This window comes from Pleurodeles waltl, chromosome 4_2, assembly GCF_031143425.1.
Source record: "Pleurodeles waltl isolate 20211129_DDA chromosome 4_2, aPleWal1.hap1.20221129, whole genome shotgun sequence".
Taxonomy (NCBI): domain Eukaryota; kingdom Metazoa; phylum Chordata; class Amphibia; order Caudata; family Salamandridae; genus Pleurodeles; species Pleurodeles waltl.
This window is the reverse complement of record NC_090443.1, coordinates 788,328,310-788,400,398: the sequence shown is the minus strand read 5'-3', so window position 1 is coordinate 788,400,398 and position 72,089 is coordinate 788,328,310.

Below are 72,089 nucleotides of genomic sequence, written 5' to 3'. Positions count from 1 at the left end.
GACGCCATATTTATTTTTGCATTCTTCTGCATGCATAGAAAAACTATACAGATGTTTTTGGGCGCATAGATTACAGCTGTACACATTAATTTAAGGATCACATAGAAGACACTGCTACTAGGCTTGCTGTTTTTAGTGACACCAACACATCCAATACACTGTGTAAAAAAGTGGGTTGTTGGTTGAGGGGGATGGGTAAACCCTTCTCAAGCAACAACCCCAATCATTGTCAGGGTGAACCACAAAAGTCGGTAAATTAACCTATGCTTAACCCACTAGTCGCTTGGACGAAATGCAGCCAGGCTTAAGTTATATGAACTGTGTAAAGTATTTATGCAGCACATAAACAGTAATAAACTGAAAACACAAAATTAAAAAAAATACAAACCAATTTAGAAACAAGCATTGGCAAGTCTAATAGCTCCAGAGTTGGCCACCAATCTTTAGGCAATTTTTGTTTTGTTTTTCATGGTTTTTGCAAGCCTTCAATGTTCACGAAGCTGCCTAGCCCTCATTAATTCTAAAAAAATGGATAAGGCAAACACTTTTTTCTATCTCAAAAAAGTAAACTTTACCATGTTACAACAGCACTGAAGAAAACTACCTTGTGTGTGGATGTGCTCCATGTGAAATGGCAGTCCCATAACTCATAGTAAAGTCACTTAATTGTTAAAGAGGGTTAACATTGCTGGAGGGGGCTGGAGGGAGAAAAATGTGAATGAATGACACAATCACAGACTAGTGGCCATCAATCTGGCATTGGTTGCTAGCCTCCCCTTTGAGAGAGAAGGAAGGGAATGGAGGGAGGGAAGGAGGGGAAGAAGGAAGGAAGGAAACAGGCAAAAAGAAGGGAAGGAAGGAAGGAAGGAAAGAAAGAAAGAAAGAAAGAAAGAAAGAAAGAAAGAAAGAAAGAAAGAAAGAAAGAAAGACTTAAAGATAGAAGAAAGAAGAAAAATGAAAGAAAGAAGACAAAAAAGGAAAGAAAGCAGAAAAGTAAGAGAAAAAAGAAAAAGGAAAGAAAGAAAAAAAGAAGGAAAGTAGGCAAAAATGAAAGAAGGGAAGAAAGAAAGGCAAATTAAAAAGAAAGAAAGAATGAAAAAAGAAAAGAGGAAAGAAAGAAGGAAGGAAAGAAAAAAGAAGGAGAGAAAGAAAGAAAGAAAGAAAAAGAAAGAAAGAAAGAAAGAAAGAAAGAAAGAAAGAAAGAAAGAAAGAAAGAAAGAACAGGAGAAGCAAAGAAGTGGAAAAAGAGAAGGAAGAAAAAAGAGGGCTACAAAGAAAGAATAAAGAAGGAAAAAAGAAGGAGAAAAGAAACAAAGAAAGAAAGAAAACAGAAGGAAACAAAAAAGAAGGAGAAAGCCAAACAATAAACAAAAACAAAGCACAAAAGAAGGAAACAAGTTAAAAAGAGAGGCGCAAAGGTAAGATATAAAGAAAAATTGAAGAAGGCAAAAAAGATAAAGGAAGGACAGTGTTGGGCCTGTCCGCCTTAGGGTGGTCGTCCCCCTAACTTTTTGCCTTCCTCCTCCATTTTTCTGACCTCGTTTGTGATGGCATTAGGACTTTGTTCATTTAACCACTGCTAACCAGTGCTAAAATGCTTGTGCTCTCACCACTGAACATGCCCATATTGGTTTATCCCCACCTGATCTATTTATTTTATTTATAAGTCCCTAGTAAAGTGGTACTACATGTACTTAGGGCCTGTAAATTAAATGCTACTAGTGGGTCCACAATGCTGGTTGTGCCACCGACTTAAGTAACCCTTTAAAATATGACTCAGCCTGCCATTTCAGAGCCTGTGTCTGCAGTTTTAAATTGCCATTTCGACCTGGTAAAATAAACCTTTGCCAGGCCAAAACCTTCCTTTTTTAATAAATATAAATAAGTAATCCCTAGGGCAGGCCCTGGGCAGTCCAGGAGGCAGGGAGCAATGCATTTAAAAAGTAGGACATGTACTTTTCCGTTTCACATGGCCAAGTAGTGAAAAACTCTTAACTAGAAAGAAAGAAAGAAAGAAAGAAAGAAGACAGGAAGAAATAAAGGAAGGAAGCAAAAAAGAAACAACAAAGGAGAAAAACATAGAAGGCAACAACAGAAGAAAAAAGGGAAAAAAAGAAGAAAAGAAAGAAGGCAAAAAAGAAAAAAGAAAGAAAGGAGAAATTAAAAAAATGAACAAAATGAAAGAAGGCAAAAGAAAGAACAAAGAAAATAAGGGAAAGAAAGAAGGCAAAAAAGAAAAGATAGCAAAAAAGAAATAAAGAAAGAAAAAGGAAAAAGAAAAGGAAGAGAAAATAAGGAAAGTAGGCAATAATGAAAGAAGGGAAGAATGAAAGACAAATGAAAAATAAAGATATTGAAAAAGGAAAAGAGGAAAGAAAGAAGGAAAGAAGAAAGAATGAATGAAAGTAGGAAAGTAAGAAAAAAGGAAAGAAAGAAAGAAAAAAGGAATGGCAAAAAGAAAGCAGGAACAGAAGAAGCATAGAAGTGGAAAAAGAGAAGTAAGAAAAACGAGGGCAACACAGAAAGAATAGAGAAGAAAAGAAAGAAGGAAAAAAGAAACAAAGAAATAAAGAAGAAAGTAGGAAAACAGACAGAAAGATAAAAGAAGGAAGCAGGGCATGAAAAAGGAAAGAAAGAAGTCAAACAATAAACAAAAACAAAGCATGGAAGAAGGGAAGAAGGCAAAAAGAGAAGAGGAAAGGGAAGATAGAAAGAAAAAGGGAAGTAGGCAAAAAAGATAAAGGAAAGCAGTGTTGGGCCTGTCAGTCTTAGAGTGGTTGTCCCCCTAACTCTTTTCCATCCTCCACCTTTCTTCTGACCTCTTTTTGATGACATTAGACTTTGTTAATTTAACCACTGCTAACTAGTGCTAAAATGCTTGTGTTCTCACCACTGAACATGCACATATTGGTTTATCCCCACTGGACCTATTTAGTTTATTTATAAGTCCCTAGTAAAGTGGTACTATATGTACTTAGGGCCTGTAAATTAAATGATACTAATGGATCTGCAGTGATGGTTGTGCCACCAACTTATGTAAGCCTTTAAAAACATGGCTCACCCTGCCATTGCAGAGACTTTGTCTGCAGTTTTAAATTGCCATTTCGACCTGGCAAAATAGACGTTTGCTAGGCCCAAACCTTCCTTTTTAATACATATAAATAAGTAATCCCTAGGCTAGGCGCCCTGGAGAGTCCTGCAGGCAGGGTGCAATATATTTAAAAAGTAGGACATGTACTTTCCCGTTTTATTTGGCCTAGTAGTGAAAAACTCTTCACTTTATTGTTTCTCCTGCAAGGTCTACTTCTCCCATAGGATAACGTTGAAGCTGCCTTATTATATTTTATAAGTGTATTTTCCGAAATGGAAGAGATAATTAGTTCAGGTCTGGTTTCTCTGGAATCACAGTTTGAAATCCTAACTAATGGTGAAGCCAGATTTTCTAGTGCAATTGTAAAAGTGCCACTTTTAGAAAGTTGGTGTTTTTCTGCCTTAGCCTTTTGGTGCCTGCAGCCTGTCTGGTCACATGGCAGGCTGTAGTTGGTAGTTGGGCTTTGTGTTTTCCCCTTAGACCGTCACACACAATTGGAGTTTAGTTGTGACTAGATGTGTCATCACTGGCAGGATGTGAGGGAGGAGCTGGTCCAAACCACACTTACACCTGAATAGGCTGTGTCCCATCTCCACACAAAGGGCTGCATATCCCCTATAGTTAGTCTTGAGCCAGGAACAGAAATGCAGGGCATCTGTTCACTTCAACAGGTTGCACCTAGAGCTTCTCCCCACTTCAAAGGAACAACTTGGTATAAATACTGACCTCAGGCACCCCACTTCACTACACTTCTGGACCGTGGATACTCTGCCATGAAGAAGGACTTCTGTGCTTCTGAAGGACTGCCACTTTGTTGAACTGTAATCTGTTGGATGCCTGCTTTGCTGTACTGACTTTCTATATGGTGCCCTCTTGTCTCAGTGACAAGGACTGGACCTGCATCTCTAGTACCCAGAGTGACTCCAAGGAGTAGTTGACTGGCTTTCTGATCTGAAGCCTCAAGGATATAACATGCTTCCAACAACCTTGCATCTGCAGTTTTACTCTGCCTTCAGCGAGTCTACCCTGCCAAGTGGTGCCCTCTCAGTCTTGGACCCTTGGAAGTCAGCCTAAGTTGGTTTGCCAGCCTCTGTGGATCCAGTGGAAATGACATATCTCTGCTACTGCGTGGGTTGGACCCATCGCCATGACATTCGTTGCTGTTGGAGTTCACAATGTGTGATGCATCCTTGACGCAGGTCCTTGCATCTCTCATCAACAGCAGCCTCAACAATTGTAACATACCCCCATCACAACCTCGGAGGTCCTCGGAACTGATGTATTACCTTGACTGCACAACTCATTCCAGAGAACAGACTTCACATCACAAGCCTTCAGCAATGTGATCCTTAACATTTAGGACCTCATACCGCAGCCCCAACACGTCATGGAACATATGTATCAGTTCGGTTGTGAAACGCAAATCCATCAGATCTACCCAACACTCCGCAAACCAGCATTTAAGGTACTCTTTTCAGTGGGTCTAACCAGGTCCTTGTTGCCAGCCCGGGCTTCATCGCATTCCACCTGAGCTTGACACTTTTCCCCGGTCTGGCACAACCAGATACCCACAGTTGGTGGTTTATGCCTTTGGTGCTATTTTCTCTAAAAGCTTGACAATTGAACATCTCCAGTTCCACTAGTTGGATGTTTGCTGTTTTGGTCTTGTTTTAATGATTAAAATTCACTCTATTTTTTAATACCATTGTGGCTCCTTTATTATGTTACTGCTTGAAGTGTTACACAAATAATTTGCACATTACCTCTAAAATGAACCTGAACGCTCCATACCAAGCTACAAAACACAAGCTAATTTGGAGTTTGTTTGTGCCTTACCCTGACAAGGATGGTGGCTACTTCTTGACCAAGGTTCACACCCTAGTCAACAACAACCGAATGTCTTACAGAATGAAAAAAGGAAAGGCAAAAAAAGAAAGAAGGATCAAATGAAAGAAAGAAAGAAAAAAGAAAAGAAGGAACTGCAAGGGGAAACAAGGCATGAAAGAAGGAATGAAGGCAATTTCACAGTATAAAATATTGGATGCTAAAACTCATATTATACCCCACATATGTTTAAATAAAACAGTTACAAACATACTGCACATTAAACACTATAGCCTTTGGATTTCTTCCTGAGCACAGTTTATAAAAAAAGCAACAGTGAAACAAAGTCCAGGAAAACAATATTGCATGCTGTCAAATATCAGCAGTCCAGTTCACAAGAAACTTACAACAGCATTGGGAGGACATAGGAACAGATAAAGCTGGAATGTGCCCTCTGCTCACTTCAAATGCATCCTACTATCACACCATATAGCACTGGCACTAAAGGGGGGCTGACCCATTGTCCCATACTGTATGATGTAGTAGGTGAAATCAAAAGGTGAAAGACACAACAGGCCATTGGGCGAAGAGAGGTGGCTGGAAGCCCTTTTAAGTAGCTATATTATACATTTTATTTTATTAAAATCTAAAGGTCTTGGTTAATGCCAGACCTCAAAAGAGAAACACATTATAAAAAATATGAGACCAAAATGATGAAAATCCAATTAGTACAATCAGAGATAGGCAATTTGAAAGGTTTAGGTAGGCATACCACCTAAAGCCTCAAAGTGGCACATAGAGTCATCTGGTCATGCTAGACTGATTGTAAGTCACAAATTCAGCCCAACTACGATGGCGTGCAGGCTGGATACAGGGACCAAGTTAGTCCTGCTGAAAAAAGTTAGATTCTCAAAGTCTGACCTGAAGAGTCCAGAACTTCATGATTTCTCATTTTCTTGTAGAGGAGTGCACTCTGATGACAGTCATCTGGTATCTAGGGAGACACCTCTTGGGGGCCAGAGGCCAGCAGGGCTCAGGCAGGTCCTGTTGCAGGACTTGGCAGGTCTAGTTGCAGTAGCTTTACTGGGCAGTTGCAGTGAGTCCTCTGGAGTGTGCTGTGTCTCTTTAGTTCATAACAGGAGGTAAGGCAACTGACCCTTGGAGTCACTCATTAGTCTGGGATGAAGGGTGCAGATCCAGTCTTCCTTGGTAGAGGGCAGGGCAGGCCTGAAGCAGCAGGGCAATCCTATGGAAATCAAGGCAGGCCTCAAGCAGCGGGGTATTCCTCTGGGGAACAATGCAAGCCTCAAGCAAGAGAGCAGTCCTCTGGAAAACAAAGCAGTCCTCAAGCAGCAGGGGAGTCCTCTAGGGAACAAGGCAAGCCTTTGCTAAGAAACAAAGCAGCAGTCCTTCCTCTCTAATGTCCGCAGGTACAGGAGTGTACCGAAGAGTTGGTCTGAGGGTCCATTATTTTCACCTTGTGACAGGCTTTGAAGTGGGGAAAACTACTAGGCTAACTATATTTGGCTCTGAAAAGTTCTTTCCTGCTCCTGATAAGGCTTCACGTAGTCTAGGGTGACAAAAGACTGCTGTCAAGTTCCTTTATGAGTGTGCTAAATGTAGCCTTCTATAGTGTAGGTGGGGCAGGGAATAACTCCGCCCCACCCATTCAGGCAGGATCACCCATTCTGCTTACACCTAGTCCCACTTTGTCTCACTGCCTGGGAGGAATAGTCAAAGGCCAGCTGTAAAGTTATTCACAGTCAGGTGACCCAGAACTCAGGCTGGAGGCACCAAATTGTTAGGATAAGAAAACATGACTAAACATGACATTTCTACTTATTCCTCATCAAAGTTAAAATGTATTAAAAGTAATAAGGTATCCCAACATTATCCTTTGAAAGAGGTGGACCTTACAGTAGTGAAAGACAATTTTATGAGTTTTTCACTTCCAGGAACATGTTTGTCTTAAAAACAAATGCCCTACCTTTTAAATAGAATGTATCATACCCTTTGGGCTGTTTAGGGTGTATGTCAGAGGCGACATATGTATTAAAAAGGAATGATTATACCTGACAAAGGAGTTACTTTGCCAAGTCAAATTGGTGGTTTAAATCCGCAGTGAAGGCTGCAATGCAGGCTTCAGTGGCAGGCCTGAGACAAGTTTAAAAGAGCTACTTAGTGGGTGTCACAGTAAGCCTATTAGGTGCATTTAGTTTACAGACCCTCGTTACATGTAGTATCACTTTACTAGGGTCTTATATGTAAATGAAATGTGCCAATTGGGTGTAAGCCTTTTATACCATGTTTGAAGGAGAGTGCGCAAGCACTGGAGAAGTGGCTAGCAGTGGATGCACAGAGTCCTAATGCCAACAAAAATGAAATTCAGAAGACAGGAAGGGTGAGAACAAAAGGTTTGGAGGAAGACCACGCCAGGATGACAGGTCTAGCAGCATGTAAATGCATGCATGCTTTGATTGACAAAGAGTATTTGTATGTATTTTTCTGAGTCTGTTTGCACAAACTGAATTATAAATATATCTCCTGCAGATGCTTTAGTGAATGCATCTGCCAGGAGGCAGCAGCATGAAAATTCATGAAATATGTACAGGTATCAGAATAAAGATAAACTAAAATGTTTTATTTGAGCGGACACCTAGAATAAAGTAATTACCTATAGGGGTCATTCGTAGAGCTATGCGATGGATATGTCTTAACTCAATTAAACACAGTTTACGTTATAATTAGGCAACAAATTTATTTGATCGATAACTTAGATTTGACTGAGTGAATAGAAAAAAATGGAAATGTGTTCATGAATTGACATGATAATGAACACGCGGCCACGTTTAAGCACTTCCTGTGTTAAAAAGGCTATTTGTCAAGCCTCTATTAGGGAACACTAACTGCAACTTAATAGTTTATTATCAAGATATGCATAATGATGGTTGAGTTTGGAGTAATGAGCATGTTTTTTCAGGTGGTCTTGTAAAATTCCAAGTATATGCAGAAAATGTAAATTTAATTGGGTACCTTATTTTATTGCAAAGGCTATTCATTAGACTGATGTGTGACAATCCGTTTCCTCATATCTATTCTGGATGTGTAAATCAGTATGCAAATTCTATCACTGATCAGTGAGTGGAAATACATTGTTGTTCCAATTACATATATCTATCTGAATTTGAATTTCAGCATTTCCATCTGTGTTTCAGGTTTCTGAAACATCAAGACGAATGCATGCATAATTGCAGGTAGCAGCCGAGCACCCAACTGTAGCGCAGCTCATTTTCAAAAATAATTTAGTCATTTTGCAAAGCTTTGGGCAGCCTGCTGTGCGAGATTGGAGCTGAATTATACAATATTATCAGCAAAGCACTTTCATGCACATATTTGTCATACAATAATTAGGTACAGCCTCATCATTCAGAACATCAATGGGTCTAAAGTTACGGCAATTGAGAACTCGGAGGCCATTTGTTACACCATGATTTGAAACTGTGTTTATAGAACGTGTGCAGATGTAGAAAGTGTATTGACGCAAGATGAGCAGCTAGAGGCATAATGAGTCCCTTGGTGTACTGCATAAATTGTCACCACTACTGAAACACAATAGCATATTTGGAAATTCGACAATGTTTTGTTACTAGATTTTTCAAGAAAATTGACACACAATTTTTATTTTCCGAGGTTGTTCCCATCGTTTTCTTATGACTACTTCAACCTTTGCATTTTTGACTTCTTCTGTTATCTGTGACCTATTGACATGGCCTCAGCCTCGTGTGATCAACATAATGGTATCTTCTTTTGCTTCCATTGCAGCCTTTATAGAGGGGAAACTCAGTTTATTTGTCCTGTGCTGCATAGATAACAATCAGCAACAATAGGCATTCCAGCTGCTTTGTTGGACGATGTCTCTTTAAGTTTTGAGACCTGTTGTGACACCCGTTAAAAAACGACTAGCCTGGCAGTGTGTCATGAGATGAAGATAACGCTGTGATGTGTCAAATACTGATACCGGACACATTCTACATTATTGGCAAACTGTAATGTGGTGTAGGACACTTTGTTCTCACAACCAAATATGTCTTATATGATATGTAAGGGCCACAGAAAGAGCTGCCAGGGTGCCACGTGTGGTACACGACCCTACAATTTGTAATTTGGCCCTTCATTTCAAAATCGGATTGATGAAGCAATACACTTTATATTCACAGTGTTTATGTAATGAGGCATGAACAAAGAAAATTAAATTGTATTTTTCAATTTTTATGGTATGTGAGAATATTTCCATGGAAAACAATTGAATTACTTACATCTTCTGAATTGGTAATACTTTCAATTACCTCTAATCAATGGCTTGGGACTGACTATTTAGCACAGCTCCCCTTCAAAGATTTTCCATAAAAAGAATAGGGAGAGGGGCTGGCTCAGGTGTAGACTGCTTCTCAGGAACGCAAACATGTTTTCCATCACATCATTATAGTCAGCTCTTGGACCCTCCCAGCTCGATTACCTTTGGGAAAGTCCTACTTGTAGAGTTAATAGAAGATTCTGGAATTCCTTTGTGGTGGATGTTAGCTACAGAAGAGTCAAAGTTGAGGAAATCAAGATTTCTCAACCCAATTGTTGGAAAATGGGTTATTGGTAAGGGCAGGTAGGTACCTACACCTAGCAACAAGCCACTAACCTCCACCTAGGTACAGTTAGGTCTCAGTAAATTAATCCCAGCTCAACCCTTGGTAGCTTGGCAACGAGTGCCAAGGCTTAACTTAGGAGACAGAGTGTAAAGCATTCAAATATCACAAAACAGTAATTAAATAAAACACAGGAAACAGTTTAAAAATCCAAAACCAATTTATAAAAATAGTTTATATTTGTATCTTTAAAATGACACAAAAATGAATAAAATCGGATAAGGGGAACCGGAGATATGAATTTTTAAAGAATTATTATTTTTCTAGCGCTTAGAAACAAAAAGCGCCAATCGGGTCATCTGGTTGCACCTCGACCGGGGCAAAGTCAAAGTTTCAGGCCTTCCGCGATGGAGCCCTGCTCGGCTACAGGTCGCGGGAGGCCTTGGTTAAAAAGTTACCTTCTGACTTAGTCTTTATTTTGAAGATTTTCTTCAGCGGGACGAACCTGCCAGTCGAATCCGACCTCCTGGAGCCCTTCTCCGGATACGCGATGCTGGATTCCTTGGTGGAGATTTTTACCTTCGGACTTAGTCGTTTTTTCGAGGTGAAAATCCTTCGACCGGGGTAAATCTGGATCTTGATCCGACGTCCATGGAGCCCTTCCCGGATACGATGGCTGGGAGGTCCCGGTCAACTTTTTACCTTCGGACTTAGTCTCTTTTTCAGAGATTTTTCTTTACCACGACGAACCACCAAGTCAGGCCGGGTCGCAGTTGAGGCAAGCCGGCTAAAATTTCCGTGGCAGGTCGGTCCCTCTCTGGAGCTTTTTTACAAAAATTCTCAAATCTTCTCCAAACTTCTGGGGCTTTACCCAGATGTTCTTTTAAGGTTCTTTTGGGGTCCACAGCTCACCCCAAGGGTCCAGAAGTTCTGAGATGGTCCTTGGGGGGTGCGGACTTCAACTCCCAGAATGCACCTGGCGCAAACTCCTTTTTGGCCACTGGACAGTGGTCAGCTGGTCACTTTTTTCAGGAGTTGGTGCAGGGGACTCTGGATAGCAATTTTTCACCTGTAGCAAACAGGGAGTCCCTCCTTGAACCAGTTGAAGCCAGGCAAAGTCCTTCTTGTGGTGAAGCCCAAGTGTGCAGCTGGTGCAGTCCTTCTGAGTGCAGGTTCCAGGTGCAGGCCAGGGGTCCAGCAGGGCAGTCCTTCTTCTCCTTTAGTTCTTTTCTTGTTGAAATCTGGTGGGGATCTGAGGTGTGGGTGCAGGTCTGCCAGTTTTATCCTTGCTCCTGGGTGAAAAGCAGGGGGTCCTGGTTCTCCAATCAGGTACAGGGTCGTCCCCCTGTGATGACCACTTCCTGGGAAGTGTGGCAAAAATCCATCCCAGAAGGCAACAGTCTCTAAAAATCCAACATGGCTGAATCTGATTTTTGGAGGTTACATCTGGCTGAGCCCACCCACTGGTGTGGCTAAAAATCATAAACACACCCCTCTCCTGCCCTCTCCTAATCTAATCAAGGGGCACCTAGTTGTCTGGGGTTGCAGGATGTGGGGGTGTTTCTGGGTGCTCCAAATGTCCTTCTCTGCCTTTGAAGACCAGTTTGGCAGCCCTCCCCCTTCCTGCCTCACCATCTGCTGAGGGGAGATTCTCTCCCACAAGCACATTCCTTTGTGTGAAGCCAGGCCACTTCACACCTCACCAAGGCAGCTTGGCTAAGCTGCTGCAAGCTGGCCAATCAGAGCACAGCAGCAAAAACAATGCAGGGCTGAAATTGGCAACTTTTTAGGTAAAGTCTAAAACTTTTTACCTGAACAAGTTATATTAAATCCAACAACTGGAAGTTGTGGGATCTATTACAACAATTAATTTGATACCAAATTCTTGGTATGCAACATTTAAGGAGACTTTAAAATTTAAAATAAAGTCTCCCCATTCTAGCCTATGAAGGCCATTTACTTCAATGAGGGAAAAACGAATTTGGCTGTTTTTACCTCACCAGGGTTTATAAATCTATTTTTATAAAGTCCCTGCTTATAGTTACATGGCACCCAGCCCTAAGGGCACATAGGGCACACCTTAGGGTGACTTATATGTAAAAATAAGGTAGTTTAATACTTTGGAACTACTTTTAATTCCAAAGTCGAATTTGCTTATAACTTTAATTTAAAAGCAGCCAGCAAGGCAGGCCTGCCTTTAAAATGACACTGGGCACCTCAGCAGTGCACCTAGGTGTGCACCACCTATGCTGTGGTCCCTAAACCTACATGCCCTACCATATACTAGGGACTTATAGGTAGGTTAACTTAGCCAATTATAATTAGCCTAATTTGCATATCCATTTTACACAGAGCACTGGCCCTGGGACTGGTAAGCAAGAGTCAGTAACCACCAGTACCTGTCCAAAAAGTGTGGGGGTGACCAGGGCAAAAAGGAGGACTTTCCTACACTGCCCCCCCCCCCAGATGAAAGGTGATGGGTACTAACCTACACCCTGGTAGTCCTCATCAGCTAAGTCGAAAAACCTGGAAAGGCCATCTGCATTGGCATGGGCAGTCCCAGGTCTGTGCTCCACTGTGAAGTCCATCCCCTGTAGGGAAATGGACCACCTTAACAGTTTTGGGTTCTCCCCCCTCATCTGCATCAACCATCTGAGAGGTCTGTGGTCAGTTTGTACACGGAAGTGAGTGCCAAACAAGTAAGGCCTCAACTTCTTCAGGGACCAGACCACAGCAAAGGCCTCCCTCTCAATGGCACTCCATTTTTTCTCTCTGGGGAGTAGTCACCTGCTGATGAAGGCAACTGGGTGATCTTGGCCCTCTTCATTAACTTGTGCTAACACTGCCCCAATCCCTTCCTCTGAAGCATCTGTTTGCACTATAAACTCCTTGCTATAGTCAGGGGCCAGTAACACTGGTGCTGAACACATAGCCTGTTTTAGGGTGTCAAAAGCTTTCTGACACTCTGGGGTCCAAATGACCTCCTTGGGCTGTTTCTTGGAGGTAAGCTCAGTCAGAGGGGCCACTATGGTCCCAAAATTCTGAACAAATCTCCTGTGGTACCCAGTCAGGCCAAGAAAGGCCCTGACCTGAGTCTGGGTTTTAGGAGCCTCCCAATCCAGGATAGTCTGGATCTTGGGCTGGAGAGGTTGTACATGGCCTCCACCAACAAGGTGGCCCAGGTACACAACTGAGCTTTGCCCTATCTGGCACTTGCTTGCCTTGATAGTCAGGCCTGCTTGAAGCAGGGCCTGAAACACTTCCTTCAGGTGGACCAGGTGGTCCTTCCAGGTGGAACTAAATACAGCTATATCATCCAGATAAGCTGCACTGAAAGATTCCAACCCAGATAGGACTCTATTCACCAACCGTTGGAAGGTGGCAGGAGCATTTTTCATGCCAAAGGGCATCACCTTGAACTGAAAGTGGCCCTCTGGTGTGGAAAATGCTGACCTCTCCTTAGCTCCTGGACTTAAGGCAATCTGCCAATATCCTGAGGTCAGATCAAATGTGCTCAGGAATTTGGCAGCCCACAACCTGTCAATGAGCTCATCAGCTCTAGGTATGGGGTGAGCATTAGTCCTAGTGACTGCGTTTAGACCTCTGTAGTCCACACAAAATCTCACTTCTTTCTTCCCACCTTGTGGATTAGGTTTGGGCACCAGTACCACTGGACTGGACCAAGGACTATCAGAGGGATCAATTACCTTGAGCTCCAACATCTTAGCCACTTCAGCTTTGATGTTGGCCTTGACCTGGTCAGACAGCCTGTACAGCTTGTTCTTGACAGGCAAGCTGTCACCAGTGTCAACATCATGGACACACCAATTGGTGAGTCCAGGGGTCAGGGAGAACAGACTAGCAAACTGTCCCAAAACTTGTTTGCAGTCTTTTTGTTGCTGATCTGTCAATTTGGGAGAGAGTACCACTCCCTCCACTGACCCATCTTGTGCCTTTGAGGACAGGAGGTCTGGCAGAGGTTCATCCTCCTCCTCCTTCCCTTCATCAGTGACCATCAGCATGGTCATGTCTGCCCTGTCCTGGTGGGGTTTCATCCTGTTAACATGCAGGATCCTGTGAGGATTCCTGGGGGTACCAAGGTCCACCAAGTAGGTGACCTCACCTTTTTTCTCCAGAATTGGATAGGGCCCAGTCCATTTGGCCTGAAGTGCCCTAGGAGCCATGGGCTCCAAAACCCACACCAGCTGTCCTGTGTGATACTCAGGCATGGTAGCCTTCTGATCATGCCAGAGCTTCATGAGCTCCTGGCTGGCCTCCAGGTTTCTGCTTGCCTTCTTCATGTACTCAGCCATGCGTGACCGCAGGCCCAGCACATAATCTAGCACATTCTCCTTGGACTCTTTGAGAGGCTTTTCCCAAGACTCTCTCACCAAGCACAATGGGCCTCTTACAGGGTGCCCAAACAGTAACTCAAAGGGGCTGAATCCAACCCCCTTCTGTGGCACCTCTCTGTAGGCAAACAGCAGGCATGGGAGGAGGACATCCCATCTCCTCCTGAGTTTGTCAGACAAACCCATGATCATGCCCTTCAGGGTCTTATTAAATCTTTCCACCAGACCATTGGTCTGTGGATGATAGGGGGTGGTGAACTTATAAGTAACACCACACTCATCCCACATGTCTTTCAGATAGGCTGACATAAAGTTTGTGCCCCTATCTGAGACCACCTCCTTTGGGAACCCCACTCTGGTGAACACACCAAGTAGGGCCCTAGCCACTGTGGGAGCAGTGACTGTCCGGAGGGGTATTGCCTCAGGGTACCTGGTGGCATGGTCCACAACCACCACAATGTACCTGTTACCTGAGGCAGTTGGTGGGTCTAGGGGACCAACAATGTCAATCCCCACCCGCTCAAAGGGAGTCCCAACCACTGGCAGTGGTATCAAGGGAGCCTTTGGCTTGCCCCCTGTCTTGCCACTGGCTTGGCAGGTGACACAGGAGCTGCAAAACTCCTTGACTTTTTCTGACATTTGGGGCCAATACAAATGGTTGACCAGCCTGTTCCAGGTCTTGGTCTGTCCCAAATGTCCAGCTAAGGGGATATCATGGCTTAAGGTAAGGAGGAATTCTCTATACTTCTAGGGGACCACTACTCTCCTAGTAGCCCCTGGTTTGAGGGCCTTTGCCTCAGTGTAGAGAACTCCATCCTCCCAGTAAACCTTGTGGGTCCCACTGGTATCCCCTTGTTCTTGCCTGGCAGCAGTCTGCCTCAGGCCCTCAAGAGTGGGACACTCTCTTTGTCCCTGACACAAATCTTCTCTGGTGGGCCCACCTGCCCCTTGCAGTTCTGCCAAGTCAGGCAGAGTTTGCAGGGAAAGTGTCCCTCCCTCAGAGTTCAGATCCTCCCCCTCAGGGTTGTATTCTTCCTGACCCTCTGTACTTGTAGGGGCTGGCAAGCCAGACCCAGTGCCCTTTCTCTTCTTCTTGGAGGCTTGGCCCATTGTTCCAGGGTCCAAGTGTCCAGCACTTCCCTGTTGTGCCGCCTGTGACCTGGTCACAGCACACACCCATTCAGGGAGGTCCAGCATCTGTGCATGGACCCTTCTCTCCACTTCTGACCATTCAGATGCTTCAAGATCATTTCCCAGCAGACACTCTACTGGGAGGGCAGGAGCTACAGCTACCTTCTTAGGGCCAGTCACACCTCCCCATTCCAGACTCACCATGGCCATGGGATGGAGTTTGGTTCTGCTATCTGCATAAGTCACCTGGTGGAAGACACCAGGTAAGACCTGCTCTGGAGAAACCAGCTTCTCTGTGACCATTGTCACACTGGCTCCTGTATCTCTCAGAGCTTCCACCTCAGTCCCATTGACTTTAGGCCTCTGCCTATACCTCTCCATGATGGGAGGTAAGGTGGCCATAGTTGCAATGTCCACCCCACCCACGGATACTAAGGTGACCTCTGTGTACCCTGATTCCAGCCCTGGGCCAACTTCCACCCCCAACCCTACACTAGCAATCCCCTGGGATTGCCCACCAGTGGGGGGCTTCTTGGAGCAGATAGCATCTCCTCTTTTATGTCCAGGTTGATGACAGTCAAAACACTTGCCGGCCTTAGCTCCTGAAACCTTCCTGCTTTAGCAGGATCATAATTCTTTCCCTGATACCCTTTCCCTTTAAAAGTGAAATGGCTCGGGGCTCCCCCTCCCTGAGAAGTTTTTGGGGACTCTTGTGAGGACTCCTTGGGCTTTTTATCATCTTTCCCTTGGTTCTTCCCCTGAGAAGAACCATGTCCTCCCTTTTTCTGATCACCCCCTGGGGGTTTCTGGTTAACCCTAGTTCTTAACCAGTCATCTGCTGCCTCCCCCAGCTCTCTGGGGTTGGTCAACCTAGAGTCAACTAGATACTGGCGGAGCTTCTCTTGGACACAATTGGTTAGAAGGTGTTCCCTCATAATCAAATTGTACAGCCCCTCAAAGGTACTTACTTTGTTGCCCTGTATCCAGCCCTCCAGTGCCTTTACTGAAATGTCCACAAAGTCCACCCAGGACTGGGTGCTTGTCTTTTGGGTGTCCCTAAACTTGAGCCTATACTGCTCTGGGGTCAGACCAAACTTTTTAGTCAAGCAACTCTTCATACTTGGGTATGAGTCTGCATCCTCCCCACTCATGGTTAGGAGCCTATCCCTCCCAGAGTTGGGAACTAACTCCCAAAGAAGTGAACCCCAGTACTGAGGCTTGACTCTTCTCATCTGAAGGGCACTCTCAAAGGCCCCCAGCCACCTATCTATATCATCCCCCTCTACATAGGCAGGAACCACCCCTTTGGGTAATCTGGGGGAAAAACCCCCACCAAGGGACACCTCAGCTTCTTTATCGCTGCCATCACCTCTTTTCTCCTTGTTTGCCCACTTTTTCTTTTCTAGGGCCAGCTTGTCTGCTTCCAAAGCTATGTATGCTAGTTGGGCCTCCAGCTCTCTTTCTCTGATGGAGGTTCTCTCCTCCTGAAAGGACCCCCTCCCCACCACTAGCTTTGGGTCTGCCCCTAGTGACTGTATTTACTGAGGACCGTTCTTCCTCATCCTCACTTAGGCACAGATGCCTTCCCTCCCCTGAGTGGTTAGAGCTAGCATCCTCCCCTTTTTCTCCCTCCTCTGGAGCTTCCTCTGAGTCTACCTCTTGGGCCTCAGCCCATGCTGTCAGGGATTTGATCAGGATTTGCTTCCTGAGATCAGTGGTTGCAGGCAACCCTCGTTCAGTACACAACCCCCTAAGCTGGACTACTGTCAGTGTGGGTAGGCTAGCCAGATCAAGCTCCATGGTTCCCTGGTTTTGTGTCAACAAAAACTTTTTGCAAAAATTGGAAACAAGAATTTAGAAAAATTACAACAATTCAATAATTGAAATTAATCCAAATTAATAAATAAAATAAAAAAATATATATTTTTTTTTTGCACTAGGACAATTTAAAGGATTTTTAATTTGTTTTACTTAAAACTGTAACGTGATACTGAACACAAGTACAGAATCCCACCGCTGCCACCAAAAATGTTGGAAAATGGGTTATTGGTAAGGGCAGGTAGGTACCTACACCTAGCAACAAGCCACTAACCTCCACCTAGGTACAGTTAGGTCTCAGTAAATTAATCCCAGCTCAACCCTTGGTAGCTTGGCAACAAGCGTCAAGGCTTAACTTAGGAGACAGAGTGTAAAGCATTCAAATATCACAAAACAGTAATTAAATAAAACACAGGAAACAGTTTAAAAATCCAAAACCAATTTATAAAAATAGATTATATTTTTATCTTTAAAATGACACAAAAACGAATAAAATCGGATAAGGGGAACCGGAGATATGAATTTTTAAAGAATTATTATTTTTCTAGCGCTTAGAAACAAAAAGCGCCAATCGGGTCATCTGGTTGCACCTCGACCGGGGCAAAGTCAAAGTTTCAGGCCGACCGCAATGGAGCCCTGCTCGGCTACAGGTCGTGGGAGGCCTCGGTTAAAAAGTTACCTTCTGACTTAGTCTTTATTTGAAGATTTTCTTCAGTGGGACGAACCTGCCAATCGAATCCGACCTCCTGGAGCCCTTCTCCGGATACGCGATGCTGGATTCCTTGGTGGAGATTTTTACCTTCGGACTTAGTCGTTTTTTCGAGGTGAAAATCCTTCGACCGGGGTAAACCTGGATCTTGATCCGACGTCCATGGAGCCCTTCTCGGATACGATGGCTGGGAGGTCCCGGTCAACTTTTTACCTTCGGACTTAGTCTCTTTTTCGGAGATTTTTCTTTACCGGGACGAACCACCAAGTCAGGCCGGGTCGCGGTTGAGGCAAGCCGGCTAGAATTTCCGCGGCGGGTCGGTCCCTCTCTGGAGCTTTTTTACAAAAATTCTCAAATCTTCTCCAAACTTCTGGGGCTTCACCCAGATGTTCTTTTAAGGTTATTTTGGGGTCCACAGCTCACCCCAAGGGTCCAGAAGTTCTGAGATGGTCCTTGGGGGGTGCGGACTTCAACTCCCAGAATGCACCTGGCGCAAACTCCTTTTTGGCCACTGGACAGTGGTCAGCTGGTCACTTTTTTCAGGAGTTGGTGCAGGGGACTCTGGATAGCAATTTTTCACCTGTAGCAAACAGGGTGTCCCTCCTTGAACCAGGTGAAGCCAGGCAAAGTCCTTCTTGTGGTGAAGCCCAAGTGTGCAGCTGGTGCAGTCCTTCTGAGTGCAGGTTCCAGGTGCAGGCCAGGGGTCCAGCAGGGCAGTCCTTCTTCTCCTTTAGTTCTTTTCTTGTTGAAATCTGGTGGGGATCTGAGGTGTGGGTGCAGGTCTGCCAGTTTTATCCTTGCTCCTGGGTGAAAAGCAGGGGGGTCCTGGTTCTCCAATCAGGTACAGGGTCGTCCCCCTGTGATGACCACTTCCTGGGAAGTGTGGCAAAAATCCATCCCAGAAGGCAACAGTCTCTAAAAATCCAACATGGCTGAATCTGATTTTTGGAGGTTACATCTGGCTGAGCCCACCCACTGGTGTGGCTAAAAATCATAAACACACCCCTCTCCTGCCCTCTCCTAATCTAATCAAGGGGCACCTAGTTGTCTGGGGTTGCAGGATGTGGGGGTGTTGCTGGGTGCTCCAAATGTCCTTCTCTGCCTTTGAAGACCAGTTTGGCAGCCCTCCCCCTCCCTGCCTCACCATCTGCTGAGGGGAGATTCTCTCCCACAAGCACATTCCTTTGTGTGAAGCCAGGCCACTTCACACCTCATCAAGGCAGCTTGGCTAAGCTGCTGCAAGCTGGCCAATCAGAGCACAGCAGCAAAAACAATGCAGGGCTGAAATTGGCAACTTTTTAGGTAAAGTCTAAAACTTTTTACCTGAACAAGTTATATTAAATCCAACAACTGGAAGTTGTGGGATCTATTACAACAATTAATTTGATACCAAATTCTTGGTATGCAACATTTAAGGAGACTTTAAAATTTAAAATAAAGTCTCCCCATTCTAGCCTATGAAGGCCATTTACTTCAATGAGGGAAAAACGAATTTGGCTGTTTTTACCTCACCAGGGTTTATAAATCTATTTTTATAAAGTCCCTGCTTATAGTTACATGGCACCCAGCCCTAGGGGCACATAGGGCACACCTTAGGGGTGACTTATATGTAAAAATAAGGTAGTTTAAGACTTTGGAACTACTTTTAATTCCAAAGTCGAATTTGCATATAACTTTAATTTAAAAGCAGCCAGCAAGGCAGGCCTGCCTTTAAAATGACACTGGGCACCTCAGCAGTGCACCTAGGTGTGCACCACCTATGCTGTGGTCCCTAAACCTACATGCCCTACCATATACTAGGGACTTATAGGTAGGTTAACTTAGCCAATTATAATTAGCCTAATTTGCATATCCATTTTACACAGAGCACTGGCCCTGGGACTGGTAAGCAGTACCCAGGGCACAGCCAAGAGTCAGTAACCACCAGTACCTGTCCAAAAAGTGTGGGGGTGACCAGGGCAAAAAGGAGGACTTTCCTACACCAATTTTCCCACAAAGGCAAATCTGGATTTCTGATAAATTCTGACAATAAATGATAAATGATTGTTGTTTACCTTAGGAAATAGAAGTGAATCCACTCAAAAACCTCACCCCCCCATCCACTAATATGATATAATGGAGCCTCGTTAGCTTTTTCAATAAGTGGTAGATTAAACCTGGAGAAGATCTCTGTCTTGTCAAAAAACCTTCTGCCAAATTCCTTTTTCCTCAACACGATTTTAGAAGAGTTCTCCTGCGCAACACCTCTCTTTGAAAAGGAAAGACTGCAAAATAAAAGTAAAGTTTGATAGTAAAATTTGTAATTAACAGGTATAAAAGTCCATCATTTGGAGTTAGCCAAATTCAAACAAAATACAAAAACATTGGCCAGCATTAGATGCAAAAACCATCAACATATATATTTTCAAATTTTTGTTTTCGTTTTCTGCTTGTAGTTTATTGCAATATTGACAATGTCTATAGGCAGTTGACACGTTTGGTTCAAGTAACTTTATCAAAGCTTGACACAAGGTCAACAGCAGCCACTGATGAGTTCAAAATATGCTCCAAAGTGCTCATCAATTCTGAGGGATGCAAATAAGATGAGTTCAGAAGTAGTTATCTTCACATTGATGATGGTAGAAACCACCCTCACTGTTCTGGAACACAGTGTCATGAAACAGGTAATTTGCTAAATATGATTCAGTGTTATGATAGCTACAGGGAAGAAAGTTGCATCAAAATGCCTGGAGTGTTTCTTAAAGTGGGAGTAGCGCACCTACGTGATTGGTTCAAGGCTAACCACCGATGAAAACTAGACTGCATCTTTTAAATACCCTTGCACAGACTTTTGGACCTAAGAAGAAATGTGGGATGGGAGAAGAAGAAAAAGTGTTTCCGCTGTTGATAACAAAGAAATACTGGGCCCAACGTACAAAGTTAAACTTAGACTTTTGCTCTAAACTTAGACCAAAAGTCTATGTTTACAAGTTTGGGAATTCACAAAGAGCATTTACAAATTACTTTCTTTGGGTCCACACTTGGGTGGTAAATGGTGTGGGAGAGGATTGGGTTTGGGAATCAAATGGAGCTAGAGTGGGTGATGTTTGTGTCTGTCTGTCTGTTTTGAAGGTGTATGCGTGTCAGGTGTAAGTGGTGTATGTTTGGGTGTGTGTGTCTCTGAAGGTGTTTGGTGTTCTGGTGAATGTCAGTGTGTTGGTTTGTTTGGTTGGTGTGTGCATTTCTAAGTGTTTTTGTGTGACTTTGTTTGTTTGAATGAGTGTGCAGTTAATGTTGTTGGTGTGGTTGTGGTGCACGTGTCTGTATTTTCTGTAGATACATGTGTGTCTGGTGTATGTTTGAGTGTGTTTCTTTGAAGGTGCTTGGTGTTTGGGTGAGTGTGTGCATTTGGTTTTTGTGGGTGTTGTTTTGTGTGTAGGTTTGCGTGAATGTTTGCTTGGATGAGTGTAGTGTTGAATTGGATGTCGTGGTTATGGTGCATGTGGGTGTAATGGTGGTTGTGGGTGTGCTGGTCATTGTGGTGATTGTGTGTGTGTGCTGGTGGTTGTGGTGGTGCTCGTGTCTGTGGAGGTCAGTGTTGTGGGTGTGGTGGTGGTTGTGGGTGTGCTGGTCATTGTGGTGGTTTTTGTGGTGGTGGATGTTGTGATGCTGCTTGTGACTGTAGTGGTGGGTGTTATTTATGGGGGTTTGGTGGTGGTTCTTGTTGGTGTGGTAGTGCCTGTGGTGGTTGTGGAGTCTGTGGTGTAGTGTCAGTAGTGTGTGTATTTGTGTTTCTTTGTGTGCTTGTGTTTACGTGTGGGTGTGGGTGAGTGCAAAGAAGTGAGTGTGCTTGGGGTTGGGGTGGGAGTTGGTATTTGGAATGAGGTAGGGAATGGAGTAGGGGCACAAGGTTGGGCCAGTAGGGGTTCTGCGGTCAGTGCAGAGGTTATTTTCACAAGTGATCTCTGCATGCCAGACATTGAACTATGAATGGCATAGAAAAATTCAACTATTTCTTCCATTTGGAAACTAAGATCCTAGATGACTTTCACGATCACTGTCTGGCATATAGAGATGCTGCGTAACAGGTCGGTAGCCTCTTCACCGATTACAGTCGGGGGGACCCCCAGCTCTTTTAGGGGGGCGGGTTTTGTCAACTGGGGATAGGGGAAAGATGGAGGGTGGAGATGGGAATCTGGGTGGTGGAAAAGGATGCAGATTTTAGGTCCTGTAAGGTCAACCACAACCAGTGAATTGTATTTTGTGGAGGCCTCTGATGAAGATGATCAGCTGGTGGCATCTGTTTCAGTTCCCTCACCCTCCATGCCACTGTGTACATCAGTGTCTGAGGTCTCACCACCTGACATACAGTGGCCCGCTGCTTCCTACCTTCATGGCCATTATCCCCTTCACCTGCTCCTGAAGATGCTAAAAAGACAGATACAACATTTTATAAGCTCTGTGCAAAGAAAAATGATCATGAGGTTTTTTAACAAAACATTTCCTAATTTTCATATTTCACCTGCTTCAAGGCTTTCAAACTTAGGTATACTTTACCATTACTCCATGCATAAGGGGAACCCATTTGCTCACAGTTTTGTAATTTAGCATCAGTACTCCCATTTCATTTGTTTTTTTCATTTCTCTTATGTATACTTCACGTTTCTCCTGGAATTGTCTAACACCTCTGAATGGTACAGATTGGTTGTTCGAATAGTAAATTTATGCCACAAAAATAAATATATAGCAAGAAACCTTGGTGCCATGTACATTGTCCATCTGCAAAAGTCCCTTTCAATAAATATTTTGCATCAATATTGATTTATCATCTGGACATAACAAAGGACACAAAAATGTTGTTTTGGGTATGTGTTACTCTGTCACCAGTGTGTACACATTCCTGCCTGTTTCATGTATTAATATTTGCCTACCAAATTCATGTTGGTAAAAACTGACTGGCCTACATGCACAATTGTGAAGGAGTAGGACTCCATACCAATCTGCAACTGTGAACATGAACTGACTTGAATTTTGAAGTAAAAATATATTTTTTATATTTGTTAAACATTGTTCCCATTGTCCTCATGTTCCTAGTCATTTTGGATCACATGCTCACTATAGTTTGTTTATTATACCAACTCACCAATGTGAAGTTTGAAACATCAACTGTGTAATAAGTATATTGTATGCTATATCACCTGTAACAAGACCAATATAACATCCTCACAATTGTGATAGAGCATCACACCTGACACAATGAAGAACTGTGGCCTGTTTGGTACAACAGTCCCTCATAACATAGAACAAATCAAGGTATATCTTTTTTCAGAGGGAGGGATGTGTCTGCTCAAAACAGTCCTTTGGTGATGATTGGAAATCTAGTGATAACATTTTCCACAAATCAATACAGAAGACACATCATCAAACATCTTGTGCCAAACTTACATCTTCCAGAACTCTTGTTGTGCATTGGAAGTGTGTCAACCTTTATATTGATGCCATAATTTGTTACTGTAACTAAAAAAAAGTTATTTAACAATAAGAACTCAAAAAATAACTTAACCCCTTGATGTTGTTGTTGGGCTCTCAACTGCCCATCAAGCTTGGGACGGCCACCACAATTATACAGGCCAGTGGGGGAGTGGTCAGAGTGCAGAGCACATGTTTCCCACAATGGGAGGACTGGCCGAGCTAGACTTCTGATGACTTCTTGGTCAAGAGTTGCAGGTTCTCCCACCTCTTTCTGCAGTGAATTCTGCTCCGCTTGTTGACCCCCAAAGTCTGCACCTTCTTTGCAATGGCCTTCCATATGTTTATTTTCTGATGGGTCCAGATCTATATGGATACGAAAAAAATGTTTTGTGAGCATTTGTTAGTGTTGATGTAAGTCACTTTTGATACATCTATCACAGGCATTTCTAATACGTTACCCTGCCACAGTTCCAAACCACCACAGAACCTCCCCCTCCGGAAACACCAGCACAGCACCCACTCAGCAGGCCCATACCACTGTCCCCAGGACACATCAATCATCAGTTTGTCCACCACTACAGGGACCCCAGGCAACCCTACAAACCCAGAACGATCAGGGACCTGGGGTCAATGGCAGTGGGCACACGGTTCAGGGGACAGAGTCACAGGACAACAGGGAAGCTGGGAGGACTGTTGTGTGACAGGTGGAGGAGAGGCCCAGGGAACCCATTCTCCACAAGGCAATCTCAAACATCCTGGGAGCATACCACCATTCCCAGGAGACCATGGGCCAAATACTGGCCAGGTTGCAGGAGACCCAGTGGCTGCAGGATGGACAGTACCTGGGGATCAGGGAGGACTTGACCAAAATCTACCCCATCCTGGTCACCATTGCAGGGGTGCTAGCTGACATGGGCAAGACCTTGGACAATGCACCTGGGATACCAAGATACTGGACTCTACCACAGACTTTCCTCCACTATCACCCCAGCCCATTGCACATACCCCTATACTTATTAGCACCTAAATAAACACCCTTGAAACAAATACCAATTCCAGTGTAATGAATCTCAAATGTATTAGTACAACATTATCAAAGCAATACACTACAGGATGACCTTTGGTGGGCAGCAGTACATATAGCAGCGCCAGAATGTGGCACACAGATCCAAAAACAGAGAATCCAAAGGGAACAGTCAGTGGCCATAGACATAAGGTAAGAGCTGCCATGTACAATTTCCAACAGATTACTGAAATGTTAAGTGGAGTTACAGTCTCTTATCTGTGTGTCACTGGAAGTACTTCTGTATTATGTTTTTTCTGTTGTCAACATCTTCTTCCTCTGCCTCCTCTTTGTCAATGTCCACAGGCTCCACCACTGCCACGAGACTATCTCCAGGCTCATCCTCCTGCAGAAAAGGCACCTGGCGTCTCAAGGCTAGGTTGTGCAACATACAGCATGCCACAATGATCTGGCACACCTTCTTGGGTGAGTAGTACAGGGATCCACTAGTCAGATGGAGGCACCGGAACCTGGCCTTCAGTAGGCCGAAGGTTCTCTCAATTATCCTCCTTGTATGCCCATGTGCCTCATTTTAACGTTCCTCTGCCCTTGTCCTGGGATTCCTCACTGGGGTCAGTAGCCATGACAGGTTGGGGTAACCAGAGTCACCTGTAAATATCGAGGGACAACTGTTAGACATACACTAACCCCTAGGGACTATCCCATACCCAGACACATATTCATACTGTGTGGGGATCTTGGGCTCACCTATTAGCCACACACGGTGCCTCTAAAGTTGGCCCATCACATCTGGGATGCTGCTATTCCTCAAAATGTAAGCGTCATGCAGATAGCCAGGATGCTTGGTATTCACATGACACATGTAATGGTCCCCCAAACACATCATCTACACATTCATCGAGTGATAGCTTTTTCTATTCCTGCAAACCTGTTCATTTCTCCGGGGGGGGGGCAAATGCCACATGTGTACCATCAATGGCACCTATGATGTTGGGGATATGTCCCAGGTCATAAAAGTCAGCTTTCACTGTGGACAAATCCTCCACCTGGGGGAACACAATGTAGCTGTGCATGTGTTTCAACAGGGCTGTCAACACTCTTGTCATCACGTTGGAGAACATTGGGTGAGACATCCCTGATGCCATGGCCACTGTAGTTTGAAAGGAACGACTTGCCAGGAAATGGAAGACTGACAGGACCTGCACTGGAGGGGGGATTCCTGTGGGCTGGTGGATAACTGACATCAGGTCTGGCTCCAGTTGGGCACACAGTTCTTGGATTGTGGCACTATCAAGTCTGTATGTGATGATAATGTGTCTGTCCTCCATTGTCAACAGGTCCACCAGGGGTCTGTACACCGGAGGATGCCACAATCTCAAAATCTGCCTCAGTGGTTGTAGCCTATGGAGGAGAACGGTGAGCAGAGGGTCATATTTCCACATAGAATGCATCAATATTGCAGAATTCATGTCACAGAAGCAGTATGTGAAGTCGAGAGTCAGATGATGTGCCAATGTCTGCTGTGACTCAGTTAGGTGCCATGGCCTGTGCCCCCCCAGGAAATGGCGGCTGCCTGACCTGTGAGGAGAGACAAGTGGAAATGAGGTAATTCCACTGGCGTTGTGGGCCGTTGCGGTTGGCGTTTTATGACCACTGTGTAACTTTGCGTTGGTTATCATTGGGCCCTATGGGTTCCATGAGCCAATGGCGATGTACGCCGGCGGTGACGGTATGCACCGCTTCGGACGTCACCGCCATTTTCTATCTCTTCACTCACTTTTCTACCTGACCTTCAACAGGAGAGGACCTACACTGCAAGTGCTGCTGTGACCTGAGTCTGCAAGTAACAATGGCTCATGTGTCTGAGGAAGGGCCCCTGCCCTCACTGCGGAGGAGTTGGAGAAACTGGTGGATGGGGTTCTACCCCAGTACACATTACTCCACAGTCCTCCAGACAAAGAGGTGAGTACATTGTGAGCATGATGTGTGGGCAATGTATGTTGGGAGTGGTGTGGATGTAAGTCACATGTTGGGGGGTTGCTGATGCGTCCAGGCCTGAGTGCTGCATGAGAGCTGGTCAGGGTATGTCCTTAAGGGCATGGGTGGAAAACTGGAGACCAATGGGTATGGCGGTCAGACGTGTGAGCAATTTCCTTTTCTGCTGTCTTTTCCCTCCAGGTCAGTGCCCACCAGAAAAAGGGTATTTGGCGTGCCATCGCCAATCAATCAATCAATCAAAAAATTTGTAGAGCGTGCTAATCAGCCGTGAGGGTCTCAAGGCACTGGAGGTGCAGACTCTGGGGTCTATCACAGGTGGAGCACCCACTGGTGCAAGAGATGAGAGGACCTGTGCCGCTGGACCAAGAAAACAGCGGACGCCCAGCTGGGGCTGGCCTCCCAACGTGGAAGGGGTGCCCGTTGCACCATGACCCCCCTGATGTTGGATGGGCGCTGGAGGGCATCACAGCAGCCACAAGGGGGTGAGTACAGATTCAGAAAGCTGACTTTGCATGCTGTAGGAGGTAGCTGGGTGGGGGATGTGGGCTGTGGGTGCCCCTAGGCCAGGCCAATCATGGCAGAGTAGGTCCCTTGTGTGCAGGCTCTGGCACACTCCTACCCCAATGGTGTAAGTGGCCATCTACTACTGGGCAGGGTCCTGTGGGTGTCAGGTGTGCGTTAGGCATTGTACCCCATGGGCTGGTGACTATCTTAGTGACTAGTTGGAATGGCCTAGTGCAGAGGGCAGCTCACTGTGTGTTGTGTACGCCAACGGTAGTGTTGTTGCTGGCATTGACCAAGTATATCCTCTGTCTCTCCCCCCTTTTTGTTTTAGCGCCCTGTCCTTGTGTGCATTAGCATCATCTGGCGGAGGAGCAGAGGCAAAAACAACAAGTGATGGACAGAATGCTGAACATTGTCAAACACTCACCCCAGTCACAGATCTGGGTTTAATCCATTGTTCTTTTGCTCACCATGCCACCCGAATTTGGACCCAGCCATATGCAAATCAGTCTTGACCCTGTTCCTCATGGGAACAGTCCAGACCGAACTGCCAAGCCAGGTCCTCACTGGACCGGAAACAAGCATCCTGGGACCGGTTTCAGGGTTTCACCCCTCATCAGCCAGGCTAGCTTGAATCCAGTGGCATGGGAAGCACGGGACCCACGTCTGGGCATACCCTTCCCACTTAGGGCGACAAAGCAAAAACAAGTGATGGACAGAATGCTGAACATTGTCAAACACTCACCCCCAGTCACAGATCTGGGTTTAATCCATCGTTCTTTTGTTCACCATGCCACCCCAATTTGGACCCAGCCATATGCAAATCAGTCTTGACCCTGGTCCTCATGGGAACACTCCAGCCCGAACTGCCAAGCCAGGTCCTCACTGGACTGGAAACAAGCATCCTGGGACCGGTTTCGGGGTTTCACCCCTCATCAGCCAGGCTAGCTTGAATCCAGTGGCATGGGAAGCACGGGACCCACATCTGGGCATACCCTTCCCACTTAGGGCAACAAAGCAAAAACAACAAGTGATGGATAGAATGCTGAACATTGTCAAACACTCACCCCCAGTCACAGATCTGGGTTTAATCCATCGTTCTTTTGCTCACCATGCCACCCCAATTTGGACCCAGTCATATGCAAATCAGTCTTGACCCTGTTCCTCATGGGAACAGTCCAGCCCGAACTGCCAAGCCAGTTCCTCACGGGACCAGAAACAAGCATCCTGGGACCGGTTTCGGGGTTTCACCCCTCATCAGCCAGGCTAGCTTGAATCCAGTGGCATGGGAAGCACGGGACCCACGTCTGGGCATACCCTTCCCACTTAGGGCGACAAAGCAAAAACAACAAGTGATGGACAGAATGCTGAACATTGTCAAACACTCACCCCCAGTCACAGATCTGGGTTTAATCCATTGTTCTTTTGCTCACCATGCCACCCCAATTTGGACCCAGCCATATGCAAATCAATCTTGACCCTGTTCCTCATGGGAACAGTCCAGCCCGAACTGCCAAGCCAGGTCCTCACTGGAAGGAGCAGAGGCACCTTCAATGAGGGAGCTGTATCCTACATGGGCCTGGAGGCCGAATCCACTGAGGGTGAAGGCACCAGTGGGATAGAGGGCGAGGGGAGCACCACGACGGGGACAGAAGGGAAGACCACTTACAGCGACTCCTCCTCAGATGGACACCTCTGTGCCCACCCCACCAACAGGTACAGCCGCCATCCCCCCTACCAGCACCACCCTCCCAGCAGCCCCTCACCGTGTTTCCTGTGCCCGCTCACCCAGGAGGGTGGGCATCTCCTCCATCCCAGGCACCTCAGGCCCTGCTCTAGTCAGCCCTGCTGCCCTCAGTGAGGAGGCTATTGACCTCCTGAGATCCCTCTCAGTTGGGCAGTCAACCATACTGAATGGCATCCAGGGTCTAGCAGGGCACTTGCAACGAAGAAATGCATACCTGATGGGCATTCACTCTGGCGTGGTGGCCTAACAGAAAGCATGTTAGGCTCTGGCCTCAGCACTGATGGCAGCCATTGTCCCTGTGTCCAGCCTCCCCCCTCTAACTTCCACTATCCAGACCCAATCCCCTCTACTTCAGCCTATCCCAAGCACACGTTCAGACCAGCATGCACCCAAATCACCACACAAAATTGGCTCAGGCAAACATAAGCACCACTATTCATCTCTCCGGCACTCTCACAAGCACCATGCCCATGCAAACACACCAACATCCACTGCCTCCACTGTGTCCCCCTCCTCTTCCTCCTACACCTCCCTCCCAGTATCGTCTCCACTCACCCCTGCATGCACTACATCTTCATCTACTACCTCCATCACCAGCACGCCCATCACTACATCCCCCTCACTGGCAGTCATCACCCCCACAACCATGCACACATCATCTGTGACCCCTCCTCCCAAAGTACACAAACGCAAGCACCCACCCACCCAACAGCCATCCAACTCAAAACAGCATCCAACCCATGCACTTTCTCCCAAACTCAGCAGACAGACACCGCCTACAACCACTCCTTCTTCTTCCACTCCCTAACCCTCTCCATCTTCCCATCCCCATGTGTCTAAAAAACTTTTCCTGGCTAATGTTGACCTCTTCCCTACCCCTCCCCCCGTCCTTCCCCTCGGGCCAGGGTGTCCAGATCTCAGGCCAGCACCTCAGCCACCAAGTCGGCGTCTGCTGTGGTACCCACAAGTCCCAGAGGATCAAAGGGGGCTCCCCGTAAGGGCAGCCAGTGTGCCACGACCACTGCTAAGGACCAACCCATCCAACCACCTGCCAAGGTAAAGAAGGTGCCAGCATGCAGCACGGGCAAGAAGGACGACCCACACAGCAAGGCCTCCTCCAAAACTGAAGCTACCAGTGCCAAGGTCCCAGCAGCATCAGCCAAGGTGGGGAAGGGGAAGAAAACCCAAGCCAAGCCACTTCAGGCCTCGGAGGCTCCAGGTGAGGGATTAGTGCCCACCATCAGTACCAACAGTCTTGCAACCTGTACCGCAGAAAGCACCGCTGCAAGCACCGCCACCTACAACGCCACCTCCCCTGCCACCTGCACCACCACCTGCACCGCCGCTGCCACACCAACTGTGAGCAGCATCATCCCCAGTAGGCAGCCGTCCGAGGCTGCAGGAGATGGCCTAGTGTCTGCCTCTACCACTACCAGCACCAGCACCACAGCCAGCACCGGCAACATCCCCTCCGCAGACCCTGCCCCAAGCACAGCCAACTGCAACGCCATCAACACCGCCACATACCCAGCTGGTGCAACTACAACTGTGAGCAGCATCATCCCCAGTGGGAAGGTGTCCAGGGCTGTAGGAGACTGCCAGGACCATTCCACCAATAATTGAAGCCCCCCTCCAGCACCGGCAACACCACCAGTTTGCAGCCTTAGTCTGGCTCTGCCTCCATGGGGTATCATGCTATCTGTTTCCTGCAAATCTCCTGCCTCAGAATCCCAGGCAGGAATGTGAACTGCCACAACCCAAGTGCAGCATCACTGGGCACCATGCCCCCTCCAGAACCAGTGGAGAAAGGCGTCCACTCACCCTATCCTTGGCAGGATGAAGCACACTGGGCACCATGCCCCCTCCAGAACCAGTGGAGAAAGGCATCCACTCACCCTATCCTTGGCAGGATAAAGCACACTGGGCACCATGCCCCCTCTAGAACCAGTGGAGAAAGGCATCTACTCACCCTATCCTTGGAAGGATGAAGCACACTGGGCACAAAGCCCCCTCCAGAACAAGTGGAGAAAAGCATCAACTCACCCTATTTATTGGCAGGATGAAGCACACTGGTCACCATGCCCCCTCCAGAACCAGTAGAGAAAGACATCCACTCACCCTATCCTTGGCAGGATGAAGCACACTGGGCACAAAGCCCCCTCCAGAACTAGTGGAGAAAGGCATCCACTCACCCTATCCTTGGAAGGATGAAGCACACTGGGCACCATGCCCCCTCCAGAACCAGTGGAGAAAGGCATCCACTCACCCTATCCTTGGCAAGATGAAGCACACTGGGCACAAAGCCCCCTCTACAACCAGTGGAAAAAGGCATCCACTTGAGAGACTGTGGCTTTGCACTCCCCAGGACCAAGCAGTGGGCAAACCACCCACTTGAGAGACTGTGGCTTTGCACCTCCCAGGACCAAGCAGTGGGCAAACCACCCACTTGAGAGACTGTGGCTTTGCACTCCCCAGGACCAATCAGTGGGCAAACCACCCACTTGAGAGACTATGGGGGTCATTACAACTTCGGCGGTCTTGTAAAAAGACAGGCGAGGCTGCGGGAGCCAGAATACCGCCATTGCCGGCGGTATTCCTGGCTCCCTATTATGACTTTTCCGCTGGGCCAGCGGACGGTTACAGTATTACTGTCCGCTGGCTCAGCGGAAAAGTCACATCAACATTGCTGCCGGCTCGCAATAGAGCCGGCGGAAATGCTGATGTGCAGCGGGTGCAGTAGCACCCATCGCACATTTCACTGCCCGAAATTTGGGCAGTGAAATGTGCGACGGGGCTCTGTCTGGGGGCCCCCCAAGTCCCCTTACCGCCAGCCGTTCAATGGCGGTGTTTACTGCCACGGACAGGCTGGCGGTCGGGGATTATGACCACCAGGCGGAAGCCTGGCGGTATAGTGGAGGGGCCGGCGGTATGGCCGTGGCTATTGCGCCATGGTCATAATAGCTGGCGGAACACCGCCAAACTGTTGGCGGTGTTACCGCCAGCTTACCGCCGGCCGCCAGGGTCATAATGACCCCCTATGACTTTGCACTCCCCAGGACCAAGCAGTGGGCAAACCACCCACTAGAGAGACTGTGGCTTTGCACTCCCCAGGACATCGCTGTGGGCATGTAGCTCCCTCCAGGACCGGTGGCATAGTACCATCTTCTGGCTGAGGTGCCCTCCCCCTTCACCGTCCCCCTGAGGTGCATGTGTGTTTTCGACCTGATGCCCCTGCAGTGTTCTCTCCGTTTCGAGGGAGTAGTCAAGTGTGGGCTTTGCCCATGATTTTTTGGCCCAATGGGCCATGGACATTTGCAAAAGACAGTGTACGATCTTCTGTACATATTATAAATATTTGTATACACTGTTACAGTATATACTGTAAACGTTTACTATGCCTGCCTATTTCTAATATACATATGATGGGACTCTATTCCTTTTGTCCTCGCGTTCTTCCAGGGGGTTATGGGGTGTAACTGTAATGTTGATGCATGCTTTTGTGTATTTGGTGTTGTGGGTGTGGGTGGGAGTGGGGTTGTTGCGTGTTGCGTGTGTGTGTCACTCTGTTTTTCCTCCCCCCTCTCCTGTGTGCTAGGTGCAGTACTCACCGTGGTCGTCGCCACTGCCTTTGATATCCGTTGTGTATGAGAAGATACACCAGCATGGGGAGGACCTGCAGCTCGGGCTCCATGGCGTCCTGGTTCTTCGATTCTTATTGAGAGGTGAGTGGATTCCCTTCAAAGTCCTGTTTCCGCCGAACTTTTGATGTCATTGGTACCGCCCCAGAAAAGCTGGCAGATTGGCGGGTTGTGATAGGGTGGGCGGTACATTGTCTTCCGCCTGTCTGTTTGTGGTTACCGCTGCGGTGTTTGTGGCTACCGCCATGGCGGTCGGTGTGTTAAAGTGGCTGTAAATGTTGGTGGGTCCGTCATGGTCGTGGCTCAATTTTTTTTACCGCAGGCCTGTTGTCGGTATTACCGCCGCTTTAACACCGACCGCCATGGTTGTAATGAGGGCCATAGTTGCATTCTAATATTTTTGTCACCCAGCGAGCTATCCTAGGAGTGGCCCTACCAGCCCCTTTAGTTGAAAATACTTCAACTAAGGGTCGGTGATCCATTCTTAGTACAAAAGTCATTTCCCACACATACTTCCAAAAGTAGTTTACGCCCCAGCAACACGCAAGAGCTTCCTTTTCAATAGTGGAGTAGTTCTTCTCAGCTTCTGTCAAAGGTCTGGACGCATGAGCAATAGTCACTTCCATGCCCTTCCTCACTTGCAACAACACCGCACCTAACCCAACAAAACTGGCATCCGTGTTAATGATGGTAAGATCTCTGGTGTCAAATGGTTTGAGTGCAGGCGCAGAAGTTATTTGTCTTTTCAACACTCCAAACTCTGACTCACACTTATCACACCACACAAACCGCTCCTTCAGGCACAATAACTTCCTCATGTATTTTGTTTTGTCTGCAAACATCAGAATAAACTTTGAGTAGTACTCCGCCAGACCCAAAAAAGATCTTAGTTGATCCTTGTTGACTGGAGAAAGTGCATTTTCAATAGCTGCCCCCAGATTCGATTTTGGGAGAAATACCATTTTGGTCTATCCAATAACCTAAATGTTCCACATCCGACACACTCATCTTACACTTCCAGTCTGATGATCAAACCACTCTCCCTCAATATATCAAGAATCAGTCTCATGGTGTGATCATGATCAACCTGATTTTTCCCAAACGCCAAAATGTCATCCTAAAAAATAAGCTACTTGGGGAATATCTTTCAACAAATGGTGCATCGCCCTTTGAAAAACTATTGACGCTGATGCCAGACCACATGGCATATGCTTATATCTGTAAGCACCCTCTGGTGTGATGAAAGATGTCATTGCACGAGAATTAGGATGCAACATTTTCTGGTGGTAAGCAGATGGCACATCTGATGTGGAAAACACTCTAGCTCTCTTCAAAGTTGACAACATTTCCCCGATATTTGGTAGTGGATGTCTATCGACCCAAATTGCTGCATTCAGATCTCGAAGGTCCACACATAAGCATAGATCCCCTTAGTTTTCCTCGCTATCACCACAGGAGCTAACCATTCAGAAGCTTTGATCTGTTCAATCACATCCTGCTCAAACAACTTTGTCAACTCTTGAACTAACTGCTCCCTCAACACAATGGGAACAGAACATGGCTTATGAGCTTTGGGAACAGCATATTCCTTCAAAATAATCTTGTGCATGAAACCCTTCATTTTTCCCAACTCCTTCCCGAATACCTATGGGTAATCTTCCGCAAAATGTACATTCTGCACATTGCCTACAACATTGCCTGCCACAACAGTGCCTCCCCCCAGCACCTGTTCAGGATGGTTGGGATCTAACCATATTTCATGATCCTTTTCTTGTGGCAACCCTAAAGGATTGGCACCATCTTCAACAAACTACACCTTGGAAAATACTGCAACGCTATGAAACTCCAACTTGGCCTCCATGTAACCCACTAAATCTATCGGCTTATTTCCATACACAACTAAACGCACATCAGGAGGTTTGATTTCACGCTTTGGAAATTTGGACAAGTTCTCTTTCCCAGTCAGAATGTAATGTGCCCCGAATCAGCCATCACTTTCATCTCAACCCCATCAGTGTTGATGAAGTAAGGTCCAGTCGCATTTACACTTCCAACATCCACAACCTGCAATATGAATTGCTGAGCATCATTGTCAATGCTGTCACACTCTACAGAACTGATCACCCCTTTAACCATCTTCACACCAAACTGTCTCTGTTTGCACACCCTGGCAAAATGTCATTTTGATTTAAATCTCTTGCAAATCTGACCAACTGCAGGACAACGAGAATTAGTTGCTATATGTCCCTTTAACCCGCAATTAAAACAAACCAAATCGGTTTTCTCCTCTGATTTCGTAGAAGCACTGGGTTGATCTATCTTCTTAAGCTTGAGACCCTCAGCATTCACAGAATTTACTGTTCCCGCAGTGGTTGACAACTCTTTTAAACCCTCATTGGATATTTCCACTATTTTCATTATGTCTATTGCCATCTGCAGAGTCAAATCCTCTGTATTCAACAGTTTCTCCTGTTTTTTTTTGCTATGCACCTTTAAAACCAGCTGGTCTCTTAACATCTCATCCTGAAAATGTTTAGTCACATGAGGATGTCAAAACCTTAATCCAGCAACATAACTACCCTCTGACTTGCTGGGTAATTAGCATCTTTGTTAAAATTTAAATCGTTCCACCACAACTTTTTTTTTCTTTCCAAAATTCACATCTAGCTGTTCTATCGTGGTTTCATACTCATCTTTGTCTTGATCATCTTCATCATCCGGGTCAGACAAGTGTTTGAATACGCGCCTTCCCTTCGCCCTCAAGCAATGTTTGTGCATCACCAATTTTCTAGATGCAGTAAAAATATCACCCCCCCATAGCCAAACATAGACTTCAAAGCCCTCTTCCAATCTTCCCAGGCTGTTATAGGTTCACCAGGAGTGTCAAGGAAGAACACAGGAGCTGCAAAACCCTCCAGAATATAATAATAAGGGGAAATGTAGGCCTTGAAGAACTACAAACAACTGTTTATCTTTGTCACTTTAAGTTGTCTGCCAGAATGATTATATTGATAACAAATATTTTCAAAAGAAGGATTAGGGCTCCAAAAACTGATATAAAATGGAGAAATGTCACCAAAAACAAGGTTTTGACAAACAAGACATATAGAAACAGTTCCTAGGCAACGAAGGACGCAACCTGAATGGAGGTTGTCATGAACGGCTGTTTCTAGGCAACCATGTTAAAAGCATTCTCGAGCCATGCTGGAGGTAATATTGTAAAGGACAGCGGTTGGTAGGCAACTCCTTCACAGAAGCGTGCTCGAGCCACACTGAAATAAGTAGGCTCTGTGGTACGTTAATGCCCACAAAGTATCTCAAAATAGAGTGTTGCACCTCTTCCTGCTGTAGTGGACACCGGCAAACACCGGCTCCAGAGCGCAGCTTCACAGTAGCACGGAGCGTCAAAAAATTGCGGAAATGCCATAGATCGACGTGAAATCAGCTCCACGGACCTCCAGAACACCGGAAATGCTGTCTCTCCTCCCAGTCATGAAGCCACCCTCGTCGCCATGGTAGAAAACAAAGTTCGCACTCACGTAAGAGGAGGTAAGTTTATTCCTGGTGTGACCGGGATGGAGACTCTCAGCAACTGCTGAGCTCCCCCGTTTCAAGCCCCCACCGTATCCCAGTATTTTACAGTGCGAGGCTGTATCAACATAACATAAACACACTTCCTGGGAAGTGTGGCAAAAATCCATCCCAGGGAGGATCATTCCTCAGAAATCAAAGATAGCAAAAATTCAATCTTTAAGTTTAGATCTGGCTGAGTCCACCCACTGGTGTGGCTAAGGTTCATTAAACACAGCCCTTTCCAGCCCTCTCTTAATCTAATCAGGGGGCACCTGCTTGTCTTGGGCTGCAGGAAATGGGGGCAGTGCAGTTGCTGTCCCAAATGTCCTTCCCTCCTTTGAATTCCAGTTTGGCTGCTCTCCCCCATCCTCTTCCACCATCTGCTGAGGCAGATCTCCTCCCACCAGATGCTTCCTTTGTTTCAGGACAGCCTACTTTGCACCTAATCAAGGCAGCCTGGCTCAGGATTCCAGAGGCTGACGAATCAGAGAAGGGCACTACAGAGCAGAAGTTGGTAACTTTTAGCAAGAGTACTAAAAAACCTTCCCTGTTCAAGTTATATTAAATTAAACAGTGGCAAGTTGTTGGATTTATTATAACTTTTAATTTGATACCAAACTTGCTAATTTTAGCTCCTTCCTATTGAAAAAAGTATTTTATTGTTTTAAAATAAAGTCTCCCCACGTTAGCCTACAGAGCCCATTCACTACAATGGGGGAAAGGAATCTGGCTAGTATCCCTCACCAGGGCTTATAAAACATATGTTATAAAGTCCCTGCTTGTAGTTACGCTGTATCCAACCCTGGGGGCCCTTAGGGGATACCTTAGGGGTGACACATGTAAAAAAAAGTAGCTTAGGACTTTAGAAGTACTTTTAATTCCAAAGTCAAATTTGGGGTTAACTTTAACTTAAAGCAGCCAGCAAGGGAGATCTGCTTTTAAAATGACATAGCGCACCACAGCACCACAGCACTGTACCTATCATTGCTGGGGGTCCTTAGGGCATACCTTAGGGGTGACATATGTAAAATTAGGATAGCTTACGACTTTGAAAGTACTTTTAATTAAAAAGTCGAATTTGGGGTTACATTTTACTTAAAAGCAGTCAACACGGCAGGCCTGCTTTTAAAATGACACTGGACACCACACCAGTGTACCTATCGATGCTGGGGTCCCTACGCTTACATGTCCTACCATGTGCTAGGGACTTTTAGGTAGATTGGTACAGCCAATTATAATTAGCCTATTTTGCATAATCCATTTTACACAGAGCTCTGGCCCTGTTACTGGTTAGCAGTGCCCAGGGCACAGCCAGACTCAGTAACCACCAGTATCAGTCAAAACGTTGGGGGTGACCAGGGCAAACAGGAGGACCTTCCCACAGTTTGCAAATGTTATGATGGCAAGGTCAGGCGGCCACCATTTTGGACTCTGAAACAGTGTATTTTTCAATGTTAAGTGCATCACCACTACTCAAAATGGTGGCTAGTTTGTTTACAAGTACCAAATGCGAACATTACTCATTTTTGTAAAATTATAACAGTATTATGTAGTGCGATACTGTGTTTAAATGCAATAGTTGTGTGATTTAGTTTATGATCCTGTTAATGTATTTTTTTGAAAAAAAATAATAACAAATAATGTGTAAAGAATACATTTAATATGTATTATTTACACATTCTTTTAATTACTAAACATGTAAACATATATATATATTATTTTCCATTACTAAAAAATATTGTGTTCAGATATGTTACAAAAACATGTCGAATTTTATAAAGACATTAGAATTGTGTTGAATATCAAATAAATTTTTGCACATTTGACGTAATATTTTTCTTTTTTCTTCATTGTGGATTTATGGACCCAGGGAGAGGTAGATGTAGACAGCCACAAGCCTTTCAACCATTTCCAGACCTTGTTACCAAGAATTGGATAGTATCAAAAACATTCTTGATTTATGTCAGCAGCAGAAGCCAGATCGTCTGCCTCACAATAGGAATGCCACATCCATTACACCAATGGTCAAAATCATGGCAGAACTCCATTTTGTGGCCACATGATCATTCCAAAACACTGTGGCAGTATCTGGTGGCATGTCACAACCAACTTTCAGTGTTGTCTACAAGAAGTCTACAAGAAGTTCTTTCTTCCATGATGAGACACATCAACAGCTTCATCCAGTTTCCGTGAAATGAGGATTTTGCCTGTGTGAAGGGAGACCTTTATACTTTGGGTAGCATACAACATGTGGTTGGAGCAGTTGATGGCACACATATTGGCTTAGTACCACCACTCAACAGAGAACAGGTCTGCCACAATTGGAAGAACTTCCATTCAATCAGTGTGCAAGTGGTCTGCTTACCTGATTTGTACATCACAATCGTTTCCCAGGATCAACATATACAGAACAGCAGCATACCCCTGTGGCTTTTTGGTGATTACACAAACAAATACAGTCTCTTATCTGTGTGTCACTGGAAGTACTTCTGTATCATGTTTTTTCTGTTGTCAACATCTTCTTCCTCTGCCTCCTCTTTGTCACTGTCCACAGGCTCCACCACTGCCACAAGACCATCTAAAGGCTCCTACTCCTGTAGAAAAGGCACCTGGCGTCTCAAGGCCAGGTTGTGCAACATACAGCATGCCACGATGATCTGGCACACCTTTTTGGGTGAGTAGTACAGGGATCCACTAGTCAGATGGAGGCACCGGAACCTGGCCTTCAGTAGGCCGAAGGTTCTCTCAATTATTCTCCTTGTACGCCCATGTGCCTCATTTTAACGTTCCTCTGCCCTTGTCCTGGGATTCCTCACTGGGGTCAGAAGCCATGACAGGTTGGGGTAACCAGAGTCACCTGTAAATATTGAGGGACAACTGTTAGACATACACCAACCCCTAGGGACTATCCCATACCCAGACACATATTCATACTGTGTGGGGACGTTGGGCTCACCTATTAGCCGCACACGGTGCCTCTGAAGTTGGCCCATCACATCTGGGATGCTGCTATTCCTCAAAATGTAAGCGTCATGCACAGAGCAAGGATGCTTGGCATTCACATTACATATGTAATGGTCCCCCAAACACACCATCTACACATTCATCGAGTGATAGCTACTGTTCACTTTTCCGGGGGCGGGGGGCAAATGCCACATGTGTACCATCAATGGCACCTATGATGTTGGGGATATGTCCTAGGTCATAAAAGTCAGCTTTCACTGTGGCCAAATCCTCCACCTGGGGGAACACGATGTAGCTGCGCATGTGTTTCAACAGGGCTGTCAACACTCTTGTCATCACGTTGGAGAACAGTGGGTGAAACATCCCTGATGCCATGGCCACTGTAGTTTGAAAGGAACAACTTGCCAGGGAATGCAAGACTGACAGGACCTGCACTAGAGGAGGGATTCCTGTGGGCTGGTGGATAACTGACATCAGGTCTGGCTCCAGTTGGGCACACAGTTCTTGGATTGTGGCACTATCAAGTCTGTATGTGATGATAATGTGTCTGTCCTCCATTGTCGACAGGTCCACCAGGGGTCTGTACACCGGAGGATGGCACAATCTCATAATCTGCCTCAGCGGTTGTAGCCTATGGAGGAGAACGGTGAGCAGAGGGTCATATTTCCACATAGAATGCATCAGTATTGCAGAATTCATGTCACAGAAGCAGTATGTGAAGTTGAGAGTCAGATGATGTGCCAATGTCTGCTGTGACTCAGTTAGGTGCCATGGCCTGTGACCCCCAGGAAATGGCGGCTGCCTGACCTGTGAGGAGAGACAAGTGGAAATTAGGTAATTCCACTGGCGTTGTGCGCCGTTGCGGTCGGCGTTCGATGACCGCTGTGTAACTTTGCGTTGGTTATCATTGGGCCTATGGGTTCCAGGAGCCAATGGTGATTTACGCCGGCGGTGACGGTATGCACCGCTTCGGACGTCACCGCCATTTTCTATCTCTTCACTCACTTTTCTACCTGACCTTCAACAGGAGAGGACCTACACTGCAAGTGCTGCCGTGACCTGAGTCTGCAAGTAACAATGGCTCATGTGTCTGGGGAAGGGCCCCTGCCTTCACTGCGGAGGAGTTGGAGAAACTGGTGGATGAGGTTCTACCCCAGTACACAATACTCCACGGTCCTCCAGAAAAACAGGTGAGTACATTGTGAGCATGATGTGTGGGCAATGTATGTTGGGAGTGGTGTGGATGTAAGCCACATGTTGGGGGTTGCTGATGCGTCCAGGCCTGAGTGCTGCATGAGAGCTGGTCAGTGTATGTTCTTAAGGGCATGGGTGGAAAACTGGAGGCCAATGGGTATGGCGGTCAGACGTGTGAGTAATTTCCTTTCTGCTGTCTTTTCCCTCCAGGTCAGTGCCCATCAGAAAAAGGGTATTTGGCGTGCCATCGCCAATCAATCAGTCAAAAAAATTGTAGAGTGCGCTACTTACCTATGAGGGTCTCAAGGCACTGGAGGTGCAGACCCTGGGGGTCTATCACAGGTGGAGAACCCACTGGCGGAAGAGATGGGAGGACCTGTGCCGCTGGACCAAGAAAACAGAGGAGGCCCGGATGGGGCTGGCCTCCCAACGTGGAAGGGGTGCCCGTTGCACCATGAACCCCCCTGATGTTCCGCGTCCTGACAATGGCCTATCCGGAGTTGGATGGGCACTTGAGGGCATCACAGCAGCCACAAGGGGGTGAGTACAGATTCAGAAAGCTGACTTTGCACGCTGTAGGAGGCAGCTGGGAGGGGGATGTGGGCTGTGGGTGCCCCTAGGCCAGGGCGATCATGGCAGAGTAGGTCCCTTGTGTGCAGGCACTGGCACACTCCTACCCCAATGGTGAAAGTGGCCATCTACTACTGGGCATGGTCCTGTGGGTGTCATGTGTGCATTAGGCATTGTACCTCATGGGCTGGTGACTATCTTAGTGACTGGTTGGGAATGGCTTAGTGCAGAAGGCAGCTCACTGTGTGTTGTGTACGCCAACGGTAGTGTTGTTGCTGGCATTGACCAAGTGTATCCTCTCTCTCTCCCCCCTTTTTGTTTTATCGCCCTGTCCTTGTGTGCATTAGCATCATCTGGCGGAGGAGCAGAGGCACCTTCAACGGAGAGAGCCGTATCCCACATGGGCCTGGAGGCCTAATCCACCGAGGGTGAAGGCACCAGTGGGACAGAGGTCGAGGGTAGCACCATGACGGGGACAGAAGGGGGGACCACTGACAGCGACTCCTCCTCAGATGGAAGCTCCCTGGTGGTGGTGGACACCTCTGTGCCCACCCCAACAACAGGTACAGCCCCATCCCCCCTACCAGCACCACCCTCCCAGTAGCCCCTCACTGTGTTTCCTGTGCCCGCTCACCCAGGAGGGTGGGCATCTCCTTCATCCCAGGCATCTTACGCCCTGCCCAGTCAGCCCTGCTGCCCTCAGTGAGGAGGCTATTGACCTCCTGAGATCCCTCTCAGTTGGGCAGTCAACCATACTGAATGCCATCAAGGGTCTAGCAGGGCACTTGCAACAAAGAAATGCATACCTGAAGGGCATTCACTCTGGCGTGGTGGCCTAACAGAAAGCATGTCAGGCTCTGGCCTCAGCACTGATGGCAACCATTGTACCTGTGTCCAGCCTCCCCCCTCCAACTTCCACTATCCAGACCCAATCCCCTCTACCTCAGCCTATCCCAAGCACACCTTCAGACCAGCATGCACCCAAATCACCACACAAAAGTGGCTCAGGCAAACATAAGCACCACTATTCATCTCTCAGGCACTCTCACAAGCACCATGCCCATGCAAACAAACCAACATCCACTGCCCCCACTGTGTCCCCCTCCTCTTCCTCCTACACCTCCCTCCCAGTATCGTCTCCACTCACCAATGCATGCACAACATCTTCATCTACTACCTCCATCACCAGCACGCCCATCACTACACGCCCCTCACTGGCAGTCATCACCCCCACAACCATGCACACATCACCTGTGACCCCTCCTCCCAAAGTACACAAACACAAGCACCCACCCACCCAACAGCCATCCAACTCACAACAGCATCCAACCCATGCACCTTCACCCAAACTCAGCAGACAGACACCACCTATATCCACTCCCTCTTCTTCCACTCCCTAGCCCTCTCCATCTTCCCATCCCCGGGTGTCTAAAAAACTTTTCCTGGCTAATGTTGACCTCTTCCCTACCCCTCCCCCCGTTCTTCCCCTCGGGCCAGGGTGTCCAGATCTCAGGCCAGCACCTCAGCCACCAAGTCGGCGTCTGCTGTGGTACCCCCAAGTCCCAGAGGATCAAAGGGGGCCCCCCGTAAGGGCAGCCAGTGTGCCACCGACCACTGCTAAGGACCAACCCATCCCACCACCTGCCAAGGTGCCAGCATGCAGCACAGGCAAGAAGGACGACCCACACAGCAAGGCCTCCTCCAAAACTGAAGCTACCAGTGCCAAGGTCCCAGCAGCATCAGCCAAGGTGGGGAAGGGGAAGAAACCCAAGCCAAGCCACTTCAGGCCTCGGAGGCTCTAGGTGAGGGACTAGTGTCCACCATCAGTACCAACAGTCTTGCAACCTGTACCTCAGAAAGCACCGCCGCAGGCACCGCCACCTGCAATGCCACCTCCCCTGCCACCTGCACCACCACCTGCACCGCCGCTGCCACACCAACTGTGAGCAGCATCTTCCCCAGTAAGCAGCCGTCCAAGGCTGCAGGAGATGGCCTGGTGTCTGCATCTACCACTACCAGCACCTGCACCACAGCCAGCACCGGTAGCATCCCCTCCGCAGACCTTGCCGCAAGCACGGCCACCTTCAACGCCATCAACACCACCACATGCCCAGGTGAGTGAATGTGAACTGCCACAACCCAAGTGCAGCATCACTGGGCACCATGCCCCCTCCAGAACCAGTGGAGAAAGGCATCCACTCACCATGTCCTTGGCAGGATGACGTACACTGGGCACCATGCCCCCTCCAGAACCAGTGGAGAAAGGCATCCACTCACCCTATCCTTGGCAGGATGAAGCACACTGGTCACCATGCCCCCTCCAGAACCAGTAGAGAAAGACATCCACTCACCCTATCCTTGGCAGGATGAAGCACACTGGGCACAAATCCCCCTCCAGAACTAGTGGAGAAGGGCATCCACTCACCCTATCCTTGGAAGGATGAAGCACACTGGGCACCATGCCCCCTCCTGAACCAGTGGAGAAAGGCATCCACTCACCCTATCCTTGGCAGGATGAAGCACACTGGGCACAAAGGCCCCTCTAGAACAAGTGGAAAAAGGCATCCACTTGAGGGACTGTGGCATTGCACTCCCCAGGACCAAGCAGTGGGCAAACCACCCCCTAGGGAGACTGTGGCTTTGAACTCCCCAGGACCAAGCAGTGGGCAAACCACCAACTTGAGAGACTGTGGCTTTGCACCTCCCAGGACCAAGACGTGGGCAAACCACCCACTTGAGAGACTGTGGCTTTGCACTCCCCAGGACCAAACAGTGGGCAAACCACCCACTTGAGAGACTATGACTTTGCACTCCCCAGGACCAAGCAGTGGGCAAACCACCCACTAGAGAGACTGTGGCTTTGCACTCCCCAGGACATCACTGTGGGCATGTAGCTCCCTCCAGGACCGGTGGAGTAGTACCATCTTCTGGCTGAAGTGCCCTTCCCCTTCACCGTCCCCCTGAGGTGCATGTGTGTTTTCGACCTGATGCCCCTGCAGTGTTCTCTCCGTTTAGAGGGAGTAGTCAAGTGCGGGCTTCGCCCATGATTTTTTGGCCTAGTGGGCCATGGACATTTGCAAAGGACAGGGTACGATCTTCTGTACATATTGTAAATATTTGAATATACTGTTACTGTATATACTGTAAACGTTTACTATGTCTGCCTATTTCTGTTATATCTATGATTGGACTCTATTCCTTTTGTCCTCGCGTTCTTCCAGGGGGTTACGAGTGTAACTGTAATGTTCATGCATGTTTTTGTGTGTATGGTGTTGTGGGTGTGGGTGGGAGTGGGGTTGTTGCGTGTTGCGTGTGTGTGTGTCACTCTGTTTTTCCTCCCCCCTCTCCTGTGTGCTAGGTGCAGTACTCACCGTGGTCATCGCCACCGCCTTTGATATCCGTTGTGTATGAGAAGATACACCAGCATGGGGAGGACCTGCAGCTCGGGCACCATGGCGTCCTGCTTCTTCGATTCTTATCGAGAGGTGAGTGGATTCCCTTCAAAGTCCTGTTTCCACCGAACTTTTGATGTCATTGGTACCGCCCCGGAAAAGCTGGCAGATTGGCGGTTGTGATAGGGTGGGCGGTACATTGTCTTCCGCCTGTCTGATGGTGGTTACCGCCGCGGTGTTTGTTGCTACCGCCATGGCGGTCGGTGTGTTAAAGTGGCTGTAAATGTTGGTGGGTTCCGCCATGGTTCCATTTTATTTACCACCGGCCTGTTGTCGGTATTACCACCACTTTAACACCGACCGCCATGGTTGTAATGAGGGCCATAGTTGTATTCTAATATTTTTGTCAACCAGCGAGCTATCCTAGGAGTGGCCCTACCAGCACCTTTAGTTGAAAATACTTCAACTAAGGGTCGGTGATCCATTTTTAGTACAAAAGTCATTTCCCACACACACTTCCAAAAGTAGTTTACGCCCCAGCAACACGCAAGAGCTTCCTTTTCAATAGAGGAGCAGTTCTTCTCAGCTTCTGTCAAAGGTCTGGACGCATAAGCAATAGTCACTTCCATGCCCTTTCTCACTTGCAACAATACCGCACCTAACCCAACAAAACTGGCATCCTTGCTAATGATGGTAAGATCTCTGGTGTCAAATGGTTTGAGTGCAGGCGCAGAAGTTATTTGTCTTTTCAACACTCCAAACTCTGACTCACACTTATCACACCACGCAAACCGCTCCTTCAAGCACAATAACTTCCTTATGTATTTTGTTTTGTCTGCAAACATCTGAATAAACTTTGAGTAGTACTCCACCAGACCCAAACAAGATCTTAGTTGATCCTTGTTGACTGGAGAAGGTGCATTTTCAATAGCTGCCACCAGATTCGGTTTTGGGAGAAATACCATTTTGGTCTATCATATGACCTAAATGTTCCACATCCGACACACTCATCTTACACTTCCAGTCTGATGATCAAATCACTCTCCCTCAATATATCAAGAATCAATCTCATGGTGTGATCATGATCAACCTGATTTTTCCCAAACGCCAAAATGTCATCCTAAAAAATAAGCTACTTGGGGAATATCTTTCAACAAATGGTGCATCGCCCTTTGAAAAACTATTGACACCGACGCCAGACCACAATGCATGTGCTTATATCTGTAAGCACCCTCTGGTGTGATGAAAGATGTCAGTGCACGAGAATTAGGATGCAACATTACCTGGTGGTAAGCAGATGGCACATCTGATGTGGAAAACACTCTAGCTCTCTTCAAAGTTGACAACATTTCCCCGATATTTGGTAGTGGATGTCTATCGACCCAAATTGCCGCATTCAGATCTCGAAGGTCCACACATAAGCATAGATCCCATTACTTTTCCTTGGTATCACCACAGGAGCTAACCATTCAGAAGCTTTGATCTGTTCAATCACATCCTGCTCAAACAACTTTGTCAACTCTTGAACTAACTGCTCCCTCAACACAATGGGAACAGAACATGGCTTATGAGCTTTGGGAACAGCATTTTCCTTCAAAATAATCTTGTGCATGAAACCCTTCATTTTTCCCAACTCCTTCCCGAATACCTACGGGTAATCTTCCACAAAATGTACATTCTGCACATTGCCTACAACATTGCCTGCCACAACAGTGCCAACCCCCAGCACCTGTTCAGGATGGTTGGGATCTAACCATATTTCATGATCCTTTTCTTGTGGCCACCCTAAAGGATTGGCACCATCTTCAACAAACTACACCTTGGAAAATACTGCAACGCTATGAAACTCCAACTTGGCCTCCATGTAACCCACTAAATCTATTGGCTTATTTCCATACACAACTAAACGCACATCAGGAGGTTTGATTTCACGCTTTTGAAATTTTTACAAGTTCTCTTTCCCAATTAGAAAGTAAAGTTTCCCCGAATCAGCCATCACTTTGATCTCAACCCCATCAGTGTTGATGACATAGTAAGGTCCAGTCGCATTTACACTTCCAACATCCACAACCTGCAATATGAATTGCTGAGCATCATTGTCAATGTTGTCACAATCTACAGAACTGATCACCCCTTTAACCATCTTCACACCAATCTGTCTCCCTTTGCATACCCTATCAAAATGCCATTTTGATTTAAATCTCTTGCAAATCTGAACAACTGCAGGACAACGAGAATTAGTTGCTATATGTCCCTTTAACCCGCAATTAAAACAAACCAAATCTGTTTTATCCTCTGACTTCGTAGAAGCACTGGGTTGATCTATCTTCTTAAGTTTGAGACCCTCAGCATTCACCGAATTTACTGTTCCCACAGGGGTTGACAACTCTTTTAAACCCTCATTAGATATTTTCACTCTTTTCATTATGTCTATCGCCATCTGCAGAGTCAAATCCTCTGTATTCAACAGTTTCTCCTGTATTTTTTTGCTATTAACCTTTAAAACCAGCTGGTCTCTTAACATCTCATCCTGAAAATGTTTAGTCACATGAGGATATCAAAACCTTAATCCAGCAACATAACTACCCACTGACTTGCTGGGTAACTAGCATCTTTGTTAAAATTTAAATCGTTCCACCACAACATTTATTTTCTTTCCAAAATTCACATCTAGCTGTTCTATCGTGGTTTCATACTCATCTTTGTCTTGATCATCTTCATCATCCGGGTCAGACAAGTGTTTGAATACGCGCCTTCCCTCCGCCCTCAAGCAATGTTTGAGCATTGGCAATTTTCTAGATGCAGTAAAAATATCACCCCCCCCACAGCCAAACATAAGCTTCAAAGCCCTCTTCCAATCTTCCCAGGCTGTTATAGGTTCACCAGGAGTGTTAAGGAAGAACACAGGAGCTGCAAAACCCTCCAGAATATAATAATGAGGGGAAATGTAGGCTTTGAAGAACTACAAACAACTGTTTATCTTTGTCACTTTAAGTTGTCTGCCAGAAAGATTATATCGCTAACAAATATTTTCAAAAGAAGGGTTAGGGCTCCAACAACTGATATAAAATGGAGAAATGTCACCAAAAACAAGGTTTTGCCAAACAAGGACATGTAGATACAGTTCCTAGGCAATTAAGGACGCAACCTGAATGGAGGTTGTCATGAACGGCTGTTTCTAGGCAACCATGTTAAAAGCATTCTCGAGCCATGCTGGAGGAAATATTGTAAAGGACAGCGGTTGCTAGGCAACTCCTTCACAGAAGCGTGCTCGAGCCACACTGAAATAAGCAGGCTCTGTGGTACGTTAACGCCCACAAAGTATCTCAAAATAGAGTGTTGAACCTCTTCCTGCCGTAGTGGACACCGGCAAACACCAGCTCCAGAGCGCAGCGTCACAGTAGCACGGAGCGTCAAAAAATGGTGGAAATACCATAGATTGACGTAAAATCTGCTCCACGGACCTCCAGAACACCGGAAATGCTGTCTCTCCTCCCGGTCACGAAGCCACCCTCGTCGCCATGGTAGAAAACAAAGTTCACACTCACATAAAAGGAGGTAAGTTTATTCCAGGTGTTACTGGGATGGAGACTCTCAACAACTGCCGAGCTCCCCCGTTTCAAGCCCCCACCGTATCCCAGTATTTTACAGTGCAAGGCTGTATCAACATAACATAAACACACTTCCTGGGAAGTGTGTCAAAAATCAATCCCAGGGAGGAACATTCCTCAGAAATCAAAGATAGCAAAAATTCAGGCCCATATTTATACTTTTTGACGCAAAACTGCGCTAACGCAGTTTTGCGTCAAAAAAATGAGCGCCAGCTAACGCCATTCTGAAGCGCCATGCGGGCGCCGTATTTATTGAATGACGTTAGCCGGCGTTAGCCGCCGGCGCGGTCTGGTGTGCGTTAAAAAAAACGACGTACACCAGGCAGCGCCGGCGTAGGGGGATATGGGGCTTGGGCGTCAAGAAATGGGGCAAGTCAGGTTGAGGCATTTTTTTCGCCTCAACCCGATTTGCGCCATTTTTTTTCACTCCCAACCCCCATAGAAATGACTCCTGTCTTAGCAAAGACAGGAGTCATGCCCCCTTGCCCAATGGCCATGCCCAGGGGACTTCTGTCCCCTGTGCATGGTCATTGGGCATAGTGGCATGTAGGGGGGCACAAATCAGGCCCCCCTATGCCACTTTTTTTTTTTTTTTTAAACTTACCTGAACTTACCTTAATGTCCCTGGGATGGGTCCCTCCAGCCTTGGGTGTCCTCCTGGGGTGGGCAAGGGTGACAGGGGGTGTCCCTGGGGGCATGGGAGGGCACCTCTGGGCTCCTTCAGAGCCCACAGGTCCCTTAACACCTGCCTTTTGCAGGCGCTAAAAAACGGCGCAAAAGCGGCCGTACGTCATTTTTTTTTACCCGCCCACTCCCGGGCGTCATTTTTGCCCGGGAGTATAAATCCGACGCACATGCCTCGGAGTCGATTTTTTAGACGGGAACCCCTACCTTGCATATAATTAATGCAAAGTAGGTGTCCACGCTAAAAAATGACGCTAACTCCATGGACTTTGGCGCTAGACGGGTCTAACGCCAAAGTATAAATATGGAGTTAGTTTTGCGTCGAAATTGCGTCAAAAAAAATGACGCAATTCCGGCGCAAACGGAGTATAAATATGCCCCTCAATCGTTAAGTTTAGATCTGGCTGAGTCCACCCACTGGTGTGGCTAAGGTTCATTTATCTCAGCCCTTTCCAGCTCTCTCTTAATCTAATCAGGGGGCACCTGCTTGTCTGGGGCTGCAGGAAATGGGGGCAGTGCAGTTGCTGTCCCAAATGTCCTTCCCTCCTTTGAAGTCCAGTTTGGCTGCTCTCCCCCATCCTCTTCCACCATCTGCTGAGGCAGATCTCCTCCCACCAGGTGCTTCCTTTGTTTCAGGCCAGCCTACTTTGCACCTAATCAAGGCAGCCTGGCTCAGGATTCCAGAGGCTGACGAATCAGAGAAGGGCACTACAGAGCAGAAGTTGGTAACTTTTAGCAAGAGTACTGAAAAACCTTCCCTGTTCAAGTTATAAAATTAAACAGTGGCAAGTTGTTGGATTTATTATAACTTTTAATTTGATACCAAACTTGCTATTTTTAGCTCCTTCCTATTGAAAAAAGTACTTTATTGTTTTAAAATAAAGTCTCCCCACGTTAGCCTACAGATCCCATTCACTACAATGGGGGAAAGGAATGTGGCTAGTATCCCTCACCAGGGCTTATAAAACATATGTTATTAAGTCCCTGCTTATATTTACGCTGTACCCAACCCTGGGGGCCCTTAGGGCATACCTTAGGGGTGACATATGTAAAAAAAAGTATCTTAGGACTTTAGAAGTACTTTTAATTCCAAAGTCAAATTTGGGGTTAACTTTAACTTAAAAGCAGCCAGCAAGGGAGACCTGCTTTTAAAATGACACAGAGTACCACAGCACCACACCACTGTACCTATCATTGCTGGGGGCCCTTAGGGCATACCTTAGGGGTGACATATGTAAAAATAGGATAGCTTACGACTTTGACAGTACTTTTAATTAAAAAGTCGAATTTGGGGTTACATTTTACTTAAAAGCAGCCAACACGGCAGGCCTGCTTTTAAAATGACACTGGACACCACACCAGTGTACCTATCGATGCTGGGGTCCCTACGCTTACATGTCCTACCATGTGCTAGGGACTTTTAGGTAGATTGGTACAGCCAATTATAATTAGCCTATTTTGCATAATCCATTTTACACAGAGCTCTGGCCCTGTTAATGGTTAGCAGTGCCCAGGGCACAGCCAGACTCAGTAACCACCAGTATCAGTCAAAACGTTGGGGGTGACCAGGGCAAACAGGAGGACCTTCCCACAGTTTGCAAATGTTATGATGGCAAGGTCAGGCGGCCACCATTTTGGATTCTGAAACAGTGTATTTTTCAATTTTAAGTGCATCACCACTACTCAAAATGGTGGCTAGTTTGTTTAGAAGTACCAAATGCGAACGTTACTCATTTTTGTAAAATTATAACAGTATTATGTAGTGCGATACTGTGTTTAAATGCAATATTTGTGTGATTTAGTTTATGATCCTGTTAATGTATTTTTTAGAAAAAAAATAATAACAAATAATGTGTAAAGAATACATTTAATATGTATTATTTACACATTCTTTTAATTACTAAACATGTAAACATATATATATATATATTATTTTCCATTACTAAAAAATATTGTGTTCAGATATGTTACAAAAACATGTCAAATTTTACAAAGACATTAGAGTTGTGTTGAATATCAAATAAATGTTTTCACATTTGATGTAATGTTTTTCTTTTTTCTTCATTGTGGATTTATGGACCCAGGGAGAGGTAGATGTAGACAGTCACAAGCCTTTCAACCATTTCCAGACCTTGTTCCCAAGAATTGGATATTATCAAAAACATTCTTGATTTATGTCAGCAGCTGAAGCCAGATCTTCTGCCGCACAATAGGAATGCCACATCAATTACACCAATGGTCAAAATCATGGCAGAACTCCATTTTGTGGCCACATGATCATTCCAAAACATTGCGGCAGTATCTGGTGGCATGTCACAACCAACTTTCAGGGGTGTCTACAAGAAGTCTACAAGAAGTTCTTTCTTCAATGATGAGACACATCAACAGCTTCATCCAGTTTCCGTGAAATGAGGATTTTGCCAGTGCGAAGGGAGACCTTTATACTTTGGGTAGCATACAACATGTGGTTGGAGCAGTTGATGGCACACATATTGGCTTAGCACCACCACTCAACAGAGAACAGGTCTGCCACAATTGGAAGAACTTCCATTCAATCAGTGTGCAAGTTGTCTGCTTACCTGATTTGTACATCACAATCGTTTCCCAGGATCAACATATACAGAACAGCAGCATACCCCTGTGGCTTTTTGATTATTACACAAACAAATACAGTCTCTTATCTGTGTGTCACTGGAAGTACTTCTGTATCATGTTTTTTCTGTTGTCAACATCTTCTTCCTCTGCCTCCTCTTTGTCACTGTTCACAGGCTCCACCACTGCCACAAGACCATCTCCAGGCTCATCCTCCTGCAGAAAAGGCACCTGGTGTCTCAAGGCCAGGTTGTGCAACATACAGCATGCCACGATGATCTGCCACACCTTCTTGGGTGAGTAGTACAGGGATCCACTAGTCAGATGGAGGCACCGGAACCTGGCCTTCAGTAGGCCGAAGGTTCTCTCAATTATCCTCCTTGTACGTCCATGTGCCTCATTTTAACGTTCCTCTGCCCTTGTCCTGGGATTCCTCACTGGGGTCAGTAGCCATGACAGGTTGGGGTAACCAGAGCCACCTGTAAATATCGAGGGACAACTGTTAGACATACACCAATCCCTAGGGACTATCCCATACCCAGACACATGTGGGGACCTTGGGCTCACCTCTTAGCCACACACGGTGCCTCTGAAGTTGCGTGTTGCATGTGTGTGTGTCACTCTGTTTTTCCTCCCCCCTCTCCTGTGTGCTAGGTGCAGTACTCACCGTGGTCATCGCCACCGCCTTTGATATCCGTTGTGTATGAGAAGATACACCAGCATGGGGAGGACCTGCAGCTCGGGCTCCATGGCGTCCTGGTTCTTCGATTCTTATCGAGAGGTGAGTGGATTCCCTTCAAAGTCCTGTTTCCACCGAACTTTTGATGTCATTGGTACCGCCCCGGAAAAGCTGGCAGATTGGCAGTTGTGATAGGGTGGGCGGTACATTGTCTTCCGCCTGTCTGATGGTGGTTACCGCCGCGGTGTTTGTTGCTACCGCCATGGCGGTCGGTGTGTTAAAGTGGCTGTAAATGTTGGTGGGTTCCGCCATGGTTCCATTTTATTTACCGCCGGCCTGTTGTCGGTATTACCACCACTTTAACACCGACCGCCATGGTTGTAATGAGGGCCATAGTTATATTCTAATATTTTTGTCAACCGGCGAGCTATCCTAGGAGTGGCCCTACCAGCACCTTTAGTTGAAAATACTTCAACTAAGGGTCGGTGATCCATTTTTAGTACAAAAGTCATTTCCCACACACACTTCCAAAAGTAGTTTACGCCCCAGCAACACGCAAGAGCTTCCTTTTCAATAGAGGAGCAGTTCTTCTCAGCTTCTGTCAAAGGTCTGGACGCATAAGCAATAGTCACTTCCATGCCCTTTCTCACTTGCAACAATACCGCACCTAACCCAACAAAACTGGCATCCTTGCTAATGATGGTAAGATCTCTGGTGTCAAATGGTTTGAGTGCAGGCGCAGAAGTTATTTGTCTTTTCAACACTCCAAACTCTGACTCACACTTATCACACCACGCAAACCACTCCTACAAGCACAATAACTTCCTCATGTATTTTGTTTTGTCTGCAAACATCGGAATAAACTTTGAGTAGTACTCCGCCAGACCCAAAAAAGATTTAGTTGATCCTTGTTGACTGGAGAAGGTGCATTTTCAATAGCTGCCACCAGATTCGGTTTTGGGAGAAATACCATTTTGGTCTATCATATGACCTAAATGTTCCACATCCGACACACTCATCTTACACTTCCAGTCTGATGATCAAATCACTCTCCCTCAATATATCAAGAATCAATCTCATGGTGTGATCATGATCAACCTGATTTTTCCCAAACGCCAAAATGTCATCCTAAAAAATAAGCTACTTGGGGAATATCTTTCAACAAATGGTGCATCGCCCTTTGAAAAACTATTGACACCGATGCCAGACCACATGGCATGTGCTTATATCTGTAAGCGCCCTCTGGTGTGATGAAAGATGTCAGTGCACGAGAATTAGGATGCAATATTACCTGGTGGTAAGCAGATGGCACATCTGATGTGGAAAACACTCTATCTCTCTTCAAAGTTTACAACATTTCCCTGATATTTGGAAGTGGATGTCTATCGACCCAAATTGCCGCATTCAGATCTCGAAGGTCCACACATAAGCATAGATCCCATTACTTTTCCTTGGTATCACCACAGGAGCTAACCATTCAGAAGCTTTGATCTGTTCAATCACATCCTGCTCAAACAACTTTGTCAACTCTTGAACTAACTGCTCCCTCAACACAATGGGAACAGAACATGGCTTATGAGCTTTGGGAACAGCATTTTCCTTCAAAATAATCTTGTGCATGAAACCCTTCATTTTTTCCAACTCCTTCCCGAATACCTACGGGTAATCTTCCACAAAATGTACATTCTGCACATTGCCTACAACATTGCCTGCCACAACAGTGCCAACCCCCAGCACCTGTTCAGGATGGTTGGGATCTAACCATATTTCATGATCCTTTTCTTGTGGCCACCCTAAAGGATTGGCACCATCTTCAACAAACTCCACCTTGGAAAATACTGCAACGCTATGAAACTCCAACTTGGCCTCCATGTAACCCACTAAATCTATTGGCTTATTTCCATACACAACTAAACGCACATCAGGAGGTTTGATTTCATGCTTTGGAAATTTTGACAAGTTCTCTTTCCCAATTAGAAAGTAAAGTTTCCCCGAATCAGCCATCACTTTGATCTCAACCCCATCAGTGTTGATGACATAGTAAGGTCCAGTCGCATTTACACTTCCAACATCCACAACCTGCAATATGAATTGCTGAGCATCATTGTCAATGTTGTCACAATCTACAGAACTGATCACCCCTTTAACCATCTTCACACCAATCTGTCTCCCTTTGCATACCCTGGCAAAATGCCATTTTGATTTCAATCTCTTGCAAATCTGAACAACTGCAGGACAACGATAATTAGTTGCTATATGTCCCTTTAACCCGCAATTAAAACAAACCAAATCTGTTTTCTCCTCTGACTTCGTAGAAGCACTGGGTTGATCTATCTTCTTAAGTTTGAGACCCTCAGCATTCACCGAATTGACTGTTCCCACAGGGGTTGACAACTCTTTTAAACCCTCATTAGATATTTTCACTCTTTTCATTATGTCTATCGCCATCTGCAGAGTCAAATCCTCTGTATTCAACAGTTTCTCCTGTATTTTTTTGCTATTAACCTTTAAAACCAGCTGGTCTCTTAACATCTCATCCTGAAAATGTTTAGTCACATGAGGATATCAAAACCTTAATCCAGCAACATAACTACCCACTGACTTGCTGGGTAACTAGCATCTTTGTTAAAATTTAAATCGTTCCACCACAACATTTATTTTCTTTCCAAAATTCACATCTAGCTGTTCTATCGTGGTTTCATACTCATCTTTGTCTTGATCATCTTCATCATCCGGGTCAGACAAGTGTTTGAATACGCGCCTTCCCTCCGCCCTCAAGCAATGTTTGAGCATTGGCAATTTTCTAGATGCAGTAAAAATATCACCCCCCCCCACAGCCAAACATAAGCTTCAAAGCCCTCTTCCAATCTTCCCAGGCTGTTATAGGTTCACCAGGAGTGTTAAGGAAGAACACAGGAGCTGCAAAACCCTCCAGAATATAATAATGAGGGGAAATGTAGGCTTTGAAGAACTACAAACAACTGTTTATCTTTGTCACTTTAAGTTGTCTGCCAGAAAGATTATATCGCTAACAAATATTTTCAAAAGAAGGGTTAGGGCTCCAACAACTGATATAAAATGGAGAAATGTCACCAAAAACAAGGTTTTGCCAAACAAGGACATGTAGATACAGTTCCTAGGCAATTAAGGACGCAACCTGAATGGAGGTTGTCATGAACGGCTGTTTCTAGGCAACCATGTTAAAAGCATTCTCGAGCCATGCTGGAGGAAATATTGTAAAGGACAGCGGTTGCTAGGCAACTCCTTCACAGAAGCGTGCTTGAGCCACACTGAATTAAGCAGGCTCTGTGGTACGTTAACGCCCACAAAGTATCTCAAAATAGAGTGTTGAACCTCTTCCTGCCGTAGTGGACACCGGCAAACACCAGCTCCAGAGCGCAGCGTCACAGTAGCACGGAGCGTCAAAAAATGGTGGAAATGCCATAGATTGACGTAAAATCTGCTCCACGGACCTCCAGAACACCGGAAATGCTGTCTCTCCTCCCGGTCACGAAGCCACCCTCGTCGCCATGGTAGAAAACAAAGTTCACACTCACATAAAAGGAGGTAAGTTTATTCCAGGTGTTACTGGGATGGAGACTCTCAACAACTGCCGAGCTCCCCCGTTTCAAGCCCCCACCGTATCCCAGTATTTTACAGTGCAAGGCTGTATCAACATAACATAAACACACTTCCTGGGAAGTGTGTCAAAAATCAATCCCAGGGAGGAACATTCCTCAGAAATCAAAGATAGCAAAAATTCAGGCCCATATTTATACTTTTTGACGCAAAACTGCGCTAACGCAGTTTTGCGTCAAAAAAATGAGCGCCAGCTAACGCCATTCTGAAGCGCCATGCGGGCGCCGTATTTATTGAATGACGTTAGCCGGCGTTAGCCGCCGGCGCGGTCTGGTGTGCGTTAAAAAAAACGACGTACACCAGGCAGCACCGGCGTAGGGGGATATGGGGCTTGGGCGTCAAGAAATGGGGCAAGTCAGGTTGAGGCATTTTTTTCGCCTCAACCCGATTTGCGCCATTTTTTTTCACTCCCAACCCCCATAGAAATGACTCCTGTCTTAGCAAAGACAGGAGTCATTCCCCCTTGCCCAATGGCCATGCCCAGGGGACTTCTGTCCCCTGGGCATGGTCATTGGGCATAGTGGCATGTAGGGGGGCACAAATCAGGCCCCCCTATGCCACAATTTTTTTTTTTTTAAACTTACCTGAACTTACCTTAATGTCCCTGGGATGGGTCCCTCCAGCCTTGGGTGTCCTCCTGGGGTGGACAAGGGTGACAGGGGGTGTCCCTGGGGGCATGGGAGGGCACCTCTGGGCTCCTTCAGAGCCCACAGGTCCTTAACACCTGCCTTTTGCAGGCGCTAAAAAACGGCGCAAAAGCGGCCGTATGTCATTTTTTTTGACCCGCCCACTCCCGGGCGTCATTTTTGCCCGGGAGTATAAATCCGACGCACATGCCTCGGAGTCGATTTTTTAGACGGGAACGCCTACCTTGCATATAATTAATGCAAAGTAGGTGTCCACGCTAAAAAATGACGCTAACTCCATGGACTTTGGCGCTAGACGGGTCTAACGCCAAAGTATAAATATGGAGTTAGTTTTGCGTCGAAATTGCGTCAAAAAAAATGACGCAATTCCGGCGCAAACGGAGTATAAATATGCCCCTCAATCTTTAAGTTTAGATCTGGCTGAGTCCACCCACTGGTGTGGCTAAGGTTCATTTATCTCAGCCCTTTCCAGCTCTCTCTTAATCTAATCAGGGGGCACCTGCTTGTCTGGGGCTGCAGGAAATGGGGGCAGTGCAGTTGCTGTCCCAAATGTCCTTCCCTCCTTTGAAGTCCAGTTTGGCTGCTCTCCCCCATCCTCTTCCACCATCTGCTGAGGCAGATCTCCTCCCACCAGGTGCTTCCTTTGTTTCAGGCCAGCCTACTTTGCACCTAATCAAGGCAGCCTGGCTCAGGATTCCAGAGGCTGACGAATCAGAGAAGGGCACTACAGAGCAGAAGTTGGTAACTTTTAGCAAGAGTACTAAAAAACCTTCCCTGTTCAAGTTATAAAATTAAACAGTGGCAAGTTGTTGGATTTATTATAACTTTTAATTTGATACCAAACTTGCTATTTTTAGCTCCTTCCTATTGAAAAAAGTACTTTATTGTTTTAAAATAAAGTCTCCCCACGTTAGCCTACAGATCCCATTCACTACAATGGGGGAAAGGAATGTGGCTAGTATCCCTCACCAGGGCTTATAAAACATATGTTATTAAGTCCCTGCTTATATTTACGCTGTACCCAACCCTGGGGGCCCTTAGGGCATACCTTAGGGGTGACATATGTAAAAAAAAGTATCTTAGGACTTTAGAAGTACTTTTAATTCCAAAGTCAAATTTGGGGTTAACTTTAACTTAAAAGCAGCCAGCAAGGGAGACCTGCTTTTAAAATGACACAGAGCACCACAGCACCACACCACTGTACCTATCATTGCTGGGGGCCCTTAGGGCATACCTTAGGGGTGACATATGTAAAAATAGGATAGCTTACGACTTTTACAGTACTTTTAATTAAAAAGTCGAATTTGGGGTTACATTTTACTTAAAAGCAGCCAACACGGCAGGCCTGCTTTTAAAATGACACTGGACACCACACCAGTGTACCTATCGATGCTGGGGTCCCTACGCTTACATGTCCTACCATGTGCTAGGGACTTTTAGGTAGATTGGTACAGCCAATTATAATTAGCCTATTTTGCATAATCCATTTTACACAGAGCTCTGGCCCTGTTAATGGTTAGCAGTGCCCAGGGCACAGCCAGACTCAGTAACCACCAGTATCAGTCAAAACGTTGGGGGTGACCAGGGCAAACAGGAGGACCTTCCCACAGTTTGCAAATGTTATGATGGCAAGGTCAGGTGGCCACCATTTTGGATTCTGAAACAGTGTATTTTTCAATGTTAAGTGCATCACCACTACTCAAAATGGTGGCTAGTTTGTTTAGAAGTACCAAATGCGAACGTTACTCATTTTTGTAAAATTATAACAGTATTATGTAGTGCGATACTGTGTTTAAATGCAATAGTTGTGTGATTTAGTTTATGATCCTGTTAATGTATTTTTTAGAAAAAAAATAATAACAAATAATGTGTAAAGAATACATTTAATATGTATTATTTACACATTCTTTTAATTACTAAACATGTAAACATATATATATATATTATTTTCCATTACTAAAAAATATTGTGTTCAGATATGTTACAAAAACATGTCAAATTTTACAAAGACATTAGAGTTGTGTTGAATATCAAATAAATGTTTTCACATTTGATGTAATGTTTTTCTTTTTTCTTCATTGTGGATTTATGGACCCAGGGAGAGGTAGATGTAGACAGTCACAAGCCTTTCAACCATTTCCAGACCTTGTTACCAAGAATTGGATATTATCAAAAACATTCTTGATTTATGTCAGCAGCTGAAGCCAGATCTTCTGCCGCACAATAGGAATGCCACATCAATTACACCAATGGTCAAAATCATGGCAGAACTCCATTTTGTGGCCACATGATCATTCCAAAACACTGTGGCAGTATCTGATGGCATGTCACAACCAACTTTCAGGGGTGTCTACAAGAAGTCTACAAGAAGTTCTTTCTTCAATGATGAGACACATCAACAGCTTCATCCAGTTTCCGTGAAATGAGGATTTTGCCAGTGCGAAGGGAGACCTTTATACTTTGGGTAGCATACAACATGTGGTTGGAGCAGTTGATGGCACACATATTGGCTTAGCACCACCACTCAACAGAGAACAGGTCTGCCACAATTGGAAGAACTTCCATTCAATCAGTGTGCAAGTTGTCTGCTTACCTGATTTGTACATCACAATCGTTTCCCAGGATCAACATATACAGAACAGCAGCATACCCCTGTGGCTTTTTGATTATTACACAAACAAATATAGTCTCTTATCTGTGTGTCACTGGAAGTACTTCTGTATCATGTTTTTTCTGTTGTCAACATCTTCTTCCTCTGCCTCCTCTTTGTCACTGTTCACAGGCTCCACCACTGCCACAAGACCATCTCCAGGCTCATCCTCCTGCAGAAAAGGCACCTGGCGTCTCAAGGCCAGGTTGTGCAACATACAGCATGCCACGATGATCTGCCACACCTTCTTGGGTGAGTAGTACAGGGATCCACTAGTCAGATGGAGGCACCGGAACCTGGCCTTCAGTAGGCCGAAGGTTCTCTCAATTATCCTCCTTGTACGTCCATGTGCCTCATTTTAACGTTCCTCTGCCCTTGTCCTGGGATTCCTCACTGGGGTCAGTAGCCATGACAGGTTGGGGTAACCAGAGCCACCTGTAAATATCGAGGGACAACTGTTAGACATACACCAATCCCTAGGGACTATCCCATACCCAGACACATGTGGGGACCTTGGGCTCACCTCTTAGCCACACACGGTGCCTCTGAAGTTGCGTGTTGCATGTGTGTGTGTCACTCTGTTTTTCCTCCCCCCTCTCCTGTGTGCTAGGTGCAGTACTCACCGTGGTCATCGCCACCGCCTTTGATATCCGTTGTGTATGAGAAGATACACCAGCATGGGGAGGACCTGCAGCTCGGGCTCCATGGCGTCCTGGTTCTTCGATTCTTATCGAGAGGTGAGTGGATTCCCTTCAAAGTCCTGTTTCCACCGAACTTTTGATGTCATTGGTACCGCCCCGGAAAAGCTGGCAGATTGGCAGTTGTGATAGGGTGGGCGGTACATTGTCTTCCGCCTGTCTGATGGTGGTTACCGCCGCGGTGTTTGTTGCTACCGCCATGGCGGTCGGTGTGTTAAAGTGGCTGTAAATGTTGGTGGGTTCCGCCATGGTTCCATTTTATTTACCGCCGGCCTGTTGTCGGTATTACCACCACTTTAACACCGACCGCCATGGTTGTAATGAGGGCCATAGTTATATTCTAATATTTTTGTCAACCGGCGAGCTATCCTAGGAGTGGCCCTACCAGCACCTTTAGTTGAAAATACTTCAACTAAGGGTCGGTGATCCATTTTTAGTACAAAAGTCATTTCCCACACACACTTCCAAAAGTAGTTTACGCCCCAGCAACACGCAAGAGCTTCCTTTTCAATAGAGGAGCAGTTCTTCTCAGCTTCTGTCAAAGGTCTGGACGCATAAGCAATAGTCACTTCCATGCCCTTTCTCACTTGCAACAATACCGCACCTAACCCAACAAAACTGGCATCCTTGCTAATGATGGTAAGATCTCTGGTGTCAAATGGTTTGAGTGCAGGCGCAGAAGTTATTTGTCTTTTCAACACTCCAAACTCTGACTCACACTTATCACACCACGCAAACCGCTCCTACAAGCACAATAACTTCCTCATGTATTTTGTTTTGTCTGCAAACATCGGAATAAACTTTGAGTAGTACTCCGCCAGACCCAAAAAAGATTTAGTTGATCCTTGTTGACTGGAGAAGGTGCATTTTCAATAGCTGCCACCAGATTCGGTTTTGGGAGAAATACCATTTTGGTCTATCATATGACCTAAATGTTCCACATCCGACACACTCATCTTACACTTCCAGTCTGATGATCAAATCACTCTCCCTCAATATATCAAGAATCAATCTCATGGTGTGATCATGATCAACCTGATTTTTCCCAAACGCCAAAATGTCATCCTAAAAAATAAGCTACTTGGGGAATATCTTTCAACAAATGGTGCATCGCCCTTTGAAAAACTATTGACACCGACGCCAGACCACATGGCATGTGCTTATATCTGTAAGCGCCCTCTGGTGTGATGAAAGATGTCAGTGCACGAGAATTAGGATGCAATATTACCTGGTGGTAAGCAGATGGCACATCTGATGTGGAAAACACTCTATCTCTCTTCAAAGTTGACAACATTTCCCTGATATTTGGTAGTGGATGTCTATCGACCCAAATTGCCGCATTCAGATCTCGAAGGTCCACACATAAGCATAGATCCCATTACTTTTCCTTGGTATCACCACAGGAGCTAACCATTCAGAAGCTTTGATCTGTTCAATCACATCCTGCTCAAACAACTTTGTCAACTCTTGAACTAACTGCTCCCTCAACACAATGGGAACAGAACATGGCTTATGAGCTTTGGGAACAGCATTTTCCTTCAAAATAATCTTGTGCATGAAACCCTTCATTTTTTCCAACTCCTTCCCGAATACCTACGGGTAATCTTCCACAAAATGTACATTCTGCACATTGCCTACAACATTGCCTGCCACAACAGTGCCAACCCCCAGCACCTGTTCAGGATGGTTGGGATCTAACCATATTTCATGATCCTTTTCTTGTGGCCACCCTAAAGGATTGGCACCATCTTCAACAAACTCCACCTTGGAAAATACTGCAACGCTATGAAACTCCAACTTGGCCTCCATGTAACCCACTAAATCTATTGGCTTATTTCCATACACAACTAAACGCACATCAGGAGGTTTGATTTCATGCTTTGGAAATTTTGACAAGTTCTCTTTCCCAATTAGAAAGTAAAGTTTCCCCGAATCAGCCATCACTTTGATCTCAACCCCATCAGTGTTGATGACATAGTAAGGTCCAGTCGCATTTACACTTCCAACATCCACAACCTGCAATATGAATTGCTGAGCATCATTGTCAATGTTGTCACAATCTACAGAACTGATCACCCCTTTAACCATCTTCACACCAATCTGTCTCCCTTTGCATACCCTGGCAAAATGCCATTTTGATTTAAATCTCTTGCAAATCTGAACAACTGCAGGACAACGATAATTAGTTGCAATATGTCCCTTTAACCCGCAATTAAAACAAACCAAATCTGTTTTCTCCTCTGACTTCGTAGAAGCACTGGGTTGATCTATCTTCTTAAGTTTGAGACCCTCAGCATTCACCGAATTGACTGTTCCCACAGGGGTTGACAACTCTTTTAAACCCTCATTAGATATTTTCACTCTTTTCATTATGTCTATCGCCATCTGCAGAGTCAAATCCTCTGTATTCAACAGTTTCTCCTGTATTTTTTTGCTATTAACCTTTAAAACCAGCTGGTCTCTTAACATCTCATCCTGAAAATGTTTAGTCACATGAGGATATCAAAACCTTAATCCAGCAACATAACTACCCACTGACTTGCTGGGTAACTAGCATCTTTGTTAAAATTTAAATCGTTCCACCACAACATTTATTTTCTTTCCAAAATTCACATCTAGCTGTTCTATCGTGGTTTCATACTCATCTTTGTCTTGATCATCTTCATCATCCGGGTCAGACAAGTGTTTGAATACGCGCCTTCCCTCCGCCCTCAAGCAATGTTTGAGCATTGGCAATTTTCTAGATGCAGTAAAAATATCACCCCCCCCACAGCCAAACATAAGCTTCAAAGCCCTCTTCCAATCTTCCCAGGCTGTTATAGGTTCACCAGGAGTGTTAAGGAAGAACACAGGAGCTGCTAAACCCTCCAGAATATAATAATGAGGGGAAATGTAGGCTTTGAAGAACTACAAACAACTGTTTATCTTTGTCACTTTAAGTTGTCTGCCAGAAAGATTATATCGCTAACAAATATTTTCAAAAGAAGGGTTAGGGCTCCAACAACTGATATAAAATGGAGAAATGTCACCAAAAACAAGGTTTTGCCAAACAAGGACATGTAGATACAGTTCCTAGGCAATTAAGGACGCAACCTGAATGGAGGTTGTCATGAACGGCTGTTTCTAGGCAACCATGTTAAAAGCATTCTCGAGCCATGCTGGAGGAAATATTATAAAGGACAGCGGTTGCTAGGCAACTCCTTCACAGAAGCGTGCTCGAGCCACACTGAATTAAGCAGGCTCTGTGGTACGTTAACGCCCACAAAGTATCTCAAAATAGAGTGTTGAACCTCTTCCTGCCGTAGTGGACACCGGCAAACACCAGCTCCAGAGCGCAGCGTCACAGTAGCACGGAGCGTCAAAAAATGGTGGAAATGCCATAGATTGACGTAAAATCTGCTCCACGGACCTCCAGAACACCGGAAATGCTGTCTCTCCTCCCGGTCACGAAGCCACCCTCGTCGCCATGGTAGAAAACAAAGTTCACACTCACATAAAAGGAGGTAAGTTTATTCCAGGTGTTACTGGGATGGAGACTCTCAACAACTGCCGAGCTCCCCCGTTTCAAGCCCCCACCGTATCCCAGTATTTTACAGTGCAAGGCTGTATCAACATAACATAAACACACTTCCTGGGAAGTGTGTCAAAAATCAATCCCAGGGAGGAACATTCCTCAGAAATCAAAGATAGCAAAAATTCAGGCCCATATTTATACTTTTTGACGCAAAACTGCGCTAACGCAGTTTTGCGTCAAAAAAATGAGCGCCAGCTAACGCCATTCTGAAGCGCCATGCGGGCGCCGTATTTATTGAATGACGTTAGCCGGCGTTAGCCGCCGGCGCGGTCTGGTGTGCGTTAAAAAAAACGACGTACACCAGGCAGCGCCGGCGTAGGGGGATATGGGGCTTGGGCGTCAAGAAATGGGGCAAGTCAGGTTGAGGCATTTTTTTCGCCTCAACCCGATTTGCGCCATTTTTTTTCACTCCCAACCCCCATAGAAATGACTCCTGTCTTAGCAAAGACAGGAGTCATGCCCCCTTGCCCAATGGCCATGCCCAGGGGACTTCTGTCCCCTGGGCATGGTCATTGGGCATAGTGGCATGTAGGGGGACACAAATCAGGCCCCCCTATGCCACAACATTTTTTTTTTTTAAACTTACCTGAACTTACCTTAATGTCCCTGGGATGGGTCCCTCCAGCCTTGGGTGTCCTCCTGGGGTGGGCAAGGGTGACAGGGGGTGTCCCTGGGGGCATGGGAGGGCACCTCTGGGCTCCTTCAGAGCCCACAGGTCCTTAACACCTGCCTTTTGCAGGCGCTAAAAAACGGCGCAAAAGCCGCCGTATGTCATTTTTTTTGACCCGCCCACTCCTGGGCGTCATTTTTGCCCGGGAGTATAAATCCGACGCACATGCCTCGGAGTCGATTTTTTAGACGGGAACGCCTACCTTGCATATAATTAATGCAAAGTAGGTGTCCACGCTAAAAAATGACGCTAACTCCATGGACTTTGGCGCTAGACGGGTCTAACGCCAAAGTATAAATATGGAGTTAGTTTTGCGTCGAAATTGCGTCAAAAAAAATGACGCAATTCCGGCGCAAACGGAGTATAAATATGCCCCTCAATCTTTAAGTTTAGATCTGGCTGAGTCCACCCACTGGTGTGGCTAAGGTTCATTTATCTCAGCCCTTTCCAGCTCTCTCTTAATCTAATCAGGGGGCACCTGCTTGTCTGGGGCTGCAGGAAATGGGGGCAGTGCAGTTGCTGTCCCAAATGTCCTTCCCTCCTTTGAAGTCCAGTTTGGCTGCTCTCCCCCATCCTCTTCCACCATCTGCTGAGGCAGATCTCCTCCCACCAGGTGCTTCCTTTGTTTCAGGCCAGCCTACTTTGCACCTAATCAAGGCAGCCTGGCTCAGGATTCCAGAGGCTGACGAATCAGAGAAGGGCACTACAGAGCAGAAGTTGGTAACTTTTAGCAAGAGTACTAAAAAACCTTCCCTGTTCAAGTTATAAAATTAAACAGTGGCAAGTTGTTGGATTTATTATAACTTTTAATTTGATACCAAACTTGCTATTTTTAGCTCCTTCCTATTGAAAAAAGTACTTTATTGTTTTAAAATAAAGTCTCCCCACGTTAGCCTACAGATCCCATTCACTACAATGGGGGAAAGGAATGTGGCTAGTATCCCTCACCAGGGCTTATAAAACATATGTTATTAAGTCCCTGCTTATATTTACGCTGTACCCAACCCTGGGGGCCCTTAGGGCATACCTTAGGGGTGACATATGTAAAAAAAAGTATCTTAGGACTTTAGAAGTACTTTTAATTCCAAAGTCAAATTTGGGGTTAACTTTAACTTAAAAGCAGCCAGCAAGGGAGACCTGCTTTTAAAATGACACAGAGCACCACAGCACCACACCACTGTACCTATCATTGCTGGGGGCCCTTAGGCCATACCTTAGGGGTGACATATGTAAAAATAGGATAGCTTACGACTTTGACAGTACTTTTAATTAAAAAGTCGAATTTGGGGTTACATTTTACTTAAAAGCAGCCAACACGGCAGGCCTGCTTTTAAAATGACACTGGACACCACACCAGTGTACCTATCGATGCTGGGGTCCCTACGCTTACATGTCCTACCATGTGCTAGGGACTTTTAGGTAGATTGGTACAGCCAATTATAATTAGCCTATTTTGCATAATCCATTTTACACAGAGCTCTGGCCCTGTTAATGGTTAGCAGTGCCCAGGGCACAGCCAGACTCAGTAACCACCAGTATCAGTCAAAACGTTGGGGGTGACCAGGGCAAACAGGAGGACCTTCCCACAGTTTGCAAATGTTATGATGGCAAGGTCAGGCGGCCACCATTTTGGATTCTGAAACAGTGTATTTTTCAATGTTAAGTGCATCACCACTACTCAAAATTGTGGCTAGTTTGTTTAGAAGTACCAAATGCGAACGTTACTCATTTTTGTAAAATTATAACAGTATTATGTAGTGCAATACTGTGTTTAAATGCAATAGTTGTGTGATTTAGTTTATGATCCTGTTAATGTATTTTTTAGAAAAAAAATAATAACAAATAATGTGTAAATAATACATTTAATATGTATTATTTACACATTCTTTTAATTACTAAACATGTAAACATATATATATATATTATTTTCCATTACTAAAAAATATTGTGTTCAGATATGTTACAAAAACATGTCAAATTTTACAAAGACATTAGAATTGTGTTGAATATCAAATAAATGTTTTCACATTTGATGTAATGTTTTTCTTTTTTCTTCATTGTGGATTTATGGACCCAGGGAGAGGTAGATGTAGACAGTCACAAGCCTTTCAACCATTTCCAGACCTTGTTACCAAGAATTGGATATTATCAAAAACATTCTTGATTTATGTCAGCAGCTGAAGCCAGATCTTCTGCCGCACAATAGGAATGCCACATCAATTACACCAATGGTCAAAATCATGGCAGAACTCCATTTTGTGGCCACATGATCATTCCAAAACACTGTGGCAGTATCTGGTGGCATGTCACAACCAACTTTCAGGGGTGTCTACAAGAAGTCTACAAGAAGTTCTTTCTTCAATGATGAGACACATCAACAGCTTCATCCAGTTTCCGTGAAATGAGGATTTTGCCAGTGCGAAGGGAGACCTTTATACTTTGGGTAGCATACAACATGTGGTTGGAGCAGTTGATGGCACACATATTGGCTTAGCACCACCACTCAAAAGAGAACAGGTCTGCCACAATTGGAAGAACTTCCATTCAATCAGTGTGCAAGTTGTCTGCTTACCTGATTTGTACATCACAATCGTTTCCCAGGATCAACATATACAGAACAGCAGCATACCCCTGTGGCTTTTTGATTATTACACAAACAAATACAGTCTCTTATCTGTGTGTCACTGGAAGTACTTCTGTATCATGTTTTTTCTGTTGTCAACATCTTCTTCCTCTGCCTCCTCTTTGTCACTGTCCACAGGCTCCACCACTGCCACAATACCATCTCCAGGCTCATCCTCCTGCAGAAAAGGCACCTGGCATCTCAAGGCCAGGTTGTGCAACATACAGCATGCCACGATGATCTGCCACACCTTCTTGGGTGAGTAGTACAGGGATCCACTAGCCAGATGGAGGCACCGGAACCTGGCCTTCAGTAGGCCGAAGGTTCTCTCAATTATCCTCCTTGTACGCCCATGTGCCTCATTTTAACGTTCCTCTGCCCTTGTCCTGGGATTCCTCACTGGGGTCAGTAGCCATGACAGGTTGGGGTAACCAGAGCCACCTGTAAATATCGAGGGACAACTGTTAGACATACACCAATCCCTAGGGACTATCCCATACCCAGACACATATTCATACTGTGTGGGGACCTTGGGCTCACCTCTTAGCCACACACGGTGCCTCTGAAGTTGGCCCATCACATCTGGGATGCTGCTATTCCTCAAAATGTAAGCGTCATGCACAGAGCGAGGATGCTTGGCATTCACATAACACATGTAATGGTCCCTCAAACACACCATCTACACATTCATCGAGTGATAGCTTTTTCTATTCCTGTAAACCTGTTAATTTTTCCGGGGGCGGGGGGCAAATGCTACATGTGTACCATCAATGGCACCTATGATGTTGGGGATATGTCCCAGGTCATAAAAGTCAGCTTTCACTGTGGCCAAATCCTCCACCTGGGGGAACATGATGTAGCTGCACATGTGTTTCAACAGGGCTGTCAACACTCTTGTCATCACGTTGGAGAACATTGGGTGAGACATCCCTGATGCCATGGCCACTGTAGTTTGAAAGGAACAACTTGCCAGGAAATCGAAGACTGACAGGACCTGCACTAGAGGGGGGATTCCTGTGGGCTGGTGGATAACTGACATCAGGTCTGGCTCCAGTTGGGCACACAGTTCTTGGATTGTGGCACTATCAAGTCTGTATGTGATAATAATGTGTCTGTCCTCCATTGTCGACAGGTCCACCAGGGGTCTGTACACCGGAGGATGCCACAATCTCATAATCTGCCTCAGCGGTTGTAGCCTATGGAGGAGAACGGTGAGCAGAGGGTCATATTTCCACATAGAATGCATCAGTATTGCAGAATTCATGTCACAGAAGCAGTATGTGAAGTCGAGAGTCAGATGATGTGCCAATGTCTGCTGTGACTCAGTTAGGTGCCATGGCCTGTGCGCCCCCAGGAAATGGCGGCTGCCTGACCTGTGAGGAAAGACAAGTGGAAATGAGGTAATTCCACAGGCGTTGTGCGCCGTTGCAGTCGGCGTTCGATGACCGCTGTGTAACTTTGCATTGGTTATCATTGGGCCCTATGGGTTCCAGGAGCCAATGGCGATGTACGCCGGCGGTGACGGTATGCACCGCTTCGGACGTCACCGCTATTTTCTATCTCTTCACTCACTTTTCTACCTGACCTTCAACAGGAGAGGACCTACACTGCAAGTGCTGCTGTGACCTGAGTCTGCAAGTAACAATGGCTCATGTGTCTGGGGAAGGGCCCCTGCCTTCACTGTGGACGAGTTGGAGAAACTGGTGGATGGGGTTCTACCCCAGTACACATTACTCCACGGTCCTCCAGACAAACAGGTGAGTACATTGTGAGCATGATGTGTGGGCAATGTATGTTGGGAGTGGTGTGGATGTAAGCCACATGTTGGGGGGTTGCTGATGTGTCCAGGCCTGAGTGCTGCATGAGAGCTGGTCAGTGTATGTTCTTAAGGGCATGGGTGGAAAACTGGAGGCCAATGGGTATGGCGGTCGGACGTGTGAGTAATTTCCTTTCTGCTGTCTTTTCCCTCCAGGTCAGTGCCCATCAGAAAAAGGGTATTTGGCGTGCCATCGCCAATCAATCAATCAAAGAATTTGTAGAGTGAGCTACTCACCCGTGAGGGTCTCAAGGCACTGGAGGTGCAGACCATGGGGGTCTATCACAGGTGGAGCACCCACTGGCGCAAGAGATGGGAGGACCTGTGCCGCTGGACCAAGAAAACAGCGGAGGCCCAGCTGGGGCTTATCTCCCAAAGTGGAAGGGGTGCCCGTCGCACCATGACCCCCCTGATGTTGAGCGTCCTGACAATGGTCTATGCGGAGTTGGATGGGCACTTGAGGGCATCACAGCAGCCACAAGGGGGTGAGTACAGATTCAGAAAGCTGACTTTGCATGCTGTAGGAGGTAGCTGGGAGGGGGATGTTGGCTGTGGGTGCCCCTAGACCAGGGCGATCATGGCAGAGTAGGTCCCTTGTGTGCAGACTCTGGCACACTCCTACCCCAATGATGTAAGTGGCCATCTAGTACTGGGCAGGGTCCTGTGGGTGTCATGTGTGCGTTAGGCATTGTACCCCATGGGCTGGTGACTATCTTAGTGACTGGTTGCGAATGGCCTAGTGTAGAGGGCAGCTCACTGAGTGTTGTGTACGCCAACGGTAGTATTGTTGCTGGCATTGACCAAGTGTATCCTCTGTCTCTCACCCCCTTTTTGTTTTATCGCCCTGTCCTTGTGTGCATTACCATCATCTGGTGGAGGAGCAGAGGCACCTTCAACGGAGGGAGCTGTATCCCACATGGGCCTGGTGGTCGAATCCACCGAGGGTGAAGGCACCAGTGGGACAGAGGTCGAGGGGAGCACCATGACGGGGACAGAAGGGGAGACCACTGACAGCGACTCCTCCTTAGATGGAAGCTCCCTGGTGGTGGTGGACACCTCTGTGCCCACCCTAACAACAGGTACAGCCGCCATCCCCCCTACCAGCACCACCCTCCCAGCAGCCCCTCACCGTGTTTCCTGTGCCCGCTCACCCAGGAGGATGGGCATCTCCTTCATCCCAGGCGCCTAAGGCCCTGCCCCAGTCAGCCCTACTGCCCTCAGTGAGGAGGCTATTGACCTGCTGAGATCCCTCTCAGTTGGGCAGTCAACCATACTGAATGCCATCCAGGGTCTAGCAGGGCACTTGCAACAAAGAAATGCATACCTGAAGGGCATTCACTCTGGCGTGGTGGCCTAACAGAAAGCATGTCAGGCTCTGGCCTCAGCACTGATGGCAGCCATTGTTCCTGTGTCCAGCCTCCCCCCTCCAACTTCCACTATCCAGACCCAATCCCCTCTACCTCAGCCTATCCCAAGCACACCTTCAGACCAGCATGCACCCAAATCACCACACAAAAGTGGCTCAGGCAAACATAAGCACCACTATTCATCTCTCAGGCACTCTCACAAGCACCATGCCCATGCAAACACACCAACATCCACTGCCTCCACTGTGTCTCCCTCCTCTTCCTCCTACACCTCCCTCCCAGTATAGTCTTCACTCACCCCCGCATGCACTACATCTTCATCTACTACCTCAATCACCAGCACGCCCATCACTACACGCCCCTCACTGCCAGTCATCACCCCCACAACCATGCACACATCCCCTATGACCCCTCCTCCCAAAGTACACAAATGCAAGCACCCACCCACCCAACAGCCATCCAACTCACAACAGCATCCAACCCATGCACCTTCACCCAAACTCAGCAGACAGACACTTCCTACATCCACTCCCTCTTCTTCCACTCCCTAACCCTCTCCATCTTCCCATCCCCCGTGGCTAAAAAACTTTTCCTGGCTAACGTTGACCTCTTACCTACCCCTCCCCCCCCTGTCCTTCCCCTTGGGCCAGCTGTCCAGATCTCAGGCCAGCACTTCAGCCACCAAGTCGGCGTCTGCTGTGGTACCCACAAGTCCCAGAGGATCAAAGGGGGGCCCCCGTAAGGGCAGCCAGTGTGCCACCGACCACTGCTAAGGACCAAACCATCCCACCACCTGCCAAGGTAAAGAAGGTGCCAGCATGCAGCACGGGCAAGAAGGACGACCCACACAGCAAGGCCTCCTCCAAAACTGAAGCTACCAGTGCCAAGGTCCCAGCAGCATCAGCCAAGGTGGGGAAGGGGAACAAACCCAAGCCCAGCCACTTCAGGCCTCGGAGGCTCCAGGTGAGGGACTAGTACCCACCATCAGTACCAACAGTCTCGCAACCTGTACCGCAGAAAGCACTGCCGCAGGCACCGCCACCTGCAATGCCACCTCCCCTGCCACCTGCACCACCACCTGCACCGCCGCTGCCACACCAACTGTGAGCAACATCATCCCCAGTAGGCAGCCGTCCAAGCCTGCAGGAGATGGCCTGGTGTCTGCCTCTACCGCTACCAGCACCATCACCACAGCCAGCACCACCACCATCCCCTCCGCAGACCCTGCCGCAAGCACGGCCACCTTCAACACCATCAACACCGCCACATGCCCAGCTGGTGCCACTACAACTGTGAGCAGCATCATCCCCAGTGGGGAGGTGTCCAGGGCTGTAGGAGACTGCCAGGACCATCCCACCAATAATTGAAGCCCCCCTCCAGCACCGGCAACACCACCAGTTTGCAGCCTTAGTCACCGCAGAATGGAGTCTGGCTCTGCCTCCATGGGGTATCATGCTACCTGTTTCCTGCAAATCTCGTGCCTCAGAAACCCAGGTGAGGGAATGTGAACTGCCACAATCCAAGTGCAGCATCACTAGGCACCATGCCCCCTCCAGAACCAGTGGAGAAAGGCATCTACTCACCCTATCCTTGGCAGGATGAAGTACACTGGGCACCATGCCCCCTCCAGAACCAGTGGATAAAGGCATCCACTCACCCTATCCTTGGCAGGATGAAGCACACTGGGCACCATTCCCCCTCTAGAACCAGTGGAGAAAGGCATCTACTCACACTATCCTTGGAAGGATGAAGCACACTGGGAACAAAGACCCCTCCAGAACCATTGGAGAAAGGCATCAACTCACCCTATCCTTGGCAGGATGAAGCATACTGGTCACCATGCCCTCTCCAGAACCAGTAGAGAAAGACATCCACTCACCCTATCCTTGGCAGGATGAAGCACACTGGGCCCAAAGCCCCCTCCAGAACTAGTGGAGAAAGGCATCCACTCACCCTATCCTTGGAAGGATGAAGCACACTGGGCACCATGCCCCCTCCAGAACCAGTGGAGAAAGGCATCCACTCACCCTATCCTTGGCAGGATGAAGCACACTGGGCACAAAGCCCCCTCTAGAACCAGTGGAAAAAGGCATCCACTTGAGAGACTGTGGCGTTGCACTCCCCAGGACCAAGCAGTGGGCAAACCACCCCCTAGAGAGACTGTGGCTTTGCACTCCCCAGGACCAAGCAGTGGGCAAACCACCCACTTGAGAGACTGTGGCTTTGCACCTCCCAGGACCAAGCAGTGGGCAAACCACCCACTTGATAGACTGTGGCTTTGCACTCCCCAGGACCAATCAGTGGGCAAACCACCCACTTGAGAGACTATGACTTTGCACTCCCCAGGACCAAGCAGTGGGCAAACCACCCACTTGAGAGACTGTGGCTTTGCACTCCCCAGGACATCGCTGTGGGCATGTAGCTCCCTCCAGGACCGGTGGCGTAGTACCATCTTCTGGCTGAGATGCCCTCCCCCTTCACCGTCCCCCTGAGGTGCATGTGTGTTTTCGACCTGATGCCCCTGCAGTGTTCTCTCCGTTTCGAGGGAGTAGTCAAGTGTGGGCTTTGCCCATGATTTTTTGGCCCAGTGGGCCATGGACATTTGCAAAGGACAGTGTACGATCTTCTGTACATATTGTAAATATTTGTATAATATGTTACAGTATATACTGTAAACGTTTACTATGTCTGCCTATTTCTAATATATCTATGATTGGACTCTATTCCTTTTATCCTCGCATTCTTCCAGGGGGTTACGGGGTGTAACTGTAATGTTGATGCATGTTTTTGTGTGTATGGTGTTGTGGGTGTGGGTGGGAGTGGGGTTGTTGCGTGTTGCGTGTGTGTGTCACTCTGTTTTTCCTCTCCTGTGTGCTAGGTGCAGTACTCACCGTGATCGTCGCCACCGCCTTTGATATCCATTGTGTATGAGAAGATACACCAGCATGGGGAGGACCTGCAGCTCGGGCTCCATGGCGTCCTGGTTCTTCGATTCTTATTGAGAGGTGAGTGGATTCCCTTCAAAGTCCTGTTTCCGCTGAACATTTGATGTCATTAGTACCGCCCCGGAAAAGCTGGCAGATTGGCGGGTTGAGATAGGGTGGACGGTACATTGTCTTCCGCCTGTCTGATGGTGGTTACCGCCGTGGTGTTTGTTGCCACCGCCATGGCGGTCGGTGTGTTAAAGTGGCTGTAAATGTTGGTGGGTTCCGCCATGGTTGT